The following is a 62,813-nucleotide window of genomic DNA, read 5'->3' on the forward strand; positions in this document are numbered from 1 at the left end:
TTATTCAATACAATCGGTTGTTCTTGGTAATCGGCAACCAAAGTAATTAGACCGTGTACCATAAGTAGCCTAGCATACATAGGCATAGATAGGCCGTTCGTTAATATTGTAGTCAACGAAAGGAAACAGATAGCCAGCCTACTCCAAACACCTCAAACCATTAGCACTGCATCATAAACATAATAGGCTTGTTATGGTTCGGGCCGGGTCCGCCCCGGCTCACCCCCTGCTCCCGGCCTGGATTCCTGACCCTGAGCTCCTCCCCTCCCAGTGACTGTCCCTGAGCTCCTCCCCTCCCAGTGACTGTCCCTGAGCTCCTCCCCTCCCAGTGACTGTCCCTGAGCTCCTCCCCTCCCAGTGACTGTCCCTGCACTCCCCCAGAGACTTTTGTACACTTTGATCACGTTGTCAGCAGGTTTTGTTCTGCCTCCTTGTGTGTTTGGTCTTGTGTTCGTTGTCTTGTCTTCCATGTTGGTTTGATTCCTCCCAGCCCTAGTTCTAGACACCAGTCCCTCACTAATCCCACGTCACTCCAGTCCCTCTCCACTCCTGGCCCTCTAGTTTAGGCCCAATCTCAATACCCCCCTTAGCCCTAGCCCTTGGCCCTACCCCTACATTTTGTGCGTTCACGCTTAGGGAAGTGTGTCCCATTCCTTTTAGCTTCTAGGGCTAGGCGGCATATAGAGGGCTAGTGGACGTTCAAACAGCCCTCCAAAACGAGGGTTTCAAGATGCTGACTTGAAACCGAGGGTAGATGAAAACTCACATAATGCTTTGTGAACCGAGGCAGTGATATGAAACATAGCTGCCGGTGCCGTGAAAAAAAAGAAGCCCAATATCTTCGTAAATAAACATTCAAAATTTGTAAAATCCTTGGAATCGTTTAGTTTAAAGTAGATGCAAAGGAACATGTCATTGGATTGTAAAGACACGCAATTTCAGAAAAAAAATGCTATTCATGATGTTAACTGCATTTCATTGCTAGCCTAACAGCTTCTGGATGTTCCAGTAGGCTACGGTGCAATGTTGAATCTAATATAATCAATAGAACTTTGTGTAAACAACTATTTTTGAGTGACAGTTGATTCCATGTCCCATTCATGAAGTCCAAACCAGGCCAGGTCCAGCCTGGCTTATGTGCATGGCTGTCTTGTTTCTGTTCAGGACTGGTACACTGTAAAACCGAACAGCACATCTTACCAAATTAATTAAGTTTATGCAACTTAAATGGCAGAGAAAGTTGTAGTCTGTCAAGCCAACTAAGTAAAGTGAACTCAATAAGTGATTACCATGAGTCAAACTCAGTTACTTTGAGTATGATTTATTATTGACAGATTTTGAGTAAAGACAACTTTGTTCCAATGTGTCATATATGCTTAATTAGGGTACCTTTAGGTGATTTTCCGGTATTTTAAATAGCTTTATAGCATTTATCAAGCATTTCATACATAAACAAAGGCATAGCCTACAATTTTTAGAAACTGAAAAGCATTTTCTCAATCAAAAAATAACCCCCTATCCTCATATCCTACCTAGGCTATTGGCTGGGCACAACTCGGAGTCTCAGACTAGCTGAGCCTGCTTTGGGCTACACGGGTGTGCCTAGGTGGGGTGAGGGATGGACTGCTTTGACCAGTGCCCACTGAACTGATCGGGAGGTGCTTCTCCCTCTATCCGCTGCAAGTGAGAGCGCTTGTGAGAGATTAGTTAACGTTACGTCATGATTTCTCAAAACGTAAATGAGGAGTGCAACACTGGGTACCTAGACGTACAATTGGCACTGATTTCAATTGTGAAATCCGTTTCACGATCAGTTGCTCGGTTGCTAAGAAAATAATATTTTCCGCGAAGCTAACTAGCAAAACTTCTGAGAAGCCTCTCGCTGCAGATAGGAACTTTTGGCGCATGCGCGTATGACTCATTCGCTCGGGCTTCTCACGCGCATAAGTTCAACTGAGGAAAACTGAGGAGGAACGTGACATTGACCCCGACCGGACACTGCAGAATACCAGAACACTTCAAACGTCGAGAATACAGCAGCATTTTTCCTTCTTGGACTAGGAGATCAATTATTCTAATTGATAGAGAAATTATTTTAACGGATAGAGAAAGGTTAACGTTATTTCAACAAAAGCACTACGTCCACGTGTTCTTCAAGTGCCACGAGAGTAAGCGGTTGAGGCAGCCTATCGTTCTCTGTTTCACTCTTAACATCTTCAGTTCTCTTGAGCCTGCTGCTGGTAAGAAACTTATTTTCTAAGTTTTATTGTTATATTGTTGAACTTGTGGCAAACGACACGAACGTTAGCCTCAAGTTCACCTCAATTTACGTTTGATATTTTTCGGATGTCTCCCTCCTAGCTACAGTGCTAGCTAACTAGGGGCAGACTAGCTAGCTAGGCGGGAGCCTCGTGAGCGTAGTGCTGCAGGCGCCATTACTGTCAACGACGAATTAAGAGTTATATTTTTGAATCGGATGAATATGTCAGTGGTTGGGAAAGATTACCACCATTGGGTGTATTTTTTGGCTCATGTTTTTTCATTCTTGATGTATACTGTATATTGCCACTAATAACTGGTTGCTATACTAATACTGCTAGCCTTCATTGCTCTAGCTAGGCTCAAACTCTAGCTAGCTTAGGCTACATCAGTTAATAAACTGTGGCTTCTGAACCATTGCTCTTTTAGATTAGACTAAACCTTAGCTACCCATTTTATGTGGTTGTGGTAGTAAATTTACCATATTAAGTATATGTTCATATATTTGTTTGAGAACAGATGGGGTATTACGAGTTAGTAGTTAACCCAGTGTGCATTTTAGTGTTTGATTGAAGTTAAACTGCTGTCAATTGTTCAGAAAATTTAATTATTTTACTCTTTCAGCTCTGAAAACTAGAGAAGCATTCCTGGAGCATTAGAGAAGATTTCCTGGAGCCTCAAGATGTGGAAGTGTAAGTTGTGCCATGTCTCATCTTCAGTCAAAGTGCATTTATTGAAACATTATCGGCTTCAACACAGTCAATATTCTACCATTTCTCCTTTACCATGTTTGTATGAGAACTGCATGTGCACATTCAAAACACTAAATTCTCTCAAGATACACATGACAAGGTTTCATGCTTGTTGCGGCTGACTGGCGATCCAACTTTCAAAACAGCCGCGGTAGGCTAAGCAAGGGAAATTGTCAATTGAATTACGCGCACAACAAATCCACGTCTGCTAAACGTTTACCTCTTTTATTCCATTTCACATCGCATGTCAATCCAGACCAGTTTCTGCATTATTCGTAGGCGAGTGCAAGGAGGCAATATTATCCAGTGCAGTGTTGCGGTAAACAAATAGTCTCCTCTTTCCCCGTGCTCACCCCACCATTACCAACAAACCCAACAGGTGCACAGGCTAGAGCAATTAGTAGGCCCCAGCTACAGGTACACGCCCACAGTCACTCCCACACCTAAGTGCCCATACAACAGTGAGTGCATCCACATAAACAATAACAAATTCATAATAACCCTACCCAAACAACTAGAAATAATAAACACACATATGGCTCCTACATTCCGGCCCCTAATTATGCTAAGGCCATAATTAAATAATCAAATATGTAGGAGATAAAACGTTAGTAATTACTAACGTTCCACGCAAACATTCTGTAGGCTACCCATAACCCATCAATATCTAATACTCACATTAAATGGCTTAAGCACATCTAGAAAGAAGATGCAATCTGTATCGTTACCACAGCTATAGCTACACATAATCTACTCTACATGATTAATGAATGACATATAACCAACAATTCTAAGGAATAGTATAAGCATGCATGTACTGTGCGCATTAATGTCCATGACAATACCAATATGTCCATGAAAAAGTAGCCAAAAAACACAAAAGTAATCCACATAGTCCATAGCCCCCAGAATGTAGTCAAAAGCGCAAAAATGTTATAATCCACAAAAAGATGTAATAAAATGCACATAATCCACAAAAAGCGAAGCAAATGTTCAAGAGTCCATAATGTAATCCGTTTAGATCTTCACTGATCCTCCACTTCCTGAAGAAGACACACTTTAGTGATGGGTCTGTCCAGGAATCCTGTACTCGTCCTGATATGAATCCGACGAACATGTCCCTTTTCATCCCGACCTGCTTCCACAACTCTTCCATTGAGCCACGAATTGCGTGGAGCAAAATCATCCACAATGATAACAAGGTCTCCTGGGACGAAGTTCCGCTTGACACCCTGCCACTTCTGCCTCTCTTGAACACATTCAGGGGTGCAACCTTTGTCTGCTGCTTCCACAGTTCCTCAAGTGGGGCAACGGAAATCCTGTTAATGGTGACTTCTCGTTCAACACAAGCAGAGTCAGCAATGTAGTCTCCTCTCAGCGGCCCATTCACTGTCCATCCCAACATGGTCTTTACTGCATAAGGGCCGCCATCTGCACTCCGAATAACTTCCCACGGCTCTAGGGCCCTGGGAACATTAGTCCCAATGAGCAGGTCCACCTCTGAGTCAATCTCAGCTATCTTCACATCTTTTAGGTGTGGCCACTTCAGAAGATCTTCATGTTTAGGAATGTTGCCTTGATTAACAGGCATGCGTTTCTGTGTGAAGAGCTCGGGTAGCGCACAGAAGCAGTCTGTACCCAGCCCAGCTACCTCCAGGTCTGTCACGATGTGGCTGCCAACAACCTTCTCTTGACCCATTGTCCTGAGGAGGATACCAGTTTTTCTCCCATTGAGACTCAGCCTATTCATGAGACCTTCAGTGCAGAATGATACAGAGCTCCCCGGATCTAGAAAGGCATATGTGATGAGTGTTTCATTTCCTTTCTTAGACTTCACTTGGACGGGTAGTATGGAAAGTGTGCAATCACGCTCACCGGCCCCAGTGAGCCCGCTGGTTTGTACGGAGATCAAAGCTCTGCCACCTGCTGTTTCTGCTTCCTTTTTATTCACTTGAACCATTTTTGCTTGCACTGAACCAACTTCAGTTTCTTTGGAGCGGATATGCAACATAGTGGGATGCCTTAGATTGCAGACTTTACAGAAAAGACGTTTCTTGCAATCTTTACTTCTGTGCCCAATGCACAAACAGCCATAGCACACCCCATTCTCCTTCAAAAAGGACATCTTATCACTGTGTGACTTCCTTTCCAATAGAAGACACAGGTCCAAGGTGTGTCCTGCTCCACAAAACAAGCAGTTTTTTCCAAGAGGCGAAGTCTTTTCTCCTTTTACACCAGATTCAATCATCTTGTCTTGGTGTCTTGTCCTTTTGTCCACAGTAGCGACAGTAGTGGCAAAGATACTTCCTTTGGCCTGAGTATAAGTTTGAGATTTAGAAATTCTCACTTCCTTTCTTGCTGCAACTACTGGAGGATCATGTAGGTCTCCAAACAGTGGGTCGCTTGCAATTTTTACTTGCCTTTCGATGTATTCAACAATGTCGCGAAAGGTAGCTCTACGATTAAACTTCTCTTGTAGATTACAGGCGACTTCTCTCCATCTTTCTTTGAGCTTATAAGGCAACTTCTTCACGACCATTTGCATGTTAGTAGGGGCATCCAACTCATGACTGAAATGTACTCCTCCCATTGCGTTACTACATTGTCGTAAGAAGATGCTAAATGCCTGTAAGGCTTTCACGTCCTCTGATTTTACTACAGGCCATGTGAAGACTTTCTCCATATAGGCAGAAGCGATTTTCAAAGAATTGCCAAAGTGCTCTTGGAGTAAAGATTTGGCCTTGGCATATCCTTCCTCCTGAGGCATGTGTTCACAGCCTCTGACCAACTCCCGAGGCTGGCCTCTGGTATATTGCTCAAGAAAGTATAGGCGATCTTTAGGACTGCGAGCCTTTTGCTCAATGTTATGTTCGAAGGCTCTCATAAATGCTTGATACTGTAAAGGATCCCCATCAAAGGCTTGAATGTCTCTTTTTGGGAGGAAAGTGAGAAACTGTTGCTCCACAAGCATTGATGTAATCTCATTTTGTTTCTGCAAGACTGATACAAGGTGATCAGAATTAGAGCCATTCTGTATTAAAGATGCATAATGGAGCGGTTCTGCCTGAGACTGAGGATTTGGCTGCAACAAAGGCAATTGGCTGGTCAGCATGGCTAGCGGATGCAGCACCATATTTGGTCCCAGCATTGGTGGCTGGCTAGACGGCACAACTTGAGGGTCCAGCTGAGGCAACTGGGTGAATAGCGTTGATTGAGGACGCAGTAACCTATTTGATCCCAGCATTGGTGGCTGGCTAGACAGCATAGCTCGAGGGTCCAGCTGGGGCAACTGGGTAGATAGGGATGCTTGAGGATGCAGTAACACATCCGCTTTGGGCCTAGCATCCAACAAATGAGAACGTTGCTGGCCCTCTGCTGCACCAAGAGATGCTTCCAGGCTTTGCGTTGCTGCCCTAGGCACAAATGTCTCAGCTTCAACATCCAATGGTTGAGTTTTATCCTTATTCCTTTTCAGGTATGAATTCATTCCATCTGCCTTACTCCGGACAGTGCTAGACATGCAAGAGCCACCAGAGAAACGGAGAACATTTAGTTTAGCTTCGGATGCGGCTATTTCCGTTTCCAACTCCAGTTGCTCCCTTCTTTTTCTGAGCAGCTCCTCTTGCTCTTCCAGGACATGCTTGGTTTTCAACAGTTTTTGGCGAACAACAAGTGCAGCCATCTCTGCTTCAGCCTTGATACGTGCTGAGTGGGTAGATGAAACAGTGGACCTACTTCCATGACTTCCAGCTGAACTCCTTTTCCTTGTTATTCGTTTTGAAGCATTTGAGACACTGTCGCTTGGTTTAATATCATCATTTACCACAATAGCAACATCCAGTTGTGTGGTAAGCTTCTGAGCGCTTGTAGCCAAGTGAGCATCATTCTGGGCGTGTTCATTTGCATTTGGATTCTCTTTAGGATACACATTTGACACTTCAGGCTCCATTTTTATGAATGATCGGAAATCATGCAAAGTCCATTCACAGCCGGCACATAATCCAGTTATTTAAGCAGCATTTTTAAGTCCGTAGCAACAGGCAAATTGTTCTGCTTGTCACAACGCAACAATCGAATGCTGCGGCAGTTAGGAGAATAGTTTGTTCGCAAACATGCCTGTTGCGATTGAGTGTGTATTGCAATAGGCCTACCTCATTTCCAGCGGCGAGGCTGTGTTGATGAAGCGATGGTTGTCTTCTTCAGGCCTTGTAGCAGTGAACTGGGCATGAATGAATCAAAGACGCCGGGTAATGAATGTAGCCAATAGCGTCCCTCCTTTGTTCCTCGTTTGCTTAGGGTTCCAATACGATCACAGGAATCCGACAACAATTTGTAAATCCAACTCGGTTAGGCTATCCAATATTTGTTTACTTATGTTGCGGCTGACTGGCGATCCAACTTTCAAAACAGCCGCGGTAGGCTAAGCAAGGGAAATTGTCAATTGAATTACACGCACAACAAATCCACGTCTGCTAAACGTTTACCTCTTTTATTCCATTTCACATCGCATGTCAATCCAGACCAGTTTCTGCATTATTCGTAGGCGAGTGCAAGGAGGCAATATTATCCAGTGCAGTGTTGCGGTAAACAAATAGTCTCCTCTTTCCCCGTGCTCACCCCACCATTACCAACAAACCCAACAGGTGCACAGGCTAGAGCAATTAGTAGGCCCCAGCTACAGGTACACGCCCACAGTCACTCCCACACCTAAGTGCCCATACAACAGTGAGTGCATCCACATAAACAATAACAAATTCATAATAACCCTACCCAAACAACTAGAAATAATAAACACACATATGGCTCCTACAATGCTGATAGAGTAGATTGTAGTCCTGATAGTCTTGGTCAGGTGGCTGCAGACATGTTGACATTCAGTTGTCCTCTCTGTGCTTTTAAGCAGCCATTTATTGAAAGAGACATGTTTCTTCATCTTCGAGGACATTTAAAAAACCAAGAAGTTGTGTCATGTCCTTTCAGAGATTGTATGTTTAAAACAAATGTGTACTCGACCTTCAACTCACACAAATGTAGAGAGCATCAGAGTGCCTCAGAGTATGATGCATTGATTGTAGTCAGAATTGAACCCCATGATTCTCAGAGCAGTGACATGGAACAAGGCTCTATTGACCATTGTACTGAAAACATATCCACCCCAGTACCAGAGAGCACCACTGATGGGTTAGAGGAGCAGTTGCAACAGAATCTGGCAGCTTTCTTTTTGAAAATGCAAACAATACTCCATGTAACAGAAAGAGCAACTCAGGAAATTGTTGAGCATTTGGATCAGTTATTTTTATTATCGGAACCTCTTGTGAAAGAAGCGGTCGCAAAAATACTCAACAAGTGTAACTTCCCTTTTAGTGATAAAATTGTCAGAGAGATTGTCAATGCTGTTTCGGAAAGTAATGTCCTGCATAAATCTATCACTAGTCAAGCCCCCTTGTCCACTGCCAAAAGGAGAAAATCATATTATGAGGAACAGTTTCCTTTGGTTAAACCTGTTTAATATTTAATTGGGTCTTCTAAGCATACATGCATGTATGTACCCATCCTCACATCTTTGCAAGAAATGCTGAAAAAGACAGATGTGCTAGAGAAAGTCCAAGAGACTACAGTACAACTGCCAGGGCAATATTCGTCATATTGTGATGGTTCTTACTGTCAGGAAAATCCTCTTCTCTCAGAGGATCAGAGGTTATCTTTGATTCTTTACATTGATGACTTCGAAGTTGCAAATCCTCTGGGAACTTCAAGAAAAATACATAAAGTCTGCGCCATTTACTGGACATTGGCTAATCTCCCAGTGAAATATCGCTCATCTTTACATACTATACAACTTGCCCTTTTATGCAATTCTAATGATCTAAGGGAGTTTGGATATGCCAGTGTTTTTTCACCCCTCTTGAAAGACCTGAAGACGCTTGAAGGGGAAGGGGTTTACATTGAGGCATTAGGTAGCTGTGTCCAGGGCACTGTCTACTCTGTAGTGGCTGATAACCTTGCTGCCCATGGGCTAGCTGGCTTCAAGGAGAGCTTTAACTCTACATACTGTTGTCGATTTTGCCTAACAACAAAAGCAGACATGCAGACTGTAGATGCAACCACTGGTTGCTGTGTGATGAGGACAAAAAATCATCATGATCACCTCGTTCATGAACTCCAGAGTGGTGGCAGTGAAGAGCATTATGGTGTTAAAGATAGCTGTGTGTTATCTGATCATCTATCCTACTTTCACCCAATCACAGGATTTCCACCTGATATCTTACACGACCTGTTTGAGGGTGTAGTTCCTGTTGAGCTTGCACTGTGCTTGAAATGTATGATCTCAAAAAAGTATTTCTCCTTAGATGATCTGAATAAGGCAATAAAATATTTTCCCTATGAACATTCTGACAAGGTTGACCGTCCCCACCCAATACCTCAAACCTTTGGCACTCGAGGAACTATCGGAGGAAATGGTCATGAAAACTGCACCTTGCTTAGACTCCTGCCTGTTCTCATAGGCTCACGTGTTCCAGAGGGGGACAAGCACTGGGAAATCCTAATGGAGTTGAAAGACATAGTTGAGCTTTCTTTATCTCATACATTTAGTGATGGCACTATTGAGTACCTGGCCTGCAAGATAGCTGATCACAGGCAGCTGCTGCAGGAAGTCTTTCCTAACTTGATGTTGCGTCCCAAGCATCATTTCATTGAACACTACCCTCATTTGATCAAATGTTTTGGTCCCCTGGTCCATTTATGGACCATGAGGTTTGAAGGAAAGCATAGAGTGTTCAAGAAAATAGTTCATGACACACACAACTTCAAGAACATTTTGAAGACGTTGGCAGACAGACACCAGAAAATGATGGCATTTTACCTGTCCTCTGCCAGGTTCCTTAAGCCATCAGTTCAGACCACTAAAATTGAGACTGTCTTTGTTGATTCTTTGCCAAAGGATACTCATGCACCTATATCATCAATCACACAACGTAGTACTGTCTATAGAACAAAACATGTTACAGTCGATGGAACACTTTATGCTGTTGGCATGTTTGTCTGCACTGGGATGCTTGGTGCCTTGCCTGAGTTTAAGGAAATCCAAAACATACTACTCATTGCAGATCAAATCTTTTTCATTCTGCAAGACTTTGAATCGGGGTATATTGAGCATTTACGCACCTATGAGCTGACTGCAGATCAAAAAAAGAGATATACTGTGACCCCTGTGCATAAACTCACTGACCAAATGCCTTTGACAGCTTACAAAGTGGCAACCAAGCTGATCCTCACAACCAAGAGATTCATTCCTCTTTCAGAGATGGAGTAGCGGTGCCAATTCCAGTTTCCAACTCCAGTCTCACTGGGCAGTCTTCACTTCATCCTCACGCTGCAGTACCAAGATCAAGCATAAGGTATACCTTTTTATTTCTGTAAATGATAACACTTCATTGTAGAGTAAAACAGTTTACTATACAAGAGTCAATTGATGGCCTTAATTGATTTGAGCACATGTTTGCATAAATCTTAATTTATGTAAATATTTAATGGGTTGTCTCTGTGCTTGGAGTGCTGGCGACTCAAGAGCAGAGAGCTGCAAGTGCCAATTTGGTGTGTTCATTCTGTTGCAGGTTTTTGCTGTTCACTTAATATGGAAACAACTGGTCTAAAACTAAGGGTCATTGTTGATGAGTGCAATGCCCAAAGACTAGCCTTGCCCTCGCGACCTGAGACAGTGAATGGCCTCCTGCTTGAAGTGAGAGACAAGCTCAACCTTAACTTTGACTTTCGTCTGCAATTTGAAGACCCAGAGTTTAACAATGCCTTATGCAATCTGGTCAATATTGAAGACCTGCCATCAAAGGCAACTGTCAAAATCGTGAGAATAGAGGATCCAGAGCTGAGCTCAACGAGCACAGATGACACGGTGTTACTATCAGATGCATCATCACCTGAGCGTCTTAGCAGGTGGCCGGAGGTCTTCCAAGTTCCAGCATTCTCATACGAGGTTGAGTTTGCATTGGGTGCAGGCAGTGCTGCATTTGAGAAAGAGGGGAAGACCTTGAAGCTGACCAGGGATCAAAAGCACAATATCCTTGACGTGATGGCTGCTGAGATGTACAAACATAAAGCCTATCCAAGCAGCAAGGAAATCGGCAAGGCTGCAGAGGCCCTTGTTAACAAACACCCATGCCTGAAGGAGACCGGATCCAAAACAGGATATGAAGGATGGAAGAACAGCCTGCGTTTCAAAATGGGCAACTACAGGACGAAACTGAGCAAAGCCGGCATAAAAGATGTGTCAGTTAATGCAGGAAAGCGGAGCCGGAGTCATCCAGAGGCTGATGCATCCCGGGTCAACATTAAGCGAGCAAGAAGGGGTGAAGTCAACTATCTCCCAAACTTTCCCAAGGGTGAGAGTGTAGACACCTTGGAAGAGATGAGAAGAGCAATGGCAGAGGAGTATACAAAGAAGGACAAGGACATGACATTCATCCATCAATGCATGCTGAAAACGTTTGCACTCAGGCGTGAAGAAATTGTGAAGTGTCCCCCAACACCCGTTTCAGACTTTAAGGAACGATGGCCAGCCTTGTTTTCTGAAGCTCAAGTAAGTAACACATATTTTAAAGAATACTTTGACCATTTTCAACCTTATCAGATTGGATGTATTTGGATTATTCTCCGATATAATGCTCTGTTTCAGCTTGATATCAGCCCGATACTAGTATTGCTGTGTTCCTCAGTACAAACTAACATCTTACCTGTGTGCATGCCTTTGCTTGTATTTTGCAGCTCTATCTGAAATTCCACAGAATCACCAACCAAAACCTGCCCTATGTCTTCTTTGCGGCTCTTGACAACCATGCTCCAAAACTGATCAGACTCTACAAACAACGCAGGACCGGAGCCAATGCTGAAAAGATGGCAGAGATTCTAACAGCATATGAGGAGCAAGTAAGTGTCCTATTGAAGGCAAGTGTATGCTTTCTTGCCATAAGATAACTGGTATTAAGTGTATTTGTCTTTCTTGTCTTGTTTGTCTTTAAGGATAAGAATGACATCTGTGCAGCCAGAACAGCAGCCCTGGTTGGCCTACCACTGTACTTCAAAGAGGACTCGTCAGAAGTATTCAGGACCTGCACGGTAATCCCCCTCATTATTAGTTTTCCTGCACTCTTCTGTACTCATATGTACAGTCTTTAATGGCATTTTTGTGCTTCACGTTGCTTTATACCTCCTATGGTGTTATGCTGACCTTTTATAGTCAGTTTTTGTGTGGGTGTGTGGAGGTGGGGTCCCAGCTAAGAATGTGTCTTAAGATTTTTATTCTGCCCCGTTTAGGAGAGTAACCTCGAAGAAGTCCAGGAGGGTGCCGTGGCACTTGTGGCGGTTCTGGGAGAGGATGAAGAGGTTGCGCCTGAGGCGGTACCGTTTAAACCACTGTATGTTCAAGTTGTCCTTGAGGATGAGGTTGTGATGACTGTCAGATCTTGGACAGAAGCTGTGGTGGTTTTGTTTGGCTTGATGTATGCTCTCCACTTGAGCTACCCAAAGAAGATGAGCAGCTTCTTTGAGTTCATTCAGATCGTGTTCCTAAAGCTTGAGGGTGGGCGCAAGGAACTTCCTTCCAAGTTGCAGTCCTTGAAAAATGAGCTGGAGTAGGCTAGTTGGAAGTATACAGAGTAGAGTCCTTGGATGAAAGGGCAGAGCCACCACAATATACCAACCACTGTTTATTTATTTATTTTTACTTACCTCCCCTTGAGCTAACTATCAAATATGCAGGTTTATTTTCCCTGTCAATTCAGCCAGACTTAACCTGCATAGGACCGATGATGACCTTAGTATAGCCTTCCAGTATTCCTGATGACCTTAGTATAGCCTACCAGTATTTCTGATGACCTTAGTATAGCCTGACAGTATTCCTGATGACCCTAGTATAGCTTCCAGTGTTTCCGATGACCTTAGTATAGCCTGACAGTATTCCCGATGACCTTAGTATAGCCTACCAGTATTCCTGATGACCCTAGTATAGCTTCCAGTGTTTCCGATGACCTTACTATAGCCTACCAGTATTCCTGATGACCTTAGTATAGCCTACCAGTATTCCTGATGACCTTAGCCTACCAATATTCCTGATGACCTAAGTATATCCTACTAGTATTCCTGATGACCTTAGTATAGCCTACCAGGAATACTGGTAGGCTAAGGTCATCAGGAATACTGGTAGGCTATACTAATAAGGTCATCAGGAATACTGGTAGGCTATACTAAGGTCACCAGGAATACTGGTAGGCTTAGGTCACCAGGAATACTGGTAGGCTATACTATGGTCACCAGGAATATTGGTAGGCTAAGGTCATCAGGAATACTGGTAGACTATACTAAGGTCATCAGGAATACTGGTAGGCTATACTAAGGTCATCAGGAATATTGGTAGGCTATAGTAAGGTCATCGGAAACACTGGAAGCTATACTAAGGTCATCAGGAATACTGGTAGGCTATACTAAGGTCATCAGGAATACTGGTAGGCTATAGTAAGGTCATCAGGAATACTGGTAGGCTATACTAAGGTTATCAGAAACACTGGAAGCTATACTAAGGTCATCAGGATTAGCATTAGTATAGCCTACCAATGTTCCTGATGACCTTAGTATAGCTTCAAGTATCTCTGATGACCTAGGTCTAGACCTAGGTCTACCAGTATTCCTGGTGACCTTAGTATAGCCTACCAGTATTCCTGATGACCTTAGTATAGCCTACCAGTATTCCTGATGACCTTAGCCTACCAATATTCCTGATGACCTTAGTAAAGCCTACCAGTATTCCTGATGACCTTAGTATAGCTTAAAGTATTCCTGATGACCATAGTATAGCCTACCAGTATTCCTGATGCCCATAGTATAGCCTACCAGTATTCCTGGTGCCCATAGTATAGCCTACCAGTATTCTTGGTGACCTAAGCCTACCAGTATTCCTGGTGACCATAGTATAGCCTACCAGTATTCCTGGTGACCATAGTATAGCCTACCAGTATTCCTGGTGACCTAAGCCTACCAGTATTCCTGATGACCTTAGTAAAGCCTACCAGTATTCCTGGTGATCATAGTATAGCCTACCAGTATTCCTGATGACCTTAGTAAAGCCTACCAGTATTCCTGGTGACCATAGTATAGCCTACCAGTATTCCTGGTGACCTAAGCCTACCAGTATTCCTGATGACCTTAGTAAAGCCTACCAGTATTCCTGGTGATCATAGTATAGCCTACCAGTATTCCTGATGACCTTAGTAAAGCCTACCAGTATTCCTGGTGACCATAGTATAGCCTACCAGTATTTCTGATTCCATTAGTATAGCCTACCAGTATTTCTGATGACCTTAGTATAGCCTTACTTCACTCACTCAAACACACAATTTGTTGAACTTGACAATTCACACCTATGTAGGAAGCATTTCAGTGTAGCAATATGTTTTGATTGGTATACTCTCTTCAGTCAAAACTGTAACTGTTCATGTTCATACATAATGTTGACATTGATTACTGTTTCATTTTGAAAATATTGTGCAGAAAATACTGTGCAGCTTATTTTATTTTATTTAACTTTTTGTTATTTAAGTTAATTGATCTTTCTCTCTGGTATTCTCCATACAGTTGCTCTTGTTTTCTCTATTCTCTCCATCTCTATTCCTCTCTTGTTAAATTTCAATAATATATTCTGCAATGTAAAATGTTCAATCCAGGGAGTGTTGAAAAAGACATGATATACTTTTTACAATTTTTTATAAAATGATAATAAATTTGAATGTGTTGCATTTAAAAGATTAAGTGTGTTTTATTTATGCATGTGATGAAATAATGGGGTGTTGGATGCTTATTAATAACAAATTGATTATTGATGCACTTTGCTAGTTTTCTTTTAAGTTGACACAACTCTAATGATTCATTGCAATCGGTTTCCTTAAATGAATTAAGTTGCTAGGTTTCATTATTGAGCCAGTATAACTAAAACCATTTATTTTAACAATGTAGGGAAAATGAGTTGTTGCAGCTTGAGTTAAATAAGTATAATAAAAATGGTGCATTTAAGTAAGTCCTACTTGATATAAATGATTCTACTTCAAATGGTTTTAATGAGTACATAATACTATTACATGTGAGTTACACTTACTCAGTAATATTTACTATTTGTATATTGATCAGAGTGAGTAAACTTTACTCAGTTCACTTAAGTAGAGGTAACAATGTTCATTCTTGTTGAACTTACTCACACTGAAGAGTTCCAAATACTCAGTGAATTGAGTTATCAAACTCAAATGGTTCAAGGCAATCGGTTTCCTTAATTGATTTGAGTTGAGTTAACTCATCAGGTTTTACAGTGTAGGACAGAAGCTAGTCACGCCACTGAAATAGCTGTGAATTGAAATGACATTAAATAATGTCTGATAGATTAAGATAGGTCTTGTCGCCTGGACACATTAGTTCCAATGCTTCCAATTCTAATTCAGCACAATAAGAGCAGGATAGCCAGTTAGCTCATGAGCTCACAACAACTAGCAGCAGCTTCCATAACATTAATGGTAGCGGTCAGTGGATAAAGCAGGTACGTGTAACGTTAGCTATTTTGCTGCAATTGGTTCAACTTCTGTTTCTGGACAAGGTAAGGGATAAAAATATTGGAGTGAAAGGATGAACGTGTGGAGGTTTGGGGTATAGTCCCATAAAGTCATCCCCACTGGGGCCTTGAACCCTGGTCTCTTGGTTGGGAGTCCAATGCTCTGACCACTACTCTACAGAGATCGGCGGGTTGGTTTTGGTGTCCTTCCAGTCCCTAGTGTGGGTTGGGGTTAGAATAAGGGTTGGGGCTGGGACAGGATCTGACCTATAAGGCAAGGGGTAAAGGTTGGAGTGAAAGGATGAACATGTGGAGGTTTGGGGTATAGTCCCATAAAGTCATCCCCACTGGGGCCTTGAACCCTCGTCTCCTGGGTGGGAGTCCTATGCTCTCACCACTACTCTACTTGTGCAGTGGAGATCGGCAGGTTGATTTTTGTGTCCTTCTTTATTTTGGTGTGCTGGGACTACTGCCTCTTGTGGTGACAACAGAGAAATGCAGGTCAACATTGATCGGAGGGAGGGAGGGAGTGATAACCGGACAAACGCTATTCTAGGTGCGCTGGATTACATCCATGCACAAAAAACCACTGCCTCTTGTCTAGGTGTGCTGGCTTACAGCCATAATTGTCTAAATAACACATAGAGCATTTATCAATAACAATTATACTTCCCGCTCCAGATCAATGAGTTGGCTAGTTTAAGCCGGAAGTGTGCATGAGTAATACTAAAAGGACACGGGGGAAATAGCAGGTTAGGGAATATATGTTCCGCCTATGAACACGCCTTCTGGCGGCCATGTGGATTACCTCAGTTTTCGAAAACTATACACTGTAAGAAATTAGCTTTGCTAATTAGCTTAATTGTCTTGTCTTGCGCAATAAATCACAGAAACCAAACATAATTGTGACTTGACTTACAGTGCAGAAATTTCTATGAATATGTTTCTTATATCAGGTAGTAAATTAATTTTGGTCCTGACATGTGGTCCAAACTTTTGCGGGCATCACACTACTAATAGTAATATTGAGGTCAAAAGTGGCACAATGTTATCACAAAGTCCTCTTGTAGTGACAAGACACAACGAGTAGTGACATGTTCTTTATTAGTCACATTCTACATCAAACAGGTAAGATGTTCTTCTGTTAGCCCCTACAGTAGATTGTGCACACGCTAAGCAAGAGGTAAAAGAATTATAAGAGAAAGACATTTTGTATCAATCATTAAGCTAATGTTATAGTCCAATAACAGAACCTGAAACCACCACCACGTTTAAACAGACACCAACCGTACTGTAATAGCCTAGTTCATTTAAACAGACACCAACCGTACTGTAATAGCCTAGTTCATTTAAACAGACACCAGCCGTAGACTACTGTAATAGTTAATTTAAACAGACACCAACCGTACTGTTCATTTAAACAGACCCCAACCGTACTGTTCATTTAAACAGACACCAACCGTACTGTAATAGGCTTGTTCATTTAAACAGACACCAACCGTACTGTAATAGCCTAGTTCATTTAAACAGACTACAACTGTACTGTAATAGCCTAGTTAATTTAAACAGACACCAACCGTACTGTAATAGCCTAGTTAATTAAACAGACACCAGCCGTACTGTAATAGCCTAGTTCATTTAAACAGACACCAACCGTACTGTAATAGCCTAGTTCATTTAAACAGACACCAACCGTACTGTAATAGCCTAGTTCATTTAAACAGACACCAACTGAAGTGTAATAGTTCATCTAAACAGAGCTCTGCGTACTGTAATAGTTGACTGGCTCTAACATTAGACACAAGGCAAGCTTTAGCTGATAACACTGCTGTATCTCACAAACAAATGAAAACAAAGATTACAACTGAGTTATTCTCCTGAACAGTAGTTTACTCCCCTCTGAATGCCAACATTAGATTATCATTATCATACATTTACCAACACTTGACTGTATGTTAATCATTAGTTAATATATGGTGAAAAAAAGCAATACTTTAGTGCAACAAGGACTCTCATACTGGAGTATATGTTAGGTTTGAAGACCTGTCCTGAAGTTGAAGCAGTCCTGAAGCTCCCAAGTACAGTGGATTCTCATGTAGATTATTGACTTAAGGTGAATATACTGTAACATTACAATAATGTGTTGGCAAAGGATGGATACAGTGTGATAAACCTTGGCCTGGTTATCCTCTAGCAGAGACAGGTTAAGACCTGTAGGAACCAAGTAAACAGGCCTTTGTGCAGACCTCTAACCTGCCACAAAGAGTGTCTGAAGTTGTCAGTGATGTTTGGTGTCAGACTCAGGATGTCCTCCAGTCACTTGTCCTGCTAATGCTGTTTCTCCACAGACACCCAGTTTAGACTAGAAACCAGAGGGAAATGACTCCAACTCTCATACATGACTATTATTGATATGTGGATCTTATAACCCTGGTACAGTTGATTAATAACACCCAGGACAGTGCATTATTGATTAATAACACCCAGGACAGTGCATTATTGATTAATAACACACAGGACAGTGCATTATTGATTAATAACACCCAGGACAGTGCATTATTGATTAATAACACCCAGGACAGTGCATTATTGTTTAATAACACACAGGACAGTGCATTATTGATTAATAACACCCAGGACAGTGCATTATTGATTAATAACACCCAGGACAGTGCATTATTGATTCAGAACACACAGGACAATGCATTATTTGCGTATTAAAGGGAATATTTTTGTTGCATATAGAGAGACAAACTCATAACACATATGTATGGCCTTCTTAAGACAGTATTGGTTAATATGGAGCAAAGATATTGTATTACGCTCAAGCATTTTAGCGTTATTTCAGTTAAACTGAGATTTCTGGTTAGAAGGAAGCTCTAATATCAGGTCTAGTTCAGCAGTGGATTCAGAAACAGACCTGCAAACCTGAGAAGATAAAAGAAAACCGTTACAATGACCATCAGGCACAGTCAGTTGTAGTAGTTGGTGAAACTTTTCTGTGACAAGAGGAGTCTCACCTTAGCTAGCAGGCACCAGCATCCGCCCTGTGAAATAAACACAGAGAGGGTGAAGAGACAGAGGTGACAGAATCACTATGTGATATTTCAACAAATAAATCAACATTGCTGCCACCATCCACTGAACACAGGAGCAGTATTCTTGAAAAATACATCTCTCAATGTATAAGTGAATCTTTCTTACATCATGATTATTTTACAGTGTGCTGCGTACATAACACACAGATGACTGTGAAGACTGGATGACTATGAAGACTGTACATGTTCTCTACACACAGATGACTATGAAGACTGTACATGTTCTCTACACACAGATGACTATGAAGACTGTACATGTTCTCTACACACAGATGACTATGAAGACTGTACATGTTCTCTACACACAGATGACTATGAAGACTGTACATGTTCTCTACACACAGCTGATGACTCACCATTGGATTTCTTCTTCTGGTAGTAGATGAGTCCAGCCAGTGCAAAGACCAGTCCCAGCACCAGCCCAGATGCCCCGATGGCGATCTTATTCCTCTCAGACTCAGGCAGGGACGGGTCTGTCAAGGAGAAATGACCCTTCTGTTAGCATGAGATGACACTGTAGCTGTCCTGTATGTAGCTTCTGACAGACCACCATCTATCATACGCTAGCACACACAGTCACAGTCAGGGTCATTCAGGTACCCAGCCACAACACAGCACTCGTACCCTGCTCACCTGAACTCACCCCAGTACACCATGACAACACCCTAACAACAGCTGAGCAGTGAACTCACCCTAGTACACCATGACAACACCCTAACAACAGCTGAGCAGTGAACTCACCCTAGTACACCATGACAACACCCTAACAACAGCTGAACAGTGAACTCACCCTAGTACACCATGACAACACCCTAACAACAGCTGAACAGTGAACTCACCCTAGTACACCATGACAACACCCTAACAACAGCTGGACAGTGAACTCACCCCAGTGCTTCACGAGGGGTCTGTCCAGGCTGGCGTGCTCCACCATGCAGGAGATCTTCTCCCCGGATCTGGGCGTGTACTCCAGTTGGGAGTGGAACTGGTAGTACCAGTCACCGTTGACCGACTCCTCAGTGGAGATCACGTCTGAGGTCACTTCCTGTCCATCCCTCTTCCAGGTCACTCTGATCTTTTTGGGGTAGAAGTCATAGGCGCTGCACACCAGCATGGCAGGGTGTCTGCCACTAGAGGGGGTCACTGAGAGAAGTTTGACAGAGGGCTCCACTGATAGTGGAGGAAAAACAGCAACACATTAGTTCATATAACACTATCATTCATATCATATTGATCAGGGTTCTGTTCTCTATTAATTAACTCTATTATTGGTCTGTATTATATATACTGTATTATTGGTCTTTATTATATATACTGTATTATTGGTCTTTATTATATATACTGTATTATTGGTCTTTATTATATATACTGTATTATTGGTCTTTATTATATATACTGTATTATTGGTCTTTAATATGTCTACTCTATTATTGGTCTTTAATATGTCTACTCCATTATTGATCTTTAATATGTCTACTCTATTATTGGCCTTTAATATGTCTTCTCTATTATTGGTCTTTAATATGTCTACTCTATTATTGATCTTTAATATAACTGTGTAGATTCATCATGTTTGTTTCTAGATCTCTCTCAGTCCCAGAGGTGACCAGTAATGCAGTCCACCAGTTCTGAATGGTGAAAAACAATATCATCCTCCCATCCCACAAGATGAAAACATCATCATTTAATCATCATCAGGTCTACGTTGCTTTATATCCACCAGACAGAAGCTTTATTACAGGTTTTGTAGTGAACATATGAAAGAGGTGTCGTATCATCTGGTGAGTGAGAGATGTGATGTTGTTGTGGTGAGGAGGGCAGCTCACCTGTCTTCTCCAGTACGTGAGAGAGGTGGAGCTCAGCGTTGTTCTTGCAGTAACTCTCCAGCTGCGCTCGCCGACGAGCCAGGAGAACAGGATCAGCATTCCGGATCTTAGCATTATGCAGACCAAGCTCAGTGTATCCCTCATACCTGCCCTTAGTGCTGTTGAACCTGATTAACTCAATCTTATTATAAATTTGAGAGTATATGTACTCATGCGGTTGCTCTGTAGAGTATAAGCAGTGTGACACCATGTAGTACTCATATCCACCTGAAATATTGAAGAACAAATAATGCATGATCACAGTTTTCATCTGAATTCATTACACACTTTATTTCCTCATAATTCATGATAATCATGTCAAAGAACAATTCAGAAACATTCAATACAAATGTTATATGAAACAATATTCAACAATAAGATCACTGTAATTAGTTAATTGATGGAAAGCTAATTATACCTGGTAATACCATAGACTTTATACAGACTGTATTATACAGACTCACGGTGTGTAGTTTATGATAATGTAGCCTACCTGCTTTTTGCGTGGACAGAACCACAGCCATGCAAATGGAAAACACAGTTGACAAGGACATGTTCCTCCAGCGTTCAACTTCTCAACTAGATGAAAGAGAGCAGAGCACTCAGATAATAAACTGACTCTTAACCAAACAAACCAATCTCTGCTTCAGAAAAACACATGTCACATGTTGCTAGGCAGAGGTCAAACATTGTACGTTCATTATTACTGTATGGTCATTCACTAACAGTTAATTCTCAATCAGAACACAGTCATTTACATAAATACAGCATTGTTTTTAAACATTGACAAACATTTAATTCAGTTTTACTTTGTATTGAGTTAGAGCGTTGTTTACTCATCATGTTTGTCTCTTCAGGCTGTCACACTCAGTTCTCCTAAATTCAGCCATGCCAACCATATTGACAGTGTTACAGTAACAGACAGACATATCTCTTTATAGGGAAGCACAAGGAATAGCACAGGTATCAACTGACCACTTAAAACTCAATTAACCAATTAGATCCAAATCAACAATATCCTGAGTAGCCATTTTGGCCAGTCGTGCAAGGTTTCCTCAGCAAAACAAGGTCTGAGCTGATCCTTGCCATGCCTATGCCACAATGTGTGTATCTGCTTATGGACCGTGTGCTTGGGATCAAATGAGATACCGGGAAAATGATTCATGTTTACAATATGGGAGGGACTGATGTCGAAGAGCAAGCTCTGGAAACATTTGCATCTGGAGAACTGTTTCTGTCTGAAAACTACAAACCTGAGACATTATGATGAAAGACAATGATGTATTTCCACCAAAAATGTTGTATTTATCAAGCAAAGCATGTAATTGTTGTTGATGTCATTTCTTCACAGAGAGGAGAACTGAGAAGACTTGAATTATACCCTGAACTGAACATTTCTTTTCTCTCTCTTTTGTCTCTTGTGTAGGACCCTTGGACCAATCAGATGAGTCATTTCCAGCCTCATCATCTGTATCTAGGTAGACGCTCACATGGCTGTTCAGGCTTGTAGTGTAAATGCACAGTGGATGAGAACTTAGCAGGTAACGCAGGGATAGAATACATAGAGTTGGGGTGTCAGAGGCCTCTCACATAAAGGTCTTTATGTAAAAAGTAGATAATGATCATCAGATTGATGGGGAATTGAAAGTGTACAGTACATAACATGAAGCCTATAATGCCATTAGGGAAGTGGCTGATTATAATATAGTATATAATATATTATGCTTCAGTTATATTAGAACTAGATGACGAATGGCTATCATGTAAAAGTGAGAATGCATGACGGAATTATTCAATTAATTATTTTACCTTTTTACATTAATATGATAACTTATGTACTAGCAAAACGCATAATTTAATCAATCTACCCCCTGAAAACAACAACAAAGAAAGATCATGGCTACGTTCCTATCCACTTACATCAACTGTTGGGGTGAGAATCTCACTTATCCTGTTTCACAGAAACCAGGCTGTCCAGACAAACCAGTCTGGAGAAGTCCCTAAATATTGAAACCATAAAACTATGGATCGACTTAAGACAGAAGAATATCTACAGATTTTTTAGAGCAACAAAGTTTAGAGGAAGGCTTCTATCTATACAACAACTATTTTGGAGGGTATGTGGGCGTATGGAAGCTGATCATGAACATGTATTCTGGAGCTACCAGAAGATGTGTGTCTGTGCGTGTGTGTGTCAGTGTACAGTGTTACAGTATATAAAATATCATTTCCGTGTGTTAAGTAAGCTAGGACCTGTACTGAGGGCATCAAAGGTCAGCCTACACGTTACACAGAACACAATGATACACCCGTATCATTCAGTCAAACACAAATCAATCACATGATACCCCTGCCTCATTCAAAACAGTCAATCATTCAAACAGGTGGCGCAGTACCCTAGTACTGTCACCTCACAGCAGTCATTCAAACAATCAGTCATAAATCAATCAAATGATGTGGCTGTATCATTCAAACAATCAGTCATAAATCAATCAAATGATGTGGCTGTATCATTCAAACAGTCAATCATAAATCAATCAAATGATACAGCAAACAAACATATTTATTTGAATTGGAGAGTAGGACGCGCCTTCCCAGAAAAAATGACTTGTGGAGCTCAACCAAAAATCCTTAAAGGTGGGGTAGGAAGTTTGATGTCAACAAGGCCTCGGATTGGTCATCTTTTTCAAAAGAACCCGCCCCTTCCTCCTGTCAATCATGATGTAATCCCTCCCTCCAAACATGACTGGTAGGTGTGACGAGATAGAGACCCTGATTGGTCAATACATTCGGGCGCGGTGCATTCTTTGAATCCAAAATACAGAGGCAGCGGTAAACACGGAGATCCAAGTTTATTCTGAGAGCACTTCTGTTACTGATAGCTGAAAGGATATTATGACAATCTTACCAAATAAAGCCAAAAGCAAACTGCCTATCCCACCTTTAAGTCTTTTTCTCTGAATTATTTGATGAATTATGTCTAATGTTTTCCCCCCTGAAAACAACAATGACTGTGGCAAAGTACCTATCGTCTAACCTACAGGAAGTCTTTAAATTCTGGCCATGTGTCCAACCTTCTTTATCAGCCAACCAGCTGTAGGCTAGTTATAGTTTATATTACAGTCATTTGTACAGTCAGTTTAAAACAGTCATCTGCATAACAACAGCCTTCAGGTGCAGGAAACTCTTCATCTGATGGTAATATGCGGACCTGGTCAAACACTACTGTACTTAGAAACCCAACCACCCCCTGAGTGAATGAATAACATTGAACATGTCCAGAAAGAGAGTTGAATTTAAATAAAAACAACTTGGCTTTATCTGTCTGTATGTCTTCAAAATGACTGATATTTAGATTTATAAATGTTCATTTCTCTATTCTTCAACCTGGACCATGGTGTGAGTTTCTGTACTGTGTGATGATATGACAGAGGTCTGTTCCATGTTCTGTGGTCTGTCCTGTTCCTCATCTCAGGGCCGGTCAGTGCTGCTACAGCAGGGTGTTTACCTCCAGCTTCCCCTCCACTGAAAGACATGAGGTCTGGAAAGTCCCACAACTCCACTTTCACTTCACTAATCTCTCATCAGCCAATGGCAGATTTTATGTGAGAGTTGTTCTTACCATGTCATCTGTTGAAATAGAAATAGAATAAATATTGAAACCATAAAACTATGGAGCGACTTTGGACAGAAGAATATCGTCAGAAATGCTTCAGACTCTTTGCATCACCAGTTACTAAGAGAAGCTGTATATAACTGAGAGCTACTTCAACTCCTCCTATCGTGTGTGTGTGTTTGTGTGTATGTGTGTGTACTGTATATGAAATAGAATTTATGTGTGTTTGTTGAACCAGGACACTTCACCGTACAGGTTAGAGGTCATCAAAGGTCAGCCCACACGTTACACAGGACACAATGATACCCCTGCATCATTCAAACCATCAATCATAAATCTATCAAATAATTTCCCTGAATCATTCAAACCGTCAATCATACTGTAAATGTATCAAATTATATCCCTGCATTATTTAAACAGTCAATCATACATAATTTTCACAGTGTTTCACAGGTTTTTTCACAGAGTGCTGAACAAGATACTAAACCAAAAGTGAAGCATGCTACACTCCCTGCCTAGCGTCGTTTGTATTAAATGACCGCTTGCCAACATGGTGACCATGGACACCACACAATTAAAAACTGAAGACATGATTATATTGCACACAGAGAATTCAATCAATCAATCAATCAAAGCTTTATTTGTATAGCGCATTTCATACCCAGAGGCAACACAATGCGCTTTACAGAGAACAAGGGAGGTGGGCAGACGTCCCACCCCTACATATTCCAGAGGGAAGCAAAAAAACAGTATCACCCGGGGGCCAGATAAGTGAGCTGTAAAAATTCTTCCCTGACCCCTCTCAACAAGGCGATCGAGCAAGCTCCTGGAGTATGTTTGTCTACCGGCTAAGAACATTTATAAAGCAATAAAAAACACTAAATTACATTTTCAGAGTAAGAGAGGCTAATAACATCATAGGAGAGACATGGCAAACACTGGTGTGTGTCTGTGTGTGCGTGAATGTGCCTGGGCCCAGATAGAGGCAGGGGTCAGGGGTAGGGTCGGGGTAGGAAAAGGATAAGAAGTATAAGTGAAACATGAATGATATGGCTGAACTCTTTACCCAACACCAAAACCAAGGAATGCTGACAAGCAGAGTGTCCAGAGGAGTCAAGCAGCAAAGAGAAAGTACTGTAGAAACCTGAAGCCGACCTAAAACAACATATTTGTACCTATATAACAACTGGAGGTGTTTTTGGCCCCACATTGAAAATGAATGTATAAAGACACAGACTGTCAAGTCGTTCTCATAGAAAACTCATGTCAGCCCCAAGGCAATGAATTGTTTAATCATTATACAATGGTTAGTTCTGGTTCTTGATTCTGATTGGCTGGAAGCCGTGTTAAAATTAAGCAATAAACCACGAGAGGCCGTGTGTTACAGTGATTTTATAACAGCTAGTTGGTGTTGTCCGCTTCGCGTCGTGCCTAACAACGCCCCCTAGCTGTTATATGATCCTACACAACCTCTCATGGTTTACTGCTTAATTTTAACTTTAATTGTAATTTTAATTTTGACTTTAGGGAAGTGGAAATGTTTTTGTTGTTGTTTCATGTTTATGAGATGTTATTTTACATACAAGAGTATATCTATACCAGTGGTCAAAAAAGTCTCCGACGTACTTCAGGCGAGACACGGATGTCAACGCCGGGCTAATCGGCAGAGGCCAATCAGTCACACCCCGTATGACGCAAACCACCAGCTGACTGTCAGCTGTCATAGCATTGGTTCAGCTCGCTAGAGCGCATGTATTTAAGCTGTCAAAACACGTCATTGCTCACTCTTGCCATTACATCTCCGAAGGGCCATCCAGCGGTCCCTCCGGTCACCATGGAGGCAGAGACACTAGGCTGTATCTCCTTCGGACTCCACGAATCGCTGACCCGTGGAGGCCAGGGACTATAATGTACAGCAGTCCTCCTGTGGCGCTCTTTGACGGTCTTAGTGGGCTGAGTTACCTCCGAGCGTCTTCCCGATCGCGGCCCACTCTGATCGTCATAGAGGCAGGGGGCTAGATGCCGTTCCCTCTTCCGGCCCAGAGGGGGGGGAACATCTAGATTGCCGCTTTCCACATGCGTGGAAGGCAGGGGGCCCCCGAACAGATCACACCGCCAAAAAAAATATGCGTAAAAAATGTACAGTAGGACCCCACTTATCCGAACCCAACGGGACCGAAGGTCGTTCGTATCTCCGAAATGTCCGGATGAATGAAACAACCAAATTCAATAAGTGGTACTTGTTTCATATAGACTCATAATACACCGATAAATACCCTTAATGACTTGTGAAAATGCATCAAAATTGCAATCAAATCGCCAACTAAACTCATACAGCCTAGCCTATAATAGACCTACAGTATAGCCTATAATAAAATAAACAAATTTCCACTTGAGTGCATGCTTTGATCAAATACAGTACTTTATTCTAAAATGAGGCGTACGCTGCATCGATAGGCTTCTGTATTCGCAGAACAAAATGGTATAGCCTAAAAGCAACCAAACATTAGAACAATTAGAGCAAATGATAATAAATAAATAAATAAAATGAAATGACAGACAAGTTGTCGTGTCTAGGCTATTGCAGCCTAAACAACCGATGTAGGCTGTAGGCTATTATTTAACAAATACAGTAGGCCTAGTAGGCTAATCTACATGCTTACAACACGTCTGTGTTCCTGAAGTCCATTAACGAAAAATGACTCGATGCTCCTCTGCTTCAGGTTGCTGACGCGCTTACTGGCTACCAAGGAATGCAGCTCTCGCGCAGCAGACTCGTTTGCGTTTTGCGCTCGACATTAAAGTAACAAAGAAATGAAACGTGACAGTAGGCTACAGCCTACAGGCAACATGTAGGTCTACATACAGTTCTGTTTTTATTCACAGTAGGGTACAGTACTGTAATGAAAATCCCACCAGTAACCAGATAGCAGGCGAAAAAAAACACAACGTTTTTTAACGTTTTTAAACGTTTTACTGTCCGGTAGACCGGGAGGTTCGGATCTCTGAATTTCGGATGAGTGGGGTCCTACTGTATATGCAGTATATATTATTGCATGATAATAAATGGGTCAATTTTGACTAAAGTGATCTCGACTGAAGTAATTTTATGGTATGTATTTACTGTATTCACTGAGTGTTATTTTTTGTGACATTTATGAATATTTTCACATCATTTCACTGAAGGCCAGCTGTCATGATCACTTTGAGCCACTATTAGAAACATGCTCAACATTAAAGCCAGTCGGTCCTATTGTAATACTTTTTTTTAGAATATTAAGCCAATAATTTATTTTACTCACAATTATTTTATGTTATAGTGTTTTGCAATTCATGTAGTACATTTAGTAATCTGTCTTTTTGGGGATTTTGAATGGTCATGTTGTGGTTCTCTCTGTGCATTCATGGTTGAATTCAACACTAGAGAGAGAGAGAGAGAGAAAGAGAAAGAGAAAGAGGTTTATATATAATCTGTTTGTGTGAATGTATGAATGAATGAATGAATGAATGAATGAATGAATGAATAGTTCATTTGTGGCGAGGCAGACACCTTCTCATGGTCAGTAGCTGCGATTAACCACCGTAAGCGAAGCAAAGTCGGCCAACAGCCTGGCCCTGTTGTACGATCCCAAGGGCGCAGCCAGCTTTGTCTCAGGTCGCTGGAAAACTGGGACCAATCCTCACTTGGCATTCGCGAGCGTAGGCGTTGATAACCGGCTCCCTGATAGACGCGTGCTAGGAAAGTTCCCGTGGTCCCAACATCTACCATCGCTGATAACCATGCCTAAACTCGTGGACCTCGTCCCGAGCGAACCGGTGAAGCGATGGAACTTCTGAAAGGCCAACTGGAAACGCTACCGCCTCCTTACCCATAGATCCACAAGGTGCCTCCCACCACCTAACACCAACAACGTGGACGAGGCGTACCGGGAACTCTGCAGCATACTGGTGAAAGAGGCCAAGAATCCATCCCACGCAGACGTCGCAATAGTTACAAACCGTGTTGGGATGAGGAGCGTGAGAGTCTCTACTGTGCCTTCCTCCGGGCCCCCCCAGGAGCTGAGTCAGACAGACTTGCCTCAGCCCTGCTGTCTAGACTCAGCCGAAGGAGACAAGAGCGCTGGGAGGAGGCCATTAACTCCATCGACTTCTCACACTCCAGCCGCAAGGCATGGAGCATCCTTAACAACCTCACTGGTAGGTCCAGACACTCCCCCCATCACTGCCCCATCTTTGCAAACAAAATCCCATCACAATTTGTGAAAAGTGGGACACCTGAGGGCAAAGACTGCAAATCGTCACGTCTCGTGGCTAAAGAAGTGTCTGACCTCTGGAAGGACACAACTCCTAGCGGTGGTAACATCTCTGGTGAATTCACACCAGAGGAGTTTGCTGCTGCCCTCCAGCATGTAAGGCCAGGGAAAGCCCCAGGGCCTGATTCTATCTGCCCGGAGCTTATACTCCATGCAGCGCCTTTCTTGAAGTCCTGGTTAAGAGCGTTCCTCTCTTCCTGCTTACGACAACTTAAGATCCCCAAAATCTGGAGAAGAGCCCTAGTTGATCCTGAAACTCTGCCCACAAATACCAGGGCCTCAGGACGAACACCAATCAACCTGGCCCAACCAAATCATCTGAAAACAAAAAGAAAAGGATATCAAATATTGGCATGAAACCACCAAATCACAAAGTAAGTTAGATTTCTATTTGACCCTAAACAGAGAGTACACGGTAGCAGGATACTTGACTGCAGTGACTGATAGAAGACTGTGGAAAACGTTGACCAGGTCCAGACTGAGGGGACACAGCCTGGCCATAGAACCAGGTCCAGACTGAGGGGACACAGCCTGGCCATAGAACCAGGGTCCAGACTGAGGGGACACAGCCTGGCCATAGAACCAGGGTCCAGACTGAGGGGACACAGCCTGGCCATAGAACCAGGGTCCAGACTGAGGGGACACAGCCTGGCCATAGAACCAGGGTCCAGACTGAGGGGACACAGTCTGGCCATAGAACCAGGCCGCCGCAGGCAGTACTGGCTACCCAAGGAGGCCAGGCTGTGTTCACTTTGTCATCAGGGAGATGTTGAAACACAATCTCACTTCTTATTATAATGTGAGAAATCAAATAAATAATATATATCCTGAGTTTATTCACCTCCCTGATCCTGAGAAACTGACATATTTATGTGGAGAGAAAAGTCAGTGTGCATTATTAGCTGCTAAATATGTTGACTGTTGCCATACATTAAGGGAAACAAGTTCTACTGTATAGCAAACATCTCAGAGTGATTACATCTGAAGGATATTGCCAGCTCCCCATGTATTTTTTTTTTTTAAATTGAACTGTTGTTAAATGCTTTTGATTGTATTGTTGATATATAGCTTCATGTTTTGTTGCGTATGTTATGTTATGTTTTTATACTATATTAGTATACTATACTATCTAACTAATTACTATCACATAATCACTGATACTCACTCCGCGGGGCTGGGTCTGGGTACGGGAGCTGAACACGCAGCAACCCAGACCCCTCACTGTCAGAGATAACACACCCTCACACTCACTTTTGATTTATTTATTTATACATAATCTGAATGTTGATTTTCTGAATGTTGATTTTATGTACTACTTTGGCAATGTGGGTTATTTTCAACTATTGTGCCAATAAAGCTTATTTGAATTTGAATTTGAGAGAGAGAGAGAGAGAGAGAGAAGGAGAGAGAGAGAGACTGAAAGAGGGAGGTTTGTATGTCTGTTTGGAAACACGCTGCCATCCTTTTTTTTCTGAATTATTTGATGAATTATTTCAAATGTTTTACCCCCTGGAAACAACAATGTCCGGGTTTCCCGAACACGTTAAGAAGCACTTAACTTAACTTAACACTTCACTCCAAAGTACGTCTTAAGGGTTCCTTAAGGAGGTTCTTTATCGGGAAACCCGGCCAATGACTGTGGCAAAGTAGCTTTCCTCTGACCTACAGCAAGTCTTTAAGAAACTGCTGGGGTGATAATCTAAGGAAACCAACCTGTCCAGACAAACCAGTCTGGAGAATCCCTGAATATTAAAACCATAAAAATGAACCAATAGAAATGCTCCAGACTGTTTTCATCACCAGTTACTAAGGGAAGCTGTGTACAGTATAACTGAGAGCTACATCAACTGCTCTTAGTGTGTGTGTGTGTGTGTGTGTGTGTGTGTGTGTGTGTGTGTGTGTGTGTGTGTGGTTGTGTGTGTGTGTGTGTGTGTGTGTGTGCATGCATGTGTCTGTGTGTGTGCATGTGTGTGTGTGTGTGTTTTAATATTTTTTAACTGATCTAGTCAAAAAGGATTTGCCAAGATTCGCTCAAAGAGGTTAAGTCTGGTTTATTGAGAAAACATACGAACGCAAGGACTTCAGAGGAAACGCACGTGAGTGGTTCATCCAACAGAAGTGCCGCAGTCTGGTCTTGCGCGGCCTTATATTCAAGCAATACACAGGTATGACGCTTCCAGGGATGTGATTGGCTAAACCATTGTACACGTCATATTAAATGGCAGGCATCATCAACAGTGGTCGAGAATACAGACATGTGACATGAGAAAAGGCGGTAATTCTTGCAGGGACAATGGGACAAAGGATGGTTATTCTGGAGCAGACAACGTCTAGGTGTGTTGACCTCCTGGAGGTCATCCTGTCATAATTTAGATTAGCACAGCTATGTGAAAGGTTGAGGGAGGTGGTGAGGTGGGGAAACTACAATTTCTATGACAGTGTGTTTGTGTGTGTGAGTACAGTGTACTGTTTATGAAATATAATTTCTGTGTGTTTGTTGGGCCAGGACCCTGTACCATACAGGTCAGAGGTCATCAAAGTTGAGCCATATACATTACCCCTGTATCATTCAATCTGTCAATCATAAACCAATCAAATGATAAATGATACCCCTGCATCATTCAAACAGTCAATCATGAATAATCTTCACAGCGTTTCACAGTTGTTTTTTACAGAGTGCTAAACAAAATACTAAACCCAAAGTGAAGCATGCTACACTCCCTGCCTAGCGTCGTTTGTGTCAAATTACCACTTGCCAACATGGTGACCATGGACACCACACAATTAAACACTGAAGACCTGATTCTACACAGAGAAGTAGAAGTGCAACATGAATGATATGGCTGGACTCTTTACCCAACACCAAAACCAAGGAATGCTGACAACCAGAGTGTCCAGAGGAGTCAAGCAGCAAAGAGAAAGTACTGTAGAAACCTGAAGCTGACCTAAAACAACATATTCGTACCTATATAACAACAACTGGAGGTTTTTCTGGCCCCACATTGAAAATGGCTGTATGAAGACAAAGACTCTCAAGTAGTTCTCATAGAAGCCTCATGTAAGACCCAAGATAATGGATTGTTTAATAATTTTGTCTGTGTGTGTGTGTGTGTGTGTGTGTGTGTGTGTGTGTGTGAGAGAGTGTTAAGGTTTCATGATGAACCTGTAGACCTGCCGTGTGTCTCAAGCTCCTGTGTGGCTGACGTGTGATTGGCTAACGTGTGATTGGCTGACGTGTGATTGGCTAACGTGTGATTGGCTGACGTGTGATTGGCTGACGTGTGTGCCCTTGGGCAAGAATGTGCCACAGGGATGTATGGTGCAGCATTCCGAAGGCATTCCCACCGGTTCACTCTACTAGAAACTCACTCTTGGAAGTGCGCCGGATTGGTGCCAATTGTTGTCGTGTCAGCATTGTAATGCACAACTTGGCCTCTCCTTGTTATAAAATAACTTCAGCCAGTGCAACCTCCTATGCATGTCAGGGTTGCATTACGAATACTATAGCATATTGGATTATCAAAACAAAATAGTAATAATTGTGCCCCCCATTGCAGTTCATTGGCCCACCCTAGCACTGAGCCCTGGTGACGTGTGTGTGTGTGTGTGTGTGTGTGTGTGTGTGTGTGTGTGTGTGTGTGTGTGTGTGTGTGTGCGTGTGTGCTGTCATGTAGGCTATATACTGATTGTCTTGGCTTGCATCCATGAAATATGGTAATGTTATAGGCCTACTGCATATTGAGAAAGACATTTTCGACCGGTATTGCGCAACACACGTGAGATGGGGACCCCCCCGAATATTGACGGGTATTTCGCACACTGATTACATCCACTTCCTGGTGGAGCTAGCTAATCAGGAGATGGAGGAGAATCTCAAGCGAATACAGAGGTGTGTTTTCTGTTAAACAACCTTGCCCATTGCGTGGTCATGAATCCCTGGTGAATTATATATTGTTCATATTTTGTTAAAGGACTTGATTCTCCCATAGGTTCTGTGTGTGCCTGCAGCCATATCACCTGCAGAACTACAAATCCCAGAAGAACTACGAGCCCCAGGAACACAGGGGCAGGAGGAGAGGATGTCAGTTTACAAATGTATGAGACGCTAGAACCACCACGTCTGAGACGCTAGAACCACCACGTCTGAGACGCTAGAACCACCACGTCTGAGACGCTAGAACCACCACGTCTGAGACGCTAGAACCACCACGTCTGAGACACTAGAACCACCACGTCTGAGACACTAGAACCACCACGTCTGAGACACTAGAACCACCACGTCTGAGACACTAGAACCACCACGTATGAGACGCTAGAACCACCACGTCTGAGACACTAGAACCACCACGTATGAGACGCTAGAACCAGCACGTCTGAGACACTAGAACCACCACGTCTGAGACACTAGAACCACCACGTCTGAGACGCTAGAACCACCACGTCTGAGACGCTAGAACCACCACGTCTGAGACGCTAGAACCACCACGTCTGAGATGCTAGAACCACCACGTCTGAGACACTAGAACCACCACGTCTGAGACACTAGAACCACCACGTCTGAGATGCTAGAACCACCACGTCTGAGACACTAGAACCACCACGTCTGAGACACTAGAACCACCACGTCTGAGACGCTAGAACCACCACGTCTGAGACGCTAGAACCACCACGTCTGAGACGCTAGAACCACCACGTCTGAGACACTAGAACCACCACGTATGAGACACTAGAACCACCACGTATGAGACACTAGAACCACCACGTCTGAGACGCTAGAACCGCCACGCCTGAGAAACTAGAACCGCCACGCCTGAGACCCTAGAAACCTGAAGCTGACCTAAAACAACATATTTGTACCTATATAACAACTGGAGGTGTTTCTGGCCCCCCATTGAAAATTGCTGTATGAAGACAAAGACTCTCAAGTAGTTCTCATAGAAGCCTCATGTAAGACCCAAGATAATGGATTGTTTAATAATTTTAACACTTTGTTTTGATTTTTTGCTTATGTTTCATGTTTATGAGCTGATATTTCATATACAGGAGCATATATATAGAAGCAGCGTTTTTCCTGGCTCAGAATGGGTCTTAGGAGATAAACCAAAAATCCTTAAGTCTTTTTTCTGAATTATTTGATGAATTATTTAAAATGCCCCCCCCTCCCTGAAAACAACAATGACTGTGGCAAAGTACCTATCCTCTAACCTACAGGAAGTCTTTAAATTCTGGCCATGTGTCCAACCTTCTTTATCAGCCAACCAGCTGTAGGCTAGTTATAGTTTATATTACAGTCATTTGTACAGTCAGCTTAAAACAGTCATCTGCATAACAACAGCCTTCAGGTGCAGGAAACTCTTCATCTGATGGTAATATGCGTACCTGGTCAAACACTACTGTACTTAGAAACCCAACCACCACCTGAGTGAATGAATAACATTGAACATGTCTAGAAAGAGAGTTGAATTTAAATAAAAACAACTTGGCTTTATCTGTCTGTATCTCTTCAAAATGACTGATATTTAGATTTATAAATGTTAATTTCTCTATTCTTCAACCTGGACCATGGTGTGAGTTTCTGTACTGTGTGATGATATGACAGAGGTCTGTTCCATGTTCTGTGGTCTGTCCTGTTCCTCATCTCAGGGCCGGTCAGTGCTGCTACAGCAGGGTGACAAACCAGTCTGGAGAAGTCCCTAAATATTGAAACCATAAAACTATGGAGCGACTTTGGACAGAAGAATGTGGTCAGAAATGCTTCAGACTCTTTGCATCACCAGTTACTAAGAGAAGCTGTATATAACTGAGAGCTACATCAACTTCTCCTATTGTGTGTGTGTGTGTGTGTGTGTGGGTGTGTGTGTGTGTGTGTGTGTGAGTATACTGTATATGAAATAGAATTTCTGTGTGTTTGTTGAACCAGGACACTTCACCGTACAGGTTAGAGGTCATCAAAGGTCAGCCCACACGTTACACAGGACACAATGATACCCCTGCATCATTCAAACCATCAATCATAAATCTATCAAATAATATCCCTGAATCATTCAAACCGTCAATCATAAATCTATCAAATAATATCCCTGAATCATTCAAACCGTCAATCATAAATCTATCAAATAATATCCCTGAATCATTCAAACCGTCAATCCTAAATCTATCAAATTATATCCCTGCATTATTTAAACAGTCAATCATAATAATTTTCACAGCGTTTCACAGGTTTTTTCACAGAGTGCTGAACAAGATACTAAACCAAAAGTGAAGCACGCTACACTCCCTGCCTAGCGTTGTTTGTATTAAATGACCGCTTGCCAACATGGTGACCATGGACACCACACAATTAAAAACTGAAGACATGATTATATTGCACACAGAGAAGTCAATCCATCAATCAATCAAAGCTTTATTTGTATAGTGCATTTCATACCCAGAGGCAACACAATGCGCTTTACAGAGAACAAGGGAGGTGGGCAGACGTCCCACCCCTACATATTCCAGAGGGAAGCAAAAAAACAGTATCACCCAGGGGCCAGATAAGTGAGCTGTAAAAATTCTTCCCTGACCCCTCTCAACAAGGCGATCGAGCAAGCTCCTGGAGTATGTTTGTCTACCGGCTAAGAACATTTATAAAGCAATAAAAAACACTAAATTACATTTTCAGAGTAAGAGAGGCTAATAACATCATAGGAGAGACATGGCAAACACTGGTGTGTGTCTGTGTGTGCGTGAATGTGCCTGGGCCCAGATAGAGGCAGGGGTCAGGGGTAGGGTCGGGGTAGGAAAAGGATAAGAAGTATAAGTGAAACATGAATGATATGGCTGAACTCTTTACCCAACACCAAAACCAAGGAATGCTGACAAGCAGAGTGTCCAGAGGAGTCAAGCAGCAAAGAGAAAGTACTGTAGAAACCTGAAGCCGACCTAAAACAACATATTTGTACCTATATAACAACTGGAGGTGTTTTTGGCCCCACATTGAAAATGAATGTATAAAGACACAGACTGTCAAGTCGTTCTCATAGAAAACTCATGTCAGCCCCAAGGCAATGAATTGTTTAATCATTATAAAACGGTTAGTTCTGGTTCTTGATTCTGATTGGCTGGAAGCTGTGTTAAAACTAAGCAATAAACCACGAGAGGCCGTGTGTTATAGTGATTTTATAACAGCTAGTTGGTGTTGTCCGCTTCGCGTCGTGCCTTACAACGCCCCCTAGCTGTTATATGATCACTACACAACCGCTCATGGTTTATTGCTTAAATTTAACTTTAATTTTAATTTTAATTTTGACTTTAGGGAAGTGGAAATGTTTTTGTTGTTGTTTCATGTTTATGAGATGTTATTTTACATACAAGAGTATATCTATACCAGTGGTCAAAAATGAAGTCTCCGACATACTTCAGGCGAGACACGGATGTCAACGCCGGGCTAATCGGCAGAGGCCAATCAGTCACACCCCGTATGACGCAACCCACCAGCTGACTGTCAGCTGTCATAGCATTGGTTCAGCTCGCTAGACCGCATGTATTTAAGCTGTCAAAACACGTCATTGCTCACTCTTGCCATTACATCTCCGAAGGGCCATCCAGCGGTCCCTCCGGTCACCATGGAGGCAGAGACACTAGGCTGTATCTCCTTCGGACTCCACGAATCGCTGACCCGTGGAGGCCAGGGACTATAATGTACAGCAGTCCTCCTGTGGCGCTCTTTGACGGTCTTAGTGGGCTGAGTTACCTCCGAGCGTCTTCCCGATCGTGGCCCACTCTGATCGTCATAGAGGCAGAGGGCTAGATGCCGTTCCCTCTTCCGCCCGGCACTCTGGGCCAAGCGGCCCAGAGGGGGGGAACATCTAGATTGCCGCTTTCCACATGCGTGGAAGGCAGGGGGCCCCCGAACAGATCACACCGCCAAAAAAAATATGCGTAAAAAATGTACAGTAGGACCCCACTTATCCGAACCCAACGGGACCGAAGGTCGTTCGCATCTCTGAAATGTCCGGATGACTGAAACATGTTAAAATGAACCAAATTCAATAAGGGGTACTTGTTTCATATAGACTCATAATACACCGATAAATACCCTTAATTACTTGTGAAAATGCATCAAAATTGCAATCAAATAGCCAACTAAACTCATACAGCCTAGCCTATAATAGGCCTACAGTATAGCCTAGAATAAAATAAACAAATTTCCACTTGAGTGCATGCTTTGATCAAATACAGTACTTTATTCTCAAATGAGGCGTACGCTGCATCGATAGGCTTCTGTATTCGCAGAACAAAATGGTATAACCTAAAAACAACCCAACATTAGAACAATTAGAGCAAATGATAATAAATAAATAAATAAAATGAAATGACAGACAAGTTGTCGTGTCTAGGCTATTGCAGCCTAAACAACCGATGTAGGCTAACGTGGGCTATAGGCTGTAGGCTATTATTTAACAAATACAGTAGGCCTAGTAGGCTAATCTACATGCTTACAACACGTCTGTGTTCCTGAAGTCCATTAACTGGGAACGAAAAATGACTCGATGCTCCTCTGCTTCAGGTTGCTGACGCGCTTACTGGCTACCAAGGAATGCAGCTCTCGAGCAGCAGACTCGTTTGCGTTTTGCGCTCGACATTAAAGTAACAAAGAAATTAAACGTGACAGTAGGCTACAGCCTACAGGCAACATGAAGGTCTACATACAGTTCTGTTTTTATTCACAGTAGGGTACAGTACTGTAATGAAAATCCCACCAGTAACCAGATAGCAGGCAAAAAAAAACACAACGTTTTTTAACGTTTTTAAACGTTTTACTGTCCGGTAGACCGGGAGGTTCGGATCTCTGAAGTTCGGATGAGTGGGGTCCTACTGTATATGCTGTATATAGTATTGCATGCTAATAAATGGGTCAATTTTGACTAAAGTGATCTCGACTGAAGTAATTTTATGGTATGTATTTACTGTATTCACTGAGTGTTATTTTTTGTGACATTTATGAATATTTTCACATCATTTCACTGATGGCCAGCTGTCATGATCACTTTGAGCCACTATTAGAAACATGCTCAACATTTTTTTAAAAGCCAGTCGGGCCTATTGTAATACTTTTTATTTTTATTTTGTATAATATAAAGCCAATCATTTATTTTACTCACAATTACTTTATGTTATAGTGTTTTGCAATTCATGTAGTACATTTAGAAATCTGTTTTTTGGGGGATTTTGAATGGCAATGTTGTGGTTCTCTCTGTGCATTCATGGTTGTATTCAACACAAGAGAGAGAGAGAGAAAGAGAAAGAGGTTTATATATAATCTGTTTGTGTGAATGAATGAATGAATGAATGAATGAATGAATGAATGAATGAATAGTTCATTTGGCGCGAGGCCGACACCAGACACCTTCTCATGGTCAGTAGCTGCGATTAACCACCGTAAGCGAAGCAAAGTGCCAACAGCCTGGCCCTGTTGTACGATCCCAAGGGCGCAGCCAGCTTTGTCTCACGTTGATAACCGGCTCCCTGATAGACGCGTGCTAGGAAAGTTCCCGTGGTCCCAACATCGACCATCGCTGATAACCATGCCTAAACTCGTGGACCTCGTCCCGAGCGAACCGGTGAAGCGATGGAACTTCTGAAAGGACAACTGGAAACGCTACTGCCTCCTTACCCATAGATCCACAAGGTGCCTCCCACCACCTAACACCAACAACGTGGACGAGGCGTACCGGGAACTCTGCAGCATACTGGTGAAAGAGGCCAAGAATCCATCCCACGCGGACGTCGCAATAGTTACAAACCGTGTTGGGATGAGGAGCGTGAGAGTCTCTACTGTGCCCTCCTCCGGGCCCCCCCAGGAGCTGAGTCAGACAGACTTGCCTCAGCCCTGCTGTCTAGACTCAGCCGAAGGAGACAAGAGCGCTGGGAGGAGGCCATTAACTCCATCGACTTCTCACACTCCAGCCGCAAGGCATGGAGCATCCTTAACAACCTCACTGGTAGGTCCAGACACTCCCCCCATCACTGCCCCATCTTTGCAAACAAAATCCCATCACAATTTGTGAAAAGTGGGACACCTGAGGGCAAAGACCGCGGATCGTCACGTCTCGTGGCTAAAGAAGTGTCTGACCTCTGGAAGGACACAACTCCTAGCGGTGGTAACATCTCTGGTGAATTCACACCAGAGGAGTTTGCTGCTGCCCTCCAGCATGTAAGGCCAGGGAAAGCCACAGGGCCTGATTCTATCTGCCCGGAGCTTATACTCCATGCAGCGCCTTTCTTGAAATCCTGGTTAAGAGCGTTCCTCTCTTCCTGCTTGCGACAACTCAAGATCCCCAAAATCTGGAGAAGAGCCCTAGTTGATCCTGAAACTCTGCCCACAAATACCAGGGCCTCAGGACGAACACCAATCATCCTGGCCCAACCAAATCATCTGAAAACAAAAAGAAAAGGATATCAAATATTGGCATGAAACCACCAAATCACAAAGTAAGTTAGATTTCTATTTGACCCTAAACAGAGAGTACACGGTAGCAGGATACTTGACTGCAGTGACTGATAGAAGACTGTGGAAAACGTTGACCAGGTCCAGACTGAGGGGACACAGCCTGGCCATAGAACCAGGGTCCAGACTGAGGGGACACAGCCTGGCCATAGAACCAGGGTCCAGACTGAGGGGACACAGCCTGGCCATAGAACCAGGGTCCAGACTGAGGGGACACAGCCTGGCCATAGAACCAGGGTCCAGACTGGGGGACACAGCCTGGCCATAGAACCAGGCCACACAGGCAGTACTCGCTACCCAAGGAGGCCAGGCTGTGTTCACTTTGTCATCAGGGAGATGTTGAAACACAATCTCACTTCTTATTATAATGTGAGAAATATAAACATTTAAGAGAGATTTTCTTTGATAAAATAAATAATATATATCCTGAGTTTATTCACCTCCCTGATCCAGAGAAACTGACATATTTATGTGGAGAGAAAAGTCAGTGTGCATTATTAGCTGCTAAATATGTTGACTGTTGCCATACATTAAGGGAAACAAGTTCTACTGTATAGCAAACATCTCAGAGTGATTACATCTGAAGGATATTGCCAGCTCCCCATGTTATTTTTTATAAATTGAACTGTTGTTAAATGCTTTTGATTGTATTGTTGATATATAGCTTCATGTTTTGTTGTGTATGTTATGTTATGTTTTTATACACAAACACGTAATTACTATCACATAATCACTGATACTCACTCCGCGGGGCTGGGTCTGGGTACGGGAGCTGAACACGCAGCAACCCAGACCCCTCACTGTCAGAGATAACACACCCTCACACTCACTTTTGATTTATTTATTCATACATAATCTGAATGTTGATTTTCTGAATGTTGATTTGATGTACTGCTTTGGCAATGTGGGTTATTTTCAACTATTGTGCCAATAAAGCTTATTTGAATTTGAATTTGAGAGAGAGAGAGAGAGAGAAGGAGAGAGGGAGAGAGACTGAAAGAGGGAGAGAGAGAGAGAGAGACTGAAAGAGGGAGAGAGAGAGAGAGAGAGGGAGAGAGAGAGACTGAAAGAGGGAGGTTTGTATGTCTGTTTGGAAACACGCTGCCATCCTTTTTTTTCTGAATTATTTGATGAATTATTTCAAATGTTTTCCCCCCTGGAAACAACAATGTTCGGGTTTCTCGAACACGTTAAGAAGCACTTAACTTAACTTAACACTTCACTCCAAAGTACGTCTTAAGGGTTCCTTAAGGAGGTTCTTTATCGGTAAACCCGGCCAATGACTGTGGCAAAGTAGCTTTCCTCTGACCTACAGCAAGTCTTTAAGAAACTGCTGGGGTGATAATCTAAGGAAACCAACCTGTCCAGACAAACCAGTCTGGAGAATCCCTGAATATTAAAACCATAAAAATGAACCAATAGAAATGCTCCAGACTGTTTTCATCACCAGTTACTAAGGGAAGCTGTGTACAGTATAACTGAGAGCTACATCAACTGCTCTTAGTGTGTGTGTGTGTGTGTGTGTGTGTGTGTGTGTGTGTGTGTGCATGCATGTGTCTGTGTGTGTGCATGTGTGTGTGTGTGTTGTAGAAGATTTTTTAACTGATTTAGTCAAAAAGGATTTGCCCAGATTCGCTCAAAGAGGTTACGTCTGGTTTATTGAGAAAACATACGAGCACAAGGACTTCAGAGGAAACGCAGGTGAGTGGTTCATCCAACAGAAGTGCAGCAGTCTGGTCTTGCGCGGCCTTATATTCAAGCAATACACAGGTATGATGCTTCCAGGGATGTGATTGGCTAAACCATTGTACACGTCATATTAAATGGCAGGCATCATCAACAGTGGTCGAGAATACAGACACGTGACATGAGAAAAGGCGGTAATTCTTGCAGGGACAATGGGACAAAGGATGGTTATTCTGGAGCAGACAACGTCTAGGTGTGTTGACCTCCTGGAGGTCATCCTGTCATAATTTAGATTAGCACAGCTATGTGAAAGGTTGAGGGAGGTGGTGAGGTGGGGAAACTACAATTTCTACAGTGTGTTTGTGTGTGTGAGTACGGTGTACTGTTTATGAAATATAATTTCTGTGTGTTTGTTGGGCCAGGACCCTGTACCATACAGGTCAGAGGTCATCAAAGTTGAGCCATATATATTACCCCTGTATCATTCAAACAGTCAATCATAAACCAATCAAATGATAAATGATACCCCTGCATCATTCAAACAGTCAATCATGAATAATCTTCACAGCGTTTCACAGGTTTTTTCACAGAGTGCTGAACAAAATACTAAACCCAAAGTGAAGCATGCTACACTCCCTGCCTAGCGTCGTTTGTGTCAAATTACCACTTGCCAACATGGTGACCATGGACACCACACAATTAAACACTGAAGACCTGATTCTACACAGAGAAGTAGAAGTGAATCATGAATGATATGGCTGGACTCTTTACCCAACACCAAAACCAAGGAATGCTGACCAGCAGAGTGTCCAGAGGAGTCAAGCAGCAAAGAGAAAGTACTGTAGAAACCTGAAGCTGACCTAAAACAACATATTTGTACCTATATAACAACTGGAGGTGTTTTTGGCCCCACATTGAAAATGGCTGTATGAAGACAAAGACTCTCAAGTAGTTCTCATAGAAGCCTCATGTAAAACCCAAGATAATGGATTGTTTAATCATTTTGTCTGTGTGTGTGTGTGTGTGTGTGTGTGTGTGTGTGTGTGTGTGTGTGTGTGTGTGTGTGTGTGTGAGAGAGTGTGTGTGAAGGTTTCATGATGAACCTGTAGACCTGCCGTGTGTCTCAAGCTCCTGTGTGGCTGACGTGTGATTAGGCTGACGTGTGATTGGCTGACGTGTGATTGGCTGACGTGTGATTGGCTGACGTGTGATTGGCTGACGTGTGATTGGCTGACGTGTGATTGGCTGACGTGTGATTGGCTGACGTGTGATTGGCTGACGTGTGATTGGCTGACGTGTGATTGGCTGACGTGTGATTGGCTGACGTGTGATTGGCTGACGTGTGATTGGCTAACGTGTGATTGGCTGACGTGTGTGCCCTTGGGCAAGAATGTGCCACAGGAATGTATGGTGCAGCATTCCGAAGGCATTCCCACCGGTTCATTCTACTAGAAACTCACTCTTGGAAGTGCGCCGGATTGGTGCCAATTGTTGTCGTGTCTGCATTGTAATGCACAACTTGGCCTCTCCTTGTTATAAAATAACTTTAGCCAGTGCAACCTCCTATGCATGTCAGGGTTGCATTACGAATACTACAGCATATCGGATTATCAAAAAAAAATAGTAATAATTGTGCCCCCCATTGCAGTTCATTGGCCCACCCTAGCACTGAGCCCTGGTGACGTGTGTGTGTGTGTGTGTGTGTGGGTGTGTGTGTGTGTGTGTGTGTGTGTGTGTGTGGGTGTGTGTGTGTGTGTGTGTGTGTGCGCGTGTGTGTGTCCTGTCATGTAGGCTATAGACTGATTGTCTTGGCTTGCATCCATGAAATATTGTAATGTTATAGGCCTACTGCATATTGAGAAAGACATTTTCGACCGGTAATGTGCAACAAACGTGAGATGGGGACCCCCCCGAATATTGACGGGTATTTTGCACACTTATTACATCCACTTCCTGGTGAAGCTAGCTAATCAGGAGATGGAGGAGAATCTCAAGCGAATACAGAGGTGTGTTTTCTGTTAAACAACCTTGCCCATTGCGTGGTCATGAATCCCTGGTGAATTAAATATTGTTCATATTTTGTTAAAGGACTTGATTCTCCCATAGGTTCTGTGTGTGCCTGCAGTCTGCCATATCACCTGCAGAACTACAAATCCCAGAAGAACTACGAGCCCAAGGAACACAGGGGCAGGAGGAGAGGATGTCAGTTTACAAACGTATGAGACACTAGAACCACCACGTCTGAGACGCTAGAACCACCACGTCTGAGATGCTAGAACCACCACGTCTGAGACACTAGAACCACCACGTCTGAGACACTAGAACCACCACGTCTGAGATGCTAGAACCACCACGTCTGAGACGCTAGAACCACCACGTCTGAGACGCTAGAACCACCACGTCTGAGACGCTAGAACCACCACGTCTGAGACGCTAGAACCACCACGTCTGAGACACTAGAACCACCACGTCTGAGACGCTAGAACCACCACGTCTGAAACGCTAGAACCACCACGTCTGAGACACTAGAACCACCACGTATGAGATGCTAGAACCACCACGTCAGAGACGCTAGAACCACCACGTATGAGATGCTAGAACCACCACGTCAGAGACGCTAGAACCACCACGTCTGAGATGCTAGAACCACCACGTATGAGATGCTAGAACCACCACGTCTGAGACACTAGAACCACCACGTATGAGATGCTAGAACCACCACGTCTGAGACACTAGAACCACCACGTCTGAGACACTAGAACCACCACGTCTGAGACGCTAGAACCACCACGTATGAGACACTAGAACCACCACGTCTGAAACGCTAGAACCGCCACGCCTGAGACCCTATAAACCTGAAGCTGACCTAAAACAACATATTTGTACCTACTGTATATAGGAAGGAAGACTTTACAGGTACACAAACAGACAGACACACAGGCAGGCCGGCTGGCAGAGAAAAAGCAACATGTTTTCACATCCATCACACTGAAGTTAACCTGGAAACAAGCTGCATTCCTTTAGTGTTCGGTTCTGAATTATTTGATTAATTATTTCATTTTTTGTACCCGGAAACCAACCTGTCCAGACAAAGCAGTTTGGAGAAGTCCCTAAATATTGAAACCATAAAAATATGGAGCGACTTTGGACAGAAGAATATTGTCAGATGTTATAGAAATGCTTCAGACTCTTTGCATCACTTGTTACTAAGAGAAGCTGTATATAACTGAGAGCTACATCAACTTCTCCTATCGTGTGTGTGTGTGTGTGTTTGTGTGTGTGTGTGTTAGTATACTGTATATGAAATAGAATTTCTGTGTGTTTGTTGAACCAGGACACTTCACCGTACAGGTTAGAGGTCATCAAAGGTCAGCCCACACGTTACACAGGACACAATGATACCCCTGCATCATTCAAACCGTCAACCATAAATCTATCAAATAATATCCCTGAATCATTCAAACGATCAATCATAAATCTATCAAATAATATCCCTGCATCATTCAAACCGTCAATCATAAATCTATCAAATAATATCCCTGAATCATTCAAACCATCAATCATAAATCTATCAAATTATATCCCTGAATCATTCAAACCGTCAATCATACTGTAAATGTATCAAATTATATCCCTGCATTATTTAAACAGTCAATCATACATAATTTTCACAGTGTTTCACAGGTTTTTTCACAGAGTGCTGAACAAGATACTAAACCAAAAGTGAAGCATGCTACACTCCCTGCCTAGCGTCCTTTGTATTAAATGACCGCTTGCCAACATGGTGACCATGGACACCACACAATTAAAAACTGAAGACATGATTATATTGCACACAGAGAAGTCAATCAATCAATCAATCAAAGCTTTATTTGTATAGCGCATTTCATACCCAGAGGCAACACAATGCGCTTTACAGAGAACAAGGGAGGTGGGCAGACGTCCCACCCCTACATATTCCAGAGGGAAGCAAAAAAACAGTAATCACCCGGGGGCCAGATAAGTGAGTTGTAAAAATTCTTCCCTGACCCCTCTCAACAAGGCGATCGAGCAGGCTCCTGGAGTATGTTTGTCTACCGGCTAAGAACATTTATAAAGCAATAAATTACATTTTCAGAGTAAGAGAGGCTAATAACAGCATAGGAGAGACATGGCAAACACTGGTGTATGTCTGTGTGTGCGTGAATGTGCCTGGGCCCAGATAGAGGCAGGGGTCAGGGGTAGGGTCGGGGTAGGAAAAGGATAAGAAGTATAAGAGAAACATGAATGATATGGCTGAACTCTTTACCCAACACCAAAACCAAGGAATGCTGACAAGCAGAGTGTCCAGAGGAGTCAAGCAGCAAAGAGAAAGTACTGTAGAAACCTGAAGCCGACCTAAAACAACATATTTGTACCTATATAACAACTGGAGGTGTTTTTGGCCCCACATTGAAAATGAATGTATAAAGACACAGACTGTCAAGTCGTTCTCATAGAAAACTCATGTCAGCCCCAAGGCAATGAATTGTTTAATCATTATACAACGGTTAGTTCTGGTTCTTGATTCTGATTGGCTGGAAGCCGTGTTAAAATTAAGCAATAAACCCGAGAGGCCGTGTTTTATAGTGATTTTATAACAGCTAGTTGGTGTTGTCCGCTTCGCGTCGTGCCTAACAACGCCCCCTAGCTGTTATATGATCACTACACAACCTCTCATGGTTTATTGCTTAATTTTAACTTTAATTTTAATTTTGACTTTAGGGAAGTGGAAATGTTTTTGTTGTTGTTTCATGTTTATGAGATGTAATTTTACATACAAGAGTATATCTATACCAGTGGTCAAAAATGAAGTCTCCGACGTACTTCAGGCGAGACACGGATGTCAACGCCGGGCTAATCGGCAGAGGCCAATCAGTCACACCCCGTATGACGCAACCCACCAGCTGACTGTCAGCTGTCATAGCATTGGTTCAGCTCGCTAGAGCGCATGTATTTAAGGTGTCAAAACACGTCATTGCTCACTCTTGCCATTACATCTCCGAAGGGCCATCCAGCGGTCCCTCTGGTCACCAAGCGGCCCAGAGGGGGGGAACATATAGATTGCCGCTTTCCACATGCGTGGAAGGCAGGGGGCCCCCGAACAGATCACACCGCCAAAAAAAATATGCGTTAAAAATGTACAGTAGGACCCCACTTATCCGAACCCAACGGGACCGAAGGTCGTTTGTATCTCTGAAATGTCCGGATGACTGAAACATGTTAAAATGCACCAAATTCAATAAGTGGTACTTGTTTCATATAGACTCATAATACACCGATAAATACCCTTAATTACTTGTGAAAATGCATCAAAATTGCAATCAAATAGCCAACAAAACTCATACAGCCTAGCCTATAATAGGTCTACAGTATAGCCTAGAATAAAATAAACAAATTTCCACTTGAGTGCATGCTTTGATCAAATACAGTACTTTATTCTCAAATGAGGCGTACGCTGCATCGATAGGCTACTGTATTCGCAGAACAAAATGGTATAGCCTAAAAGCAACCCAACATTAGAACGATTAGAGCAAATGATAATAAATAAATAAATAAATAAAATGAAATGACAGACAAGTTGTCGTGTCTAGGCTATTGCAGCCTAATCAACCGATGTAGGCTAACGTGGCCTAGGCTGTAGGCTATTATTTAACAAATACAGTAGGCCTAGTAGGCTAATCTACATGCTTACAACACGTCTGTGTTCCTGAAGTCCATTAACTGGGAACGAAAAATGACTCGATGCTCCTCTGCTTCAGGTTGCTGACGCGCTTACTGGCTACCAAGGAATGCAGCTCTCGCGCAGCAGACTCGTTTGCGTTTTGCGCTCGACATTAAAGTAACAAAGAAATTAAACGTGACAGTAGGCTACAGCCTACAGGCAACATGTAGGTCTACATACAGTTCTGTTTTTATTCACAGTAGGGTACAGTACTGTCATGAAAATCCCACCAGTAACCAGATAGCAGGCTAAAAAAAACACAACGTTTTTTAACCTTTTTAAACGTTTTACTGTCCGGTAGACCGGGAGGTTCGGATCTCTGAAGTTCGGATGAGTGGGGTCCTACTGTATATGCAGTATATATTATTGCATGCTAATAAATGGGTCAATTTTGACTAAAGTGATCTCGACTGAAGTAATTTTATGGTATGTATTTACTGTATTCACTGAGTGTTATTTTTTGTGACATTTATGAATATTTTCACATCATTTCACTGATGGCCAGCTGTCATGATCACTTTGAGCCACTATTAGAAACATGCTCAACATTTTTTTAAAAGCCAGTCGGTCCTATTGGAATACTTTTTTTTTTAATATAAAGCCGATAATTTATTTTACTCACAATTACTTTATGTTATAGTGTTTTGCAATTCATGTAGTAGATTTAGTAATCTGTCTTTTTTGGGATTTTGAATGGCCATGTTGTGCTTCTCTCTGTGCATTCATGGTGGAATTCAACACTAGAGAGAGAGAGAGAGAGAGGAAGAGAAAGAGGTTTATATATAATCTGTTTGTGTGAATGAATGAATGAATGAATGAATAGTTCATTTGTGGCGAGGCCGACACCAGACACCTTCTCATGGTCAGTAGCTGCGATTAACCACCGTAAGCGGAGCAAAGTCTGCCAACAGCCTGGCCCTGTTGTACGATCCCAAGGGCGCAGACAGCTTTGTCTCAGGTCGCTGGAAAACTGGGACCAATCCTGACTTGGCATTCGCGAGCGTCGCTGTTGATAACCGGCTCCCTGATAGACGCGTGCTAGGAAAGTTCCCGTGGTCCCAACATCGACCATCACTGATAACCATGCCTAAACTGGTGGACCTCGTCCCGAGCGAACCGGTGACTCGATGGAACTTCTGAAAGGCCAACTGGAAACTCTACCGCCTCCTTACCCATAGATCCACAAGGTGCCTCCCACCACCTAACACCAACAACGTGGACGAGGCGTACCGGGAACTCTGCAGCATACTGGTGAAAGAGGCCAAGAATCCATCCCACGCGGACGTCGCAATAGTTACAAACCGTGTTGGGATGAGGAGCGTGAGAGTCTCTACTGTGCCTTCCTCCGGGCCCCCCCAGGAGCTGAGTCAGACAGACTTGCCTCAGCCCTGCTGTCTACACTCAGCCGAAGGAGACAAGAGCGCTGGGAGGAGGCCATTAACTCCATCGACTTCTCACACTCCAGCCGCAAGGCATGAAGCATCCTTAACAACCTCACTGGTAGGTCCAGACACTCCCCCCATCACTGCCCCATCTTTGCAAACAAAATCGCATCACAATTTGTGAACAGTGGGACACCTGAGGGCAAAGACCGCGGATCGTCACGTCTCGTGGCTAAAGAAGTGTCTGACCTCTGGAAGGACACAACTCCTAGCGGTGGTAACATCTCTGGTGAATTCACACCAGAGGAGTTTGCTGCTGCCCTCCAGCATGTAAGGCCAGGGAAAGCCCCAGGGCCTGATTCTATCTGCCCGGAGCTTATACTCCATGCAGCGCCTTTCTTGAAGTCCTGGTTAAGAGCGTTCCTCTCTTCCTGCTTGCGACAACTCAAGATCACGGTAGCAGGATACTTGACTGCAGTGACTGATAGAAGACTGTGGAAAACGTTGACCAGGTCCAGACTGAGGGGACACAGCCTGGCCATAGAACCAGGTCCAGACTGAGGGGACACAGCCTGGCCATAGAACCAGGGTCCAGACTGAGGGGACACAGCCTGGCCATAGAACCAGGGTCCAGACTGGGGGACACAGCCTGGCCATAGAACCAGGTCCAGACTGAGGGGACACAGCCTGGCCATAGAACCAGGTCCAGACTGAGGGGACACAGCCTGGCCATAGAACCAGGGTCCAGACTGAGGGGACACAGCCTGGCCATAGAACCAGGTCCAGACTGAGGGGACACAGCCTGGCCATAGAACCAGGTCCAGACTGAGGGGACACAGCCTGGCCATAGAACCAGGCCACACAGGCAGTACTGGCTACCCAAGGAGGCCAGGCTGTGTTCACTTTGTCATCAGGGAGATGTTGAAACACAATCTCACTTCTTATTATATTGTGAGAAATATAAACATTTAAGAGAGATTTTCTCTGAAAAAATAAATAATATATATCCTGAGTTTATTCACCTCCCTGATCCCGAGAAACTGACATATTTATGTGGAGAGAAAAGTCAGTGTGCATTATTAGCTGCTAAATATGTTGACTGTTGCCATACATTAAGGGAAACAAGTTCTACTGTATAGCAAACATCTCAGAGTGATTACATCTGAAGGATATTGCCAGATCCCCATGTTATTATATTATGAATTGAACTGTTGTTAAATGCTTTTGATTGTATTGTTGATATATAGCTTCATGTTTTGTTGTGTATGTTATGTTATGTTTTTATACACAAACACGTAATTACTATCACATAATCACTGATGCTCACTCCGCGGGGCTGGGTCTGGGTACGGGAGCTGAACACGCAGCAACCCAGACCCCTCACTGTCAGAGATAACACACCCTCACACTCACTTTTTATTTATTAATTTATACATAATCTGAATGTTGATTTTCTGAATGTTGATTTCATGTACTGCTTTGGCAATGTGGGTTCTTTTCAACTATTGTGCCAATAAAGCTTATTTGAATTTGAATTTCAGAGAGAGAGAGAGGGAGAGAGAGAGAGAGAGAGAGAGAGAGAGGGAGAGAGAGAGAGACTGAAAGAGGGAGGTTTGTATATCTGTTTGGAAACACGCTGCCATCCTTTTTTTTCTGAATTATTTGATGAATTATTTCAAATGTTTTCCCCCCTGGAAACAACAATGTTCGGGTTTCACGAACACGTTAAGAAGCACTTAACTTAACTTAACACTTAACTCCAAAGTACGTCTTAAGGGTTCCTTAAGGAGGTTCTTTATCGGGAAACCCGGCCAATGACTGTGGCAAAGTAGCTTTCCTCTGACCTACAGTTAGTCTTTAAGAAACTGCTGGGGTGATAATCTAAGGAAACCAACCTGTCCAGACAAACCATTCTGGAGAATCCCTGAATATTAAAACCATAAAAATGAACCAATAGAAATGCTCCAGACTGTTTTCATCACCAGTTACTAAGGGAAGCTGTGTACAGTATAACTGAGAGCTACATCAACTGCTCTTAGTGTGTGTGTGTGTGTGTGTGTGTGTGTGTGTGTGTGTGTGTGTGTGTGTGTGTGTGTGTGTGTGCATGCATGTGTCTGTGTGTGTGCATGTGTGTGTGTGTGTGTGTGTGTGTGTGCATGCATGTGTCTGTGTGTGTGCATGTGTGTGTGTGTTGTAGAAGATTTTTTAACTGATCTAGTCAAAAAGGATTTGCCAAGATTCGCTCAAAGAGGTTAAGTCTGGTTTATTGAGAAAACATACGAACGCAAGGACTTCAGAGGAAACGCACGTGAGTGGTTCATCCAACAGAAGTGCCGCGGCCTTATATTCAAGCAATACACAGGTATGACGCTTCCAGGGATGTGATTGGCTAAACCATTGTACACATCATATTAAATGGCAGGCATCATCAACAGTGGTCGAGAATACAGACACGGGACATGAGAAAAGGCGGTAATTCTTGCAGGGACAATGGGACAAAGGATGGTTATTCTGGAGCAGACAACGTCTAAGTGTGTTGACCTCCTGAGGTCATCCTGTCATAATTTAGATTAGCACAGCTATGTGAAAGGTTGAGGGAGGTGGTGAGGTGGTGAAACTACAATTTCTATGACAGTGTGTGTGTGTGTGAGTACAGTGTACTGTTTATGAAATATAATTTCTGTGTGTTTGTTGGGCCAGGACCCTGTACCATACAGGTCAGAGGTCATCAAAGTTGAGCCATATATATTACCCCTGCATCATTCAAACAGTCAATCATAAACCAATCAAATGATAAATGATACCACTGCATCATTCAAACAGTCAATCATGAATAATCTTCACAGCGTTTCACAGTTGTTTTTTTTACAGAGTGCTAAACAAAATACTAAACCCAAAGTGAAGCATGCTACACTCCCTGCCTAGCGTCGTTTGTGTCAAATTACCACTTGCCAACATGGTGACCATGGACACCACACAATTAAACACTGAAGACCTGATTCTACACAGAGAAGTAGAAGTGAATCATGAATGATATGGCTGGACTCTTTACCCAACACCAAAACCAAGGAATGCTGACCAGCAGAGTGTCCAGAGGAGTCAAGCAGCAAAGAGAAAGTACTGTAGAAACCTGAAGACGACCTAAAACAACATATTTGTACGTTTATAACAACTGGAGGTGTTTTTGGCCCCACATTGAAAATGGCTGTATGAAGACAAAGACTCTCAAGTAGTTCTCATAGAAGCCTCATGTAAGACCCAAGATAATGGATTGTTTAATAATTTTACCACTTGTTTTGATTTTTTGCATATGTTTCATGTTTATGAGCCGATATTTCATATACAAGAGCATATATATAGAAGCAGGGTTTTTCCTGGCTCAGAATGGGTCTTAGGAGATAAACCAAAAATCCTTAAGTCTTTTTTCTGAATTATTTGATGAATTATTTATAATGTTTTCCCCCTTGAAAACAACAATGACTGTGGCAAAGTACCTATCGTCTAACCTACAGTAAGTCTTTAAATTCTGGCCATGTGTCCAACCTTCTTTATCAGCCAACCAGCTGTAGGCTAGTTATAGTTTATACTTCAGTCATTTGTACAGTCAGTTTAAACACGTCATCTTCATAACAACAGCCTTCAGGTGCAGGAAACTCTTCATCTGATGGTAATATGCGTACCTGGTCAAACACTACTGTACTTAGAAACCCAACCACCCCCTGAGTGAATGAATAACATTGAACATGTCCAGAAAGAGAGTTGAATTTAAATAAAAACAACATGGCTTTATCTGTCTGTATCTCTTCAAAATGACTGATATTTAGATTTATAAATGTTCATTTCTCTATTCTTCAACCTGGACCATGGTGTGAGTTTCTGTACTGTGTGATGATATGACAGAGGTCTGTTCCATGTTCTGTGGTCTGTCCTGTTCCTCATCTCAGGGCCGGTCAGTGCTGCTACAGCAGGGTGTTTACCTCCAGCTTCCCCTCCACTGAAAGACATGAGGTCTGGAAAGTCCCACAACTCCACTTTCACTTCACTAATCTCTCATCAGCCAATGGCAGATTTTATGTGAGAGTTGTTCTTACCATGTCATCTGTTGCTAGGTGAGGTGATTCTGATCACACAAGACAGGAGCAGAACAAGTGTGCACTGTGGCTGGGGCATAAGGGGTGGGCAGGAGGATATGTAGCACCTCCTATTGGGCTTAGGGGTCATTACATCTTAAGTGCACCTCAATGCCCCTCCACCCACTTATCCAGCTCCTATATAGGCAGGAAGACTTTACAGGTACACAAACAGACAGATATTCCCTCCCCCCCCCCTCTCTCATTACAGTACAGTGCTGTCAGGTTATTGGCCGCGCCGATTGTATGGCTGCTTGTCGAGGCTGGCTGCCTGTATGGTAATTTCCCTCCCCCCTCCCCTCAATGTATTTTGTATGTCGTAATTGCCTTGTATTTTGTATGTATTGCATTTTGTATGTCGCTCTTTCTTCCCTTTTTATGTGTTATTTGTGTTGTAAAGCACTTTGTGCATTTGTGCTGTGAAAGGCGCTTTATAAATAAAACTTACTTACTTACTTACTTACAGACACACAGGCAGGCCGGCTGGCAGAGAAAAAGCAACATGTTTTCACATCCATCACACTGAAGCTAACCTGGAAACAAGCTGCATTCCTTTAGTGTTCGGTTCTGAATTATTTGATGAATTATTTCATTTTTTGTACCCGGAAACCAACCTGTCCAGACAAACCAGTCTGGAGAAGTCCCTAAATATAGAAACCATAAAACTATGGAGCGACTTTGGACAGAAGAATATCGTCAGAAATGCTTCAGACTCTTTGCATCACCAGTTACTAAGAGAAGCTGTATATAACTGAGAGCTACATCAACTCCTCCTATTGTGTGTGTGTGTGTGTGTGTTAGTATACTGTATATGAAATAGAATTTCTGTGTTTTTGTTGAACCAGGACACTTCACCGTACAGGTTAGAGGTCATCAAAGGTCAGCCCACACGTTACACAGGACACAATAATACCTCTGCATCATTCAAACCGTCAATCATAAATCTATCAAATTATATCCCTGAATCATTCAAACCATCAATCATAAATCTATCAAATTATATCCCTGCATTATTTAAACTGACAATCATACATTATTTTCACAGCGTTTCACAGGTTTTTTCACAGAGTGCTGAACAAGATACTAAACCAAAAGTGAAGCATGCTACACTCCCTGCCTAGCGTCGTTTGTATTAAATGACCGCTTGCCAACATGGTGACCATGGACACAACAATTAAAAACTGAAGACACCAAAACCAAGGAATGCTGACAAGCAGAGTGTCCAGAGGAGTGAAGCAGCAAAGAGAAAGTACTGTAGAAACCTGAAGCTGACCTAAAACAACATATTTGTACCTATATAACAACTGGAGGTGTTTCTGGCCCCCCATTGAAAATGGCTGTATGAAGACAAAGACTCTCAAGTAGTTCTCATAGAAGCCTCATGTAAGACCCAAGATAATGGATTGTTTAATAATTTTAACACTTTGTTTTGATTTGTTTGCATATGTTTCATATTTATGAGCTGATATTTCATATACAGGAGCATATACAGTATATACAAGCATGGTTTTTCCTGTCTCAGAATGGGTCTTTGGGGGGTGATGAGTACGCAATTTTGGGGGAAAGCCTGAGTTTTATGGCGAGTAGCCTACCAGCATATATAGACCTCTATTCTTCACTGTCTGACTGAGCTCATTTTTCACAATCGTGGGAAATCTCATGACACAAAATCACACAAAATAGATATGAAGCCAAAATGTTTAAGATACTGATAACCTGTCTATTAATGATCTCAGTTACTAGTGGTCCAAACCATGGACAATGCAAGAAAGAGGGATGGGCTGCACTTAAAACAAGCTATCAAACACACTTGGAGAGGATTTGAATTGCTATTTTTATTCACAATCTTTTAGCATTTTCGCCCTGGTGATTTTCCTTTGTGTGGGTAGGCATGTGTGTGTCTGTGTGTGTGCGTGTGTGTGTGTGTGTGTGTGTGTGAGTGTGAGGGTTTCATGATGAACCTGTAGACCTGCTGTGTCTCAAGCTCCTGTGTGGCTGACGTGTGATTGGCTGACGTGTGATTGGCTAACGTGTGATTGGCTGACGTGTGATTGGCTGACGTGTGATTGGCTGACGTGTGATTGGCTGACGTTTGATTAACATTTTAAAGTTTGAATGAAGTTTCTAGCACAAAGTATGAAGAACTAGTTAACGTCCAAAAAAGCGGGGAGAATAATAATAACTAGAAAGTACATTTCCTGGAGAAAATGTGAGGTGGGCTAGCTGCTGCAGCTGTATGTAACAGCTACTGCTAGAAATACTACGGACCAGGCAATCTCCATGCACCCACCGGCGAAGACCGTGCGTCTCTAGCCCACTCAGGGGCTGAGTTGTGGGGTCTGTGGCGTGGACAGTGGCATGGTGGTGAGACTCCGCCCCCTCAGGTCAGATCTGGTCGAGGACAGTGTACCCCTCTCCGGGCCACATACCCGCCCACACCGGTGAAGACCATGTGTCTCTAGCCCAATCAGGGGCTGAGTTGTGGGGCCCGTGGCGGTGAGACTCCGCCCCCTCAGGTCAGAGCTGGTCGAGGACAGTGTACCCCTCTCCGGGCCACCTATCCGCCCGCACCGGTGAAGACCATGTGTCTCTAGCCCACTCGGGCTGAGTTGTGGGGCCGTGGCGTGGATAGTGGCGTGGGGGTGAGACTCCGCCCCCTCAGGTCAGAGCCAGTCAGGGACAGTGTAGCCCTCTCCGGGCCACCTACCTGACTCAACCGGTGCAGACCGTGTGTCTCTAGCCCACTCAGGGGCTGAGTTGTGGGGCCTGTGGCGTGGATAGTGGCGTGCTGGTTAGGCCCCGCCCCTTTGGGTCACAGCTAGTCGCGGACAGTACAGTGACCTCTGGGCAATTTCAATGCATCCACCAATGAAGACTGTGTCTCTAGCCCACTCAAGAGTTGAGTTGTGGGGCCCGTGGCGTGGATAGTGGCGTGGTGATGAGACTCCACCCCCTCAGGTCAGAGCCAGTCGGGGACAGTGTACCCCTCTCCGGGCCACCTACCTGACTCCACCATGAAGACCTCCGGGCAGTCTCCTTGCACCCACATGAAAATAGTTAGTAATAATTGTGCCCCCCATTGCAGTTCATTGGCCCAGCCTAGCACTGAGCCCTGGTGACGGGTGTGTGTGTGTGTGTGTGTGTGTGTGTGTGTGCGTGTGTGTGTGCATGTGTGTGTGTGCATGTGTGTGTGCTGTCATGTAGGCTATAGACCGATTGTCTTGGCTTGCATCCATGAAATATTGTAATGTTATAGGCCTACTGCATATTGAGAAAGACATTTTCGACCGGTATTGCGCAACACACGTGAGATGGGGACCCCCCCGAATATTGACGGGTATTTCGCACACTGATTACATCCACTTCCTGGTGGAGCTAGCTAATCAGGAGATGGAGGAGAATCTCAAGCGAATACAGAGGTGTGTTTTCTGTTAAACAACCTTGCCCATTGCGTGGTCATGAATCCCTGGTGAATTATATATTGTTCATATTTTGTTAAAGGACTTGATTCTCCCATAGGTTCTGTGTGTGCCTGCAGCCATATCACCTGCAGAACTACAAATCCCAGAAGAACTACGAGCCCCAAGAACACAGGGGCAGGAGGAGAGGATGTCAGTTTACAAACGGTAGAGGAGGAGAGGGCGGGAGGACCCTGTGACCATAGCCAGGGTATCAGAGAGGCTGGTCCCCCTGAGCTAGAGGACTGTCTGGAGGCTGGCCTGGGTCTGTTCACAAGGACTCATCCATAAGACTCATCCCCATAGGACTCCTCCACAGGACTCATCCCCCTAGGACTCCTCCTCAGGAGTTGACTCTTGTAGTGCTCTGCTGGGGGGGACAGAGGGAAGTGAAGGATCAGCGTGGGATTGGCCAGGATGGGGACTGGCGAGCGTGAGAAGACGAGGAGGACAGCAGGTGTTTCTGAAACGCTAGAACCACCACGTCTGAGACGCTAGAACCACCACATCTGAGATGCTAGAACCACCACATCTGAGACGCTAGAACCACCACGTATGAGACGCTAGAACCACCACATCTGAGACGCTAGAACCACCACGTATGAGACGCTAGAACCACCACGTCTGAGACACTAGAACCACCACGTCTGAGACGCTAGAACCACCACGTCTGAGACGCTAGAACCACCACGTCTGAGACGCTTGAACCACCACATCTGAGACGCTAGAACCACCACGTCTGAGACGCTAGAACCACCACGTCTGAGACACTAGAACCACCACGTCTGAGACACTAGAACCACCACATCTGAGACGCTAGAACCACCACATCTGAGACGCTAGAACCACCACGTCTGAGACGCTAGAACCACCACATCAGAGACGCTAGAACCACCACGTCTGAGACGCTAGAACCACCACATCAGAGACGCTAGAACCACCACGTCTGAGACGCTAGAACCACCACGTCTGAGACACTAGAACCACCACGTCTGAGATTCTAGAACCACCACATCTGAGACGCTAGAACCACCACGTCTGAGATGCTAGAACCACCACGTCTGAGACGCTAGAACCACCACGTCTGAGACGCTAGAACCACCACGTCTGAGATGCTAGAACCACCACGTCTGAGATGTTAGAACCACCACGTCTGAGATGCTAGAACCACCACGTCAGAGACGCTAGAACCACCACGTCTGAGATGCTAGAACCACCACGTCTGAGACGCTAGAACCACCACGTCTGAGATGCTAGAACCACCAGGTCTGAGACGCTAGAACCACCACGTCTCAGACGCTAGAACCACCACGTCTCAGACACTAGAACCACCACGTCTCAGACACTAGAACCACCAGGTCTCAGACACTAGAACCACCAGGTCTGGCACCAACCATGACACCACGGTCACAGTCCCTTAGGATCACACGCTGCCCATTCTAATCAGCCTGACACCCAGACTGACATTTCACTTAACTTGGTTACTCAGTCTGAAAGTGCGTTTTCTGAGATGGGCGTTGCAGAAGAGGGCGTCCTCAGTGATGATTTCACCCCCTGACCCAGTGGTTCTCACATGGGGGGACGCAGGGGTACCCTGGAGCCCCGCAGGGGGTACGTGAGACACTTAAAAAAGGTTAATTAATTTTTTTTATATTCTATAATAGGTTCACTAAAAATATTTAAATGTATTTTTTAATGTAAGTTGGATAAACCACATTTTGTATTCAATAGTCTCCACAACATCAGCTAAAGCGCTTGAGGCTTCTATGCGGTGTCTTTGCTTGTAGCTAAAGCCAGAAAGCCCTTCACCACAGCTGAAGGTGTAATGGATTTGAACTGATCTAGTCCAAAAGGATTTACCAAGATTCGCTCAAACAGGTTAAGTCTGGTTTATTGAGAAAACATACGAGCGCAAGGACTTCCAGACGACGCACATGAGTGGTATCCCAAAGAAGTGCCGCCTCTTGGTCAGCGCAGCCTTTATATTCAAGCAAAACACAGGTATGGCGCTTTGAGGATGTGATTGGCTAACCCAGTGTACGTCATATGAAATGGCAGGCGTGGTCGAGAATACAGACACGTGACATGAGAAAAGGCGGTAATTTCTTGGAGACAAAGGGACAAAGGATGGTTATTCTGGAGTAGACAGATTTCTAGGTGTGTGGACCTCCTGGAGGTCATCCTGTCATGAATTAGGTTAGCACAGCTATGTGAAAAGTTGAGGGAGGTGGTGCATTACAAAAGAAGATGATGAAACTATAATTTCTATGACAAAGGCCTGTTACTTCCAGCTGCTGTTGTATTGGCCCAGATTATGCTAGACAAAAATGTGTCCAATGTCAAATGTTAGCCTAAATTTCATTTCACTGATTACATTACACATGACACTGATAGTGCTGTAGTGTTCCTCTTTAAAGGCTTTTAGGGGTACTTGACTGACACAATATTTCAAAGGGGGTACATTATCGAAAAGAGTTTAAAGACCACTGCCCTGACCAACCACATTGCACAGTTTAATTCCGTCATCACATTCAAAGGATGCTGATTGGCCTGGTTGGAATTCCACCTGAGAAACCACCCTGAACGAGAGCCTTTCCACGCCCTGAAATGGGAGTGCTATTCAGGGGCTGGGACCAGGCTACATTCTCACGTTTAGTGGAACAACAACCTCTTGACCATGTGTCATGCGTAGAGTTACAGCCTCATGATTGACTGTTAGGAGCAGCAGGCTGTGTGTTAGGAGCAGGCGGACATAACAAAGCGGTAGCTGTGTGTGTGTGTGTGTGTGTGTGTGTGTGTGTGTGTGTGTGTTTGTGTCTCATATTAGAGATGCTTTCAGAGCAGCTCTAGGGTTTGCTGCTTCAGTGTCATGAGTGGAGATAATATTTATATTTTATAATACTTAAGTCTATAGTATAATTTACTATATAGTTGACTTTTGTAGCACACATGTTGGTGTATTGAGCTTTGGGAACTGCACAGGAAGACAAAAAAACACTTTAGGAACCACGCAGGAAGACTGCAACCACAATACCACTGGTACAGGAGGACACGTTTAGAACAAGTGTTTTAATGATTGTATTTATCTTTAATTTTATTATTGAAGACTTCTTTTTGCTGCCGCTTTTTATTAAATCAAATAATTATTTATTCATACACTGCACTGTAACTTTTATTCCCGTCTTTTATTTTTCCTGCATTTTGTTTTAAATGTTCTGCAAAGTACAAGAGAATGTTAGTAGAACGACTTGAGGGAGGAAGAGAAAGAAGGAAATGTATGTTGGAAATGGAGAAGTTGTATTTTTGGTGCAAGGTGTGCCTAGTGACAGCAGTAGGCCACTGACAGCTGATGTGGTCCCTCGCTCAGAAAGGATGTTTGAGGCACTGGTGAAAAGCCAGCGAGCAACTATACAGAAGGACATTGCACGTAATGATGTGTGGGTGCAGTGTTAGGCTGTGAGTAGATGTGAGTAACCAGGCGTGGTGCAGTATGTATATTATGTATAACTATTGTATTGTATCGTATATTGCCTCTGTATTTTGATTTTTCTGTATCTTGATGTATGTTTTTAGTTTTGTATTCTTATTTTTAGGGGACATCTTCCCAGGGACTACAGGTGGAAATTCGCTTCTGGCTACAACCTGGATAGTTTCCATTTGCTATCTGCATTGCTCTGTAATCCTATAGTGATTGTTCATTAACCTGCGGTGTCCCTCAGCAAATCAATAAATCTAATCAAATCAAATATGAACGGTGGGGCGTTGGACTATGTGCTCAGGCATCAGAACAATGTCCGTGATCCAAAGAGGTCCGTGAGCAGAGCGAGGGTCAAGTTCAGGGGTTCGGTCTGAGGGGTTCCAGGGAGACAACGGGAGGGGCAGGGGTTCCAGGTAGGCACGGGAGGGGCAGGGGTTCCAGGTAGGCATGGGAGGGGCAGGGGTTCCAGGTAGGCACGGGAGGGGCAGGGGTTCCATGTAGGCATGGGAGGGGCAGGGGTTCCAGGGAGACAACGGGAGGGGCAGGGGTTTCAGGGAGACAACGGGAGGGGCAGGGATTCCGGGGAGAGACGAGAGGAGACATACTGTATGAGCTGGGGGTCCTTAGGAAAACAACACAGACGAGGATGAGACACAAAACACGTCGGGAAAATGATCAGGCAAGAAAAAAGGCCGGAGACAAACCGGGTAGGTGGCCACGTTCTGGCACCGGCAGGCTGGTCAACGAGGCTTTTGTAGGGGTTGCTGCTCGTCAGTCTCAGGTGTGCTGATTGGGGATTGAGCCCAGGTGTGCCGTTGCCTAGCCAACGCCCTAGTGGAGCGCGCTGAGGTAGACGGCAGGTCGGAGCGCACGGAGAGCGCTGGTGACGTGCTCCGAGCCCGCCCCCTAACACCATCATCATCATACCGGACTGATATGTGTCTGTGTGTACGTGTGTGTGTGTGTTAACTACTACAACATCCACAGCTGACACGGGGGTATTTATCGAACTCAGGGTGGTCTGCGGGCGACAGTGGGGCATCCACTGGACCTGGTTAGAAGGTAGGAGTGTGTCATATTCACCACCTCCCTCAACCTTTCACATAGCTGTGCTAATCTCATTCATGACAGGATGTCCTCTCTTCAGGAGGTCCACACACCTAGACATGTCTGCCTTAGAATAACCATCCTTTGTCCCTGCAAGATTTACCGCTTTTTCTCATGTCACATGTCTGTATTCTCGACCACTGTTGATGATGTCCGCCATTTATTATGACGTGTACAGATGGGTTAGCCAATCACATCCCTGGAAGCGTCATACCTGTAATTGCTTGAATATAAGATGGCGCAAGACGAGCCTACTTCACTTCTGCTGGATACCACTCACGTGCGTTATCCTGAAGTCCTTGCGCTCGTATGTTTTCTCAATAAATCAGACTTAACCTGTTGGAGCGAACCTGGGAAAATCCTTTTTGACTTTAGATCAAATAATTCTTCTACAGTGTCCATATTTTCCTGAGCAGATGCAATAGGCTATATGCACAATGCCAGTACTTCCTGAAATCAGACATGCTTCTCTATTTCCTGTCCTACACTATTGGATGAAGTGATTAATCAGGTGTGCCTGACTGCAGCACAATGATCAGGCACACCTGAATAATCATTTCATCCAATAGTGAAAGGGGGGCAGGGGGGCACTGATTTCATCAAATTGTGCAAATTTTACCCGCCTACTCCAAAATGTTATACGGCGGATGCAGCCTCGCCTTAGCCTGGTAAACCAGACGTATCGCAGATTTTTGTGTGTGTCGTTTTCACTCTAGATCAATTTTTGATCTAGAGTCTGGTTTACCAGGCTAAGGCGAGGTTGCATCAGCCAGATACCATTTTGGAGTAGGCGGGTTCTAGGAGTAGGCGGGTTCTAGGAGAAGGCAGGTTCTAGAAGTAGGTGGGTTCTAGGAGTTGGCGGGTTCTAGGAGTAGGCGGGTTCTAGGAGAAGGCGGGTTCTAGGAGTAGGCGGGTTCTAGGAGAAGGCAGGTTCTAGAAGTAGGTGGGTTCTAGGAGTTGGCGGGTTCTAGGAGTAGGCGGGTTCTAGGTAGTCTGGGGCCAATCGCTTTGCATTTTACCAGTCTAGGGCAGGTCTATGCATCCGCCGAATCCAGTTTTTGAGTAGGCGGGCTTTAGACAGGATCTGAAACTGATAGTGAAGGGAAACCTAGCCTTGCTGCATCGCAGGTTGACGGTTGGGCTTGTTCTTGGAAGCGGGGATCACTATCCGCTTAGACCGGAAACCACAACTGCAAAGCGAATAGGCCCCAGGCTAAGCTGTCCTGAGGAGACCCTGGTGATGCGAGGTTAATGGCCACGCCCTTCCCTCTCCACTGTGGACACGACCCCCCCCCCCCGTCGGTACTCAGACAACCTGTGAGTTCCAACCCAAAGCTGTACTGTTTTTATTTTCATGTTTCTACCAAGATCTACTGCTTTCTTCGCCGGTGTCCAGACGTTTGAATCCACCCACTAAACGTCTCTGATTCTTGAAGTTCTCAACGGAGTGTAACGAGTTGTCAGTTCTGTCTGATATCAAGCTACGGCTTTCTCATCAAGGGTGCAGAAAAAGATTGATCTTTAAAACATAAAAAGGCTCTGTCCAGTTCTGTCCAGTCACCCTTGATATCCCTCCAGTCCTGCAGACTGTTCCAGTTCCCTTCTGACTGGTTGGAAAACGATCCCTAGCAGAGATAACCAGAGAGGTAGAACTAGTATTCAGGCTTGACGCAGGCAGCGGTCCGCTGTACAAAGGGGAGCCTCCGCCATGACAGCCATAGTTCTGTTAGAGCCGGCTGTAAGAAGGATATGAGCTAGGGGTTGTTTTTGGGCCGGGTTGTGAAGTGAGAGTGGATGTCTCTCTTCACAGTAGCAGTTAATGTTCACTCTTTAGCTCTGATCCGTATACGCCCCAGACAATAACTCACATCTCCAATAAATATGGATGCATTTATTGTTAGAAACATTATTTTTAATACATCACACAGCTAATACAAATGGAATAAAAAGATACATCGAGAGCAGTATTGTATATCGCTGATGTTACTTCCAACGTCAGCTTTGAAACTGACTTGGGAGGAGAATAACAAGGTTATCTCGTCAGTATCGCTGTGTAGTCATAATCCAGGAAAGAGAAAGCAGAGATTTATCAAATATACAGACACTTGATTATATTCATATACATAATATATATATATATAACATTGCACATTTAAGAGTCAAAACAGGTCAAAAAGAACAAGTGTACACAATATACATGAAGGCACGGCGTTAGAGAAGTCCTGCGTATCTTTGGGAGGAGCTGCCGCCCGCGGAGCTCAGTGAAATACTGTGGGTCGTTGAAACGACGTTGCAGGAACGTTACAAGACCGTCGGTAGAGGGAAATACATAAAGCACCTTCTGAATCTACTACAACTTTGCCAAAGAGTGTCACGAACCTGGAACCGTTCTTACTGTCTTAATATTTATTTTTCCAGAAGTACAACAGCGTATGAAGTTGCTCTAGCAAAGGTTTGCGTTCGTTTTCATAACCAGGCACTTGTGTGACATCGATGTCTCTGGCAAAGTCCTCTTCAAACAAACACACGCCATCGCATTCAAAGACAGAACTTGAAATGCTTTTGACTACTGAGTTGAATATATTTACATATTTTGGTAACGCCAAAGATAGTTAGGATCACCAGTTATCAGTCCCAGAGTTTTCCTAGGCAAAGGAGTGGGTCTAAATGAAGCTTGACCCGTTCAAATACAACAGCGGTCTCCTGTGGTCTCTCCATCCATGCTGCCTTTTTACATTCTGACTGTCTGCTCACCTTCCTCAACACGTACAGGAACTGCCTCGGTGACATCGAATGGGACGCCTTCCCCGTAACGAAGCGTTAGCACGGCATC

The 62,813-nt window shown here is 43.6% G+C and overlaps 1 protein-coding gene across 1 annotated transcript; it reads right to left on the reverse strand.

Moving 5' to 3' along the window:
• Window positions 1–18,636: 18,636 nt before the first annotated feature.
• On the reverse strand, window positions 18,637–59,795 carry LOC311325248 (H-2 class II histocompatibility antigen, E-S beta chain-like; the record flags this gene model as incomplete). The annotated part of the gene is made up of 7 exons (XM_084457916.1): window positions 18,637–18,662; window positions 19,070–19,186; window positions 19,602–19,883; window positions 20,540–20,806; window positions 56,881–56,989; window positions 59,479–59,495; window positions 59,603–59,795. 7 exons carry the CDS (start codon window positions 59,793–59,795, stop codon window positions 18,637–18,639), a joined length of 1,011 nt encoding a protein of 336 aa, XP_084314042.1.
• Between the last annotated feature and the right edge of the window lie 3,018 nt (window positions 59,796–62,813).

The sequence above is a fragment of the Borostomias antarcticus genome, assembly GCF_949987555.1.
Source record: "Borostomias antarcticus genome assembly, chromosome: 24".
Lineage (NCBI taxonomy): Eukaryota > Metazoa > Chordata > Actinopteri > Stomiiformes > Stomiidae > Borostomias > Borostomias antarcticus.